Below are 72089 nucleotides of genomic sequence, written 5' to 3'. Positions count from 1 at the left end.
TTCAGTATTGCCATTGACTGTTATGACGCCGCGTGGACCGGGCATCTTGAGCTTGAGATTAGCATAGTGTGGCACTGCGTTGAATCTAGCAAACACGGTCCGAGCAGTGCGTGGTAGCTGCTGCGGAAGGGGACGATATCGAAGATTAACTCTTCGCTTTGGGAGTTGTCCGGAGAACCGAAGACCACCTCCAGCGTAATTGAGCCTGTACGGTGGGCCTCTACGCCTGGTATGAATCCTTTAAAGGTAGTCTTTGTTGGTTTGATTCGTGAGGGGTTAATGCCCATCTTCCGCACTGTGTCCTGATAAAGCAGGTTGAGGCTGCTACCACCGTCCATCAGGACACGTGTTAGGTGAAACCCGTCGATAATTGGGTTGAGGACTAGTGCGGCTGAACCGCCATGGCGGATACTAGTTGGGTGATATCGATGATCGAAGGTGATTGGGAACGACGACCACATATTGAATTTTGGGGCGACTGGCTCTATCGCGTAGACGTCCCTAAGTGCTTGCTTGCGCTCCCTTTTGGGGATGTGTGCAGCGTATATCATGTTCACCATTTTGACTTGAGGGGGAAATTTCTTTTGCCCCCAGTGTTCGGCTGCCGGGGCTCTTCGTCCTCGTTCTCACTTTGTGATCCCTTTTCTTTGTTTTCGGCATTTAACTTGCCAGCCTGTTTGAAAACCCAACAGTCTCTGTTGGTGTGATCGGCTTGTTTATTTGGGGTACCATGTATCTGGCATGGACGATCGAGTATGCAATCCAGGATGGATGGTCCCTCACAGTTACTTCTGTAGGGCTTCTTTCGCTGGCCGGACTTGGAGCCGCTGAATCCGGTGTTAACGGTGGTGTCATTAGTGTTGTCGCCATTGCTTTGGCGTTTGTGTCTGTTGCGCCGGAGCTTGCCGGAGCTGTTCTTGGCCTCGGAGGGGCCTGTCTCGCTGGCTGTGTTTTAACTACGAGCCAGCTAGCTGTCCTCACCCGCGGAAAAGCGCGTCATGAGTGCCGTAATGGCTGCCATGGACTTCAGCTTTTCTTGGCCAAGGTGGCGTGCTAGTCATTCGTCGCGGATGCTGTGTTTAAAGGCCGCTAGGGCTTCGGCATCCGGATAGTCAATGATCTAGTTCTTTTTGGTTGGGAACCTAGTCCAGAATTTTCTGGTGACTCTCTAGGTTGTTCAACTATGTGGCTTAAGTCATCAGCATCGGGTGGCCGGACATATGTACCTTGGAAGTTGTCAAGGAAGGCCTCTTCCAAGTCCTCCCAGCTGTCGATGGAATTCTCGGTCAGGCTATTTAGCCAGTGTCGAGCTGGCCCTTTGAGCTTTAGTGGGAGGTATTTTATGGCGTGGAGGTCGACTCCACGGGCCATGTGGATGTGGAGAATAAAGTCCTCAATCCATACTGCGGGATCGGTTGTTCCGTCGTATGATTGAATATTGATGGGCTTGAACCCCTCAGGGAATTCGTGATCCAGCACCTCATCTGTGAAGCAGAGAGGGTGTGCGGAGCCTCTATATCGAGCCGCGTCACGGCGCGCCTCCGATGAAGTCCGTCTGCGGTTATCGGCCCGGGTGTGACTAGGTTTGTCACGTCCGAATAGGTAGCCGTCATCCCGAGTCAGGAAGAGTCCTCGCGATCCGTAGATTGATCTGGTGTGTCCTGCTCTACTGTCCAGCTCCTGCCGAAGGTCGTATGTATGGTCCTGAGCTGTTTTGTCCCTGTTTTTGCGAGGCGGTGGGGCGGGCTGTTGTTCGGCCTGAGTTGTCATTTTATCCCGACCGCGGGGTGGTCGGTCCGCCGCACTATCCCGACCATGTGGTGGTCGGTCTGCATTGCGTGATGGATGTATGGGATCTGGTGCCTCCTCATCGAACTGAGGTAGCAGTCTGCGCTTTGCGTAACTCTTGGCTGGGCGCTCGAGGCCGTATTCCTCGGCTGCCAGGACATCAGTCCACCTGTCAATGAGCAGGTCTTGATGACCTTGGAGTTGCTGCTGCTTCTTCTTCAGGCTTCTTGAAGTGGCTATTAGCTGGCGTTTGAAGCGCTCCTGCTCGAGGGGTGCCTTGGGCACGATGAAGTCCTCATTGCCGAGGCTCTCATCATCCTCGGAGACTAGACGATAACTATCATCGTCTGGGTCATTGGGCATGGCCTGGTTATCAGGGTTATCTTGCCCGTTATCTTGTTCCTCCTGTTCGGATGCAACCTCGACAGGGTCTTCATTGTTTTTGGCGTCGCCCGTAGTACTATTTTCTCCGGTGCCAGTGTTGCCATCATTTGAGCGACGAGGCTTAGAGCGGCGTTTAGGGCGCCGGCGCTTGGACTATGTCTCAGAAGGTTTATTCGCAACTGGATCTCCTTTGTCATCGTCGCTAGTTTTTTTAGGTGTGTCGACCATATACACGTCGTACGAAGAGGTGGCCGTCCAACGTCCAGTAAACGGCGGGTCTTGGCCTTGCTCCATGTCGGCATCGTCGTCCATACCGTCGATGTCTTCGGAGCCGTAATCAAGCATGTCGGTTAAGTCGTCGACAGCGGCTATGAAGTGGGTGGCGGGTGGGAAGCGGTATTTTCCATCATCAGCCTCTGGCTCGAACCAAACATAGTTCGGCTGTGAGTCCTTCTCCAAGGACAAGTTCTTTAAAGAGTTTAGCACATCACCCAAAGGTGAGTGCTGGAAGATGTCTGTGGCGCTAAATTCGAGAATCGATAACCGATCCAGCTTGGTGTCCGCAGGCGTACCCGGTTCGGGACTTATAGCTGGAGACGAGTCCAAGGTTCCATTGACACAAATATTGCAGGGTACCGGGTCTGTGTGCGGCTCCAATGCCGCGGATTCTGTGGCCTCGGATGGCACGATCTACTCCGGTTCTAAGGCCGTTGCAGCAACAGGGACCATCTCCTGGATGTGATCCGATGACATATTTAAGTCACGTTCATCGGGGTGAGGGGGAGCGATCGCTGCAGTCTCAAATCCATCAAAGATCAAGTCTCCACGGATATCCGCGACATAGTTCAAGCATTCAAATCTGACCTGGTGGCCAGGGGCGTAGCTATCGATCTGCTCCAGATGGCCAAGCGAGTTGGCCCGAAGTACGAAGCCGCCGAACACGAAAATCTGTCCGGGAGGAAGCTTTTTCCTTGGACAGCGTCACTATAGACAATTGAAGGGGCCATTGAACCTTTTGTTGACGGCACAGTGGAACTCTCAATGAAAGCACCAATGTCGGTGTCAAAACCGGCGGATCTCGGGTAGGGGGTCCCGAACTGTGCATCTAAGGCGGATGGTAACAGGAGGCAGGGGACACGATGCTTACCCAGGTTCAGGCCCTCTTGATGGATCTCGGGTAGGGGGTCCCGAACTGTGCGTCTAGGATCGATGGTAATAGGAGACGGGGGACACGATGTTTACCCAGGTTCGGGCCCTCTCTATGGAGGTAATACCCTACGTCCTCCTTGATTGATCTTGATGAATATGGGAGTTACAAGAGTTGATCTACCGCGAGATCGTAATGGCCAAACCCTAGAAACCTAGCCTGTATGACTATGGTAATGAGTATATCATTTCCGGACTAACCCCTCCGGTTTATATAGACACCGAGGGGGGATTTAGGGTTACATAGAGTCAGTTACATAAGAAGGAATCTTCATAGTCGGTCGTCAAGCTTGCCTTCCACGCCAAGGAGAGTCCAATCCGGACACATGTACAATCTTTGGCCTTCATGTCTTCTCAGCCCATCAGTCCGGCCCATGGATAACAGGCCAGACGCCCGAGGACCCCTTAGTCCAGGACTCCCTCACTAACCCACAGGTCTTTCCCAGGATCTTACATGACTCTTCTAATTTTTTGGAGTAATTTTCAAATTCATTTCAATGTTTAACGCAAGAATGAATTGTCATCAGTCAAATGCCTTTCTCCAAGATCTTTCAAAGTCTTTTCATCATTGGTTCAACCTTTCTAATTTTCATCCTGGAGTATCTCAACAATTCATGGTGGTATTTCTCGTCGTCATTCTCCGGTTTGTGAAGACCGAAGAAGAGTTCCTCTTAAATTCTTACCCGTTCTTCCAAAGATGCGAAGTTCAAGCTTGATGCCATCCTTTCATAATTGTTTTCAATTGCGAGAATCCTTTTCACCCTTCCGGAGCAATTCATGAGTCTTTTCAGTTTGATTCTCCGAAGACCATCATTTCAGAAGATTTATGCATTCCCAGCTTTCAGCTATTATTCCCCAAATCTTACCGTGCATCATTCAAGTATTCTCTAATCAGCTCGTGATCTACTCATTCTCATGTATCTAAATTCTCTCAAGTATCTTTGTTCATTTTCCAATTCTTCTCAGTGCTTTGTGCCTTTGCTATGTTCATTTTCAATTCTACCAGTGGTTCATTGAAGACCTTCTCAAGTTTGTGCTATATCTCTCTTAATCCTTTCTACGAGAATAAGTAGTATGCCAAACCCGTTGCTTGTCATCAATTTAAATTGACGAAGGATAAGCATAATGTAATTCTTATTCTTGTTTCATCAAGTAAATTCAACTCCTTATTCCGGAGGTTCATCAAAATTCTCGGCTTCAATTGTTCATCTTTTTCCCCCGAGTTCCAAGTTTTCCGGATTATCTCGTTGCGAAGCTCCATCTAAATCATCGCAAGGCTTCACCTCGTGTTTTCAACTTCTATTTCTTTTTATCATCCTTTTATTACCGGAGTTCTCACGATGGCTCAACATGGTGGCTCATCAAGGATTTTTCTTCATTCTTCATTCGTTCTTTAAGATTTCTCTTGAAGTTATGATCCGTCAAGCTATACTCTCAACAAAACATGGTGCTCAACACATGTCTTGTTTTGAGGTATTCAAGCATTCTTCATCTTTCATTCCGAAGTGCAATTCTTTCTATCTTATCTTTTGAGGTGGTGCTATGTCATTTTGACAGTTTCCTTCATGTTTCATGTTTGACAAGTTGTCAGGAATGATGTATCTCAAATCCATCAATCTCTTCATTGGACTTATCTTGGGTTATATTTCACCTAAAGCTTTCCCTTAGGATTGTTCCTAATTATGGTGCTCATAAATGACTCAAGTTCTTCATTTATCCTCCCGGTGAAATAAGTTTTTCGTCTCCTTGTTCATATCAATCCAATCCATTGTTTCCGTTAGTGGTAGAATTTCACCTCATAATTTTGTGATGTTTTCCATAAGCCCACTACAAGCTTTTTCGTTTCATTGTTGGTTTTTTCCAACAACTCCGTTATAACCTTCTTGGAAGGGTGTTTTCCAAGTTCATTTGTGGCAGAAGTTGGCATTTTTCTACTCCATTCTTGCATTTCAATGATCTATCTTCTATTCTTTCTTCCGGAGGCATTGTGATGTTTCTCTCTTCGACCCATCATCTTGTTTTGTCAAGATCATGTTCAATTCCTTCCATTTACAGTGGGAGTGCTGACCGAATTATATCATTCTTATTCTTTCTCTATCTTGTTTTAACCGGAGTGTTGTGTCTATCATTCCTCTTTTAACCGGACTCTCATCCAAGTGCTTTCATTTTGCCAATAATATATTCTATGCCTTCCATTTCTAACCGGAGTGTTGTCATAATTGATCCTTATCATTTCTTGTACATCTCGTTTTAACCGGAGCGCTTGCATGTACTTCTTGTCCATTACAACCCTTTTCTTATGTCTTTCAACCTACAAGGTTCTGATAATGTTCCTTGTTCCTCTTTTCTAACGGATTGTTTTTCAACTTTGTTCATCTTCGTTGTTGTTCTTTCTTTCAATTTGCTCAAACCTCTCAAGGTTCGTGGTTTCACTTGTTTGTCCAAGAAGCAACTTAGTTTTACCTCTTCTCTTCCTCTTCCATTTCCCTCTGGTGCCATCCTAGATCCCGGGATGAGATCCTCTTGTAGTGGTGGAGTGTTGTAATGCCCTGACACCGTTGCGCCATGTGTCTTCCAGTTATTCGCTGTTGTTGCCTTGTCATTCGCTTGCGTGTTGCATCTTGCCATGTCATCATGTGGATTGCATCATCATGTTTTCGAAACTTGCATCCGTCCGGGTTCCCTCAGTTCCGTCCGTTGTCCGTTCTGAGCCCAGACACACTCGCACGCGCCCGCGGCATGTCCAAAATATTATTTTATAAGTGGCCAAAAAATGTTCTCGGAATGGGTTGAATGTTGCAATGCGGTGTTTTTATGTTGTTGGTAGGTCGCCTGCCAAGTTTCATCGCATTCGTAGTCCGTTTGACACCCCAACGGTTAACTATAGCAGCATTATAGTCGGTCAAAACGTCGAACGTTTTCGGTCTCCGGAAACGGTTGTCAGGCTGCCTTCTTTCCTCTCCTCTCATCCCAAGCCCCTCTACACAGTCCATCTAGCCCACCTACCTACCCCTCTCCGCTTTGGACCGTCCGATTGCGATCGAACGGCTCCGAAACGGCCCTAAACCACCCCTAGACCAAACCCTAGCCTCCCCGGCTATAAATAGAACCCCTCCTTCCAAATCTGGACATTCCTTCCCTTCCTCCTAGATATCCGCGCCCCCCCATCATCACCCTCCTCCACCTCCCACCTTCTCCTCCATTTCCGCGCCCATCCACCTAAGCGCCCCCACTTGGCGCCGCCACCATCGCACCCCGGACCAACCGGTGCGCACCACCTCACCCCACCAGGCCACCCGCAGCCACTCATGTGAGGCCACGTCGCCCTGGGCCCGGAGGGAGCCCGTGTTACGCCGCTGAAGCCCACTCCGCTCCGTCGGCGGAGTGCCGCTTGCCTTCCCGCTGCCGGCCACCAGAGGAGCCGACCACGGTCGGATCCGCCCCGACCTTCTCCCTCATCCTCGCGCGCGAGCCGCCTGCCACCCACCTCGTTGGATCTCGCATCGCCCGCCGGCGTGCGCCTCCACCGGAGTTCCGCCGAAGTCAACCTCCGCTCGCGCCGTGTCCAAACTCCGCGCCGACGTCGTCAAGCACTCCTCCGCCGGATCCAGGGCCCTACGACGCGATCCCGACCTCGCCGGCCGCGCCCGTCGCCGTTTCCCCGTGCGCCGCCCTTGCCGGAGTTCGGCCGCTGCCGCCTCACGCCGGCGTTGACCCCTGCCCTGCACGTGGCCCAGATCCACAAGAGGCCCAGCGTGCCCGGCCAGCCCCGTCGGCCTCTCTTCAACTGAGCGGGCCAGATCTTGGCCCAGGGTGAGAACCCTCACCCCAGCGCCCCTCTATTTTTTCCTCCTGTTGGGCCAGCGCTCCAGTTTCGGCCAGTATCATGTTTTTTCCCAGATCTGTGAATTTATCTTTTATTCCAGTGTTTTACAGTTTTGCAGAAAAGCCCCTCATGTTCATGCATTTAATAACTCCATAACCGTGCATCGGAATTAAACAAACTTAATATGAAAATGACTAGAATTTCATCTAGTTTCATAATCTGCCACTTTCATCCATGTTAAAAATGTTTAAAATGCTGTTTGTGTTTACTTTGCTCAAATGCCATGCTAAAATGTTTAATTTCATAACTAAATAATTGTAGCTCCGAATTTAATGAACTTTATATGTAAACGGGGTAGAAAAATGCCTAGTTTAACATGGTGGCTTTACTTTCCATGTTTAATAACTCTAAAATTGTGTATATGACAGAACAGTACCAAATCGATAATTTGCACATGGGGATTTTCCAGAATTGTTGTTTGTTGTTCTGGCCTCATTTAAACTTGTCTAGATAGGTAGTTTTCTTTTGCTTCGCCCCTTGCCATGTTTGATAAAAATTATTATTCTAGGGTACATAACTGAGAGAGAACTAAATAAGTCATGTGGTGTTTCGTCAATATGCAACTCGTTGCATATTGAGCTCCACTTAACTTGTAGTATTGTTTGTGCACTTTGCCATGCCATGCCTCTTTAAATAGGACATGCATCATACTTGGTTACGCATCATGTCATATTCATGTGATGGTTGTTTACTATGTTGCTTGCTTCTTTCCGGGCTGCTTCTCTCGTTAGCGTCGGTTTCATTCCGGATTTGTGAGGATTCGTTCGACTTCGTCCGCTTGTCTTCTTCATGGACTCGTTCTTCTTCCTTGCAGGATTTCAGGCAAGATGACCATACCCTCGAAATCACTTTTATCTTTACTTGCTAGTTGTTCGCTCTATCGCTATGTCACGCTACCTACCACTTGTTATATCATGCCTCCCATATTGCCATGTCAAGCCTCTAACCCACCTTCCTAGAAAACCGTTGTTTGGCTATGTTACCACTTTTGCTCAGCCCCTCTTATAGCTTTGCTAGTTGCAAGTGAAGCTGAAATTTGTTCCATGTTGGAAAATGGATTTGTTGGGATATCATAATATGTTTTATTTTAATTAATGCATCTATATACTTGGTAAATGGTGGAAGGCTTGTCCTTATGCCTGGTGTTTTGTTCCACTCTTGCCGCCCTAGTTTCCGTCATACCGGTGTTATGTTCCTTGATTTTGCGTTCCTTACGTGGTTGGGTGTTATGGGAACCCCTTGACAGTTCGTTTTGAATAAAACTCCTTCAGCAAGGCCCAACCTTGGTTTTACATTTGCCTAACAACCTATTACCCTTCCCTTGGGTCGGCCAACCCAAGGGTCATCTTTATTTTAACCCCCCCCCCCCCCCGGCCAGTGCTTCTGTAAGTGTTGGTCCGAACCGAGCCGCCTGCGGGGCCACCTCGGGGAAACTCGAGGTCTGGTTTTACTCGTAGCTTGTCTCATCTGGTGTTGCCCTGAGAACGAGATACGTGCGACTCCTATCGGGATTGTCGGCACATCGGGTGGCTTTGCCGGTCTTGTTTTACCATTGTCGAAATGTCTTGTAACCGGGATTCTGAGACTGATTGGATCTTCCCGGGAGAAGACCGTGAGAGCTTGTAATGGGCTAAGTTGGGACACCCTTGCAGAGTATAAACTTTTGAGAGCCGTGCCCGCGGTTATGTGGCAGACGGGAATTTGTTAATGTCCAATTGTAGAGAACTTGACACTTGACTTAATTAAAATGCATCAACCGCGTGTGTAGCCATGATGGTCTCTTTTCGGCGGAGTCCAGGAAGTGAACACGGTTCTTGTGTTATGACTATGCGTAAGTAGTTTCAGGATCACTTCTTGATCACTTCTAGCTTCATGACTGTTGTGTTGCTTCTCTTCTCGCTCTTATTTGCGTATGTTAGCTACTATATTTGCTTAGTGCTTGTTGCAGCTCCACCTCATTACCCTGTCCTACCCATAAGCTTAAATAGTCTTGATCTCGTGGGTGTGAGATTGCCGAGTCCTCGTGACTCACGGATACTTTCAAACAGTTGCAGGTGCTGATGATACCAATGCAGGTGACGCAACCGAGCTCAAGTGAGAGCTCGATGAAGATCTTGGTCGTTGTTATCTTTCGTTTCCTGTTGATTAGTATTGGAGCCCAGTTGGAACGATTGGGGATCTAGCATGTGGGGTTTTCTTCTTCTATTTTAGTTCCGTAGTCGGACCTTGTTTGTATTCTGGATGATGTATGTTTAACTTGTATTTGTGTGCAATGGCGATTGTAAGCCAACTCTTTTATCCCATTCTTATTCTGTACATGAGATTGTATGAAGATTACCTCACTTGCGACTAAACCATCATGCGGTTATGCCTCTAAGTCGTGCCTCGATACGTGGGAGATATAGCCACTCTTAGGAATTAATTATTGTAATTAATTATGTGGATAATCTCCACGTTGTATTAGAGAGTCGTTAGCAATCTAACCGACGCGTTTCTTCTCTCCCGACTCTCCAAAGCGTTGTGTCTGTTGGACATGTCTCTTCAGAAGATATATAAGTTGTGATCATCAGAGAATCAAATAGATGATTGATTCTAGCAATTGTTTCTTCACACGTTATCGACGCTTTGCTCTCCATTGAGCGAGAGAGGCCATCTCGAGAAGGCGGGTACACGTGCACAAGAATCACAGAGCGCGAGGAGAGCCTCCCGGCGGCATGGACAACAGCAGTGACGTCCTTCCTATCGGCGGCGGAGGCGGCCAACGTCAGGCGCATGCCGGCAGGAATGAAGAATGGCGCGGCCGCTCGTACCTACTGCAAGAAGTGCTCCTCCTCTGGCGCAAGGCACTGCGATGCTCCCTCGACGACAACTGTTATCAGGCTGCTCACGGACATGTGTCGGCATGCCCTCCCGCAGGGGAAGAACTCAACCGATTGAGTCGCACGCTCAAGAAAATATGGATTTGTCATACTCCAACTCTCCAAGCAGGACAACAAAAACTTGAAATTGTCCACCATCATAAATCAAGGTAAGAAACAGAAAGTGCAATGGATTGATCCTTGTTTCGTTTGTCACTTGTAGTAACCAGGAATCAGGCAATACTTGCAACCTTCCGCAAGACATCAGGAGAAAAAGACGAACATAAAACTATGCTGCGTTGGCACTCTCGATCAATGGATCAAAATCCAAACCAAGAACTATAAGCGCACATGTTTTATCCTTCAATTTGTGTTCTTACCTCATAAATGATGTCGAACGTGGATCGACGCACTCGACTCCGAACGCACCGACAGCCTGCGGTCAGTAGGAAGTGCGAATGGCAGCTCTTGTCCGAGCGCGGCTCCCCTTAGAACGATTGCGACAGCGGCGCTCCTCCCACACGTGGCCGGCTACGACGGCGCACGACACGACGGTCTGGCAGACGGGCTTGTTCCGGAGGAAGCGCGGCTTCCTACAGCACGGTCGGCGGTGGAAGCACAAGGGTGGCCGTTGTTTGGATCAGGATTGGGGGCGGTTGGTCGATGGGGACGAAAGCCGTCCCGTTGCCTCTCCCTTATCCAATCTGGGGGCGGTGCGGGCCTATGGGCCAGTCAAATAGTTGAACGGCCGAAGGCCCATCTCTATCCAGAAAAAAAAGGAGAAACAAATGCAGAAATTTGGGCTGTGCCCAATGGTTTGTGTTGTGCAGATTTGGCCAAGGGCTATTTTTTAAAGTTTCTCATTTTCTGTTTAGCTTTTAGCTATGCAATTTTTATTCATATGTGTTTTTTACAGTAATTTAATGTATATTACTGTATCACAAGCACATTGTGTATCAACATATATGTTCCGGCAATTTATAAATTGCTATATGTTGATTGGTGCACATGCATTTGTTTTGTTTTTTTACAACATAATTAAGAGTAAATTAATGGGCATAAAGTTTTCATGCAGGATATGTTGAACATATCCAAGAAAGGATTTGTTGAGATTGCCATTAATGGCATCTAATTTTTGACTTAGCCATGGATGTCAAGATTAACTTGAAGACCCAGAGTCTCGGTTCACCATAATCATATTGGTTAAGTGGGCTCCGTGCTATAGTTGATATAGCAAAATATGTTGTTTTACACTTCATCTGACACCACCTGCACCAGGTTCTCAAAATAGAGTGTGTGATGAAGGAGAATTCCCCAACACTCTGGAACTTCTTAAATGGAGTGATATGACCAACACGGGGTGGTAATTATGCATGAAGTGTATATGAAATAGACACTCGTCTGATTTCATGACTTTAAGTCAGTGGCAACATACAACTCTAATGTGCATCGAATCAACTAAGAGTTGAGATTCTGCAATTGTGTGGTTTCAGATGCCAATCTCATCGATGAAATGTGTTCTACTTTCAATCCTTTTATGAAGATTATTAACTGAATAGTTTCGTCAATGGTGAAGGAATGTGGAGACATGATGAGAAGCAGATATGAATGGAGCACAAACTGGCAAAAGTCATTTATTGGAGAGCATTGATTCTACACATGTGGTTGTTCACAATGCAAGGGAATGTGATATTTCCATGCTTTTGGTGGACTATACATGCATCAATTGGCCAAGGACAACAGGCCCATGGAAACAAGTGTGCAGCTTGCTTCACTTGACATAATAATGATGTTCCTATTGTTGAAAATTCCCAAGGCGTTTCTTAGAACGTGGGAAGCCATGCCCAGACTCAGCAAAACGAAGACCCACTACTTAGTGTCCGTGACATGCTAGTGGACTTCGCTACCAGTGATATACAATGTATGTATTTCATATGAGCTTAATCATATCTTGAAATTGGTTTCTTTCTCTATAGAAGCCTATTGGAATAATCCAATTGAGAAGAAAATGTGTTAGTAGAAACTGGGTCTACTAACATGATACTAAGGGAGTTTAAGTATTTCCAAACTCTTGAGAAGAGTAGTGAAAACATCATGACAATTGTTGGTCATGATGGGGTAATTGTTGGTTCTGGTCAAGCCCTAATTGCACTCCCTAGGGGTACTATATGAGAATCCTGGATGCATTCATGCATCAAGATTCTACTCGTACCTTGTTAAGTTATAAGGATATCTGCAATGGTTTCTATGTTGAAACTTGTATAGTGAGTGAGACTGGAAGCCTACACATGACTCAACAAAAATGATTTGAATGAAATCCTAGAGTAAAGGTCTTCTCTATATTTTGGATTAATATACTATACATACATTAAATTGGATACGCATTTGGCGTACAAGATAATTTTATAGAATCTTGATAAGTTCAAGATATGGCATGTGGTTGCCTGGGTCTCCCTGGTATTGGGATGATAAGAAAATTATTGATGGTTCTACTACACACGACCTAATGGTGTGAATTTTCCAAATTCATTGGATTATGTATGCGCGATAAGTATAGACTGGAAAATTGATCACAAGGCCATCATATCTAAAGATAAAGGATGAGCCAGTAGATTTCCTTGTACATGAGATGCATGTGATCTAATTCAACCATTATATGAAATATTGAGATATTTCATACTACTTTTGGATGCATCGGTGAGATGGTCCAATGTGCGTCTTACTTCTATAAGGAACCATGCTTTTACAAAGCTTATTGCTCAAATCATTAATTTGAGAGCAAATCATCGTGAGCACGGGATAAAATCCATCAGAATGGATAATTCTGCGAAATTTACTTTGTGAACATTTGATGATTACTGCCTAGATTGAGGCATAACTGTGGAGCATATTTGTACTTTGTGTACGTACCCAGATTGGTTTCGCGAAATCACTTATCAAGAGGATAAGTTGATAGCAAGATTATTTTGCGAAATCACTTATTAAGAGGATAAGTTGATAGCAAGATTGCTCCTACAGAATTGTAATCTCCCAGCATCTAGTTGGGGACATTGTAGTTTTACGTACTGCATATACAAATTCGATGGACTGCATATTATATGGTCTCCCCATTGCAGTTAGTACATGGAAATGAGTAAGTATTTCCCATCTGCGATAACTCGGTTAGTACATGTACTGCATCTACCAATTTCACCACCACAACGTACATATATGGGCCCTGATAGAAACTAGGGATCTATGTGAGGTATAATTCTCCGTCAATCATAAAGTACATGTAGTCCTAAGAAGGGGACTTGTTTATGGCCTGGTACTCTGATTGTATTTTGATCAGGACATTTTCCGGCATTAGGGGGGATATGGACCACATTGAATGCTAGAAAATAGATGAGATGTGAATAGACATCTAGTCCTTAGGTCCAAGTACAAATGAGTCTGAACTTGAGGTTCAGAAGATTATGAATTTGCAAAGTATCACAAATAATCTGCCAGTTGCATTTATTGAGTATAAAGGTGTCACAAAGTAAAATGTTCCCATAGTGAATGTGCCAGAGAGAGTGGATGTGACCCATAGGTCCACTCGGCCACCGAAGAGGGGGAGGAATCTGGACACAAGAGGACAAATCTTCAAGGAAGTGTCCAAGGGGAATGAGGAATCCTCAAACAGTAAATGCAAGTCAACTTGGTATTGACATTCAACCTGGGGTTGAAAGGACACCTGAAGGATGTTGGACACATCCAGGACCCAGCACACAAATATTGGCGCTGGGACATTGGAAGACATAGACTCAATTGTTGTGGCAAATCACAAAGAGTCAAAAGGTAATGATGAAATCTCCACTATGGATATGGATTCGTGAGAATCATATAATAAAGACTACATTATGTCGACATTTATTTATCCTTGTGAATTGCAAAAGACCTTGGATTGGATCTAGAAGCTAAGTCCATGCATGGCTGAGTATCTAAAACACTCTAGTTGATCCAAAGGAAGGCAGCAACTGAGGATGTGCTTGCTCTCAAGAAGAGGGGGTATTGACCTGATCAGTAATACCCACTCCTCTTAATTTGTTCCGTAGGGGAGCAAATGGGTTTTTGTTCATGTGAGGAACGAAAACAATTAGGTGGTGAGACATGAAGCAAGGCTTGTAGCACATGGGTTCAGCAGAGACCCTTCATCGTTTAAGATGAAACATGTTCTCCTGTTGTGAGTAGAATAACGTTCCGATAGTTAATATCACTGGCAGTTAATAATGAATTTGTTTATCAAACTGATGGATGTTGTGACTGCATAGTTGTATGAGTCACTTGATTCAGATATCTTTGTGATAATTCATGATGGAATGAAGATTTTGAATTTGCTCGCAACATGTATTGTGAAAGCTTTAAAGGCCATTTTATGACTTGAAGTCGGCAAGGATGTGGTATAATCGACTGAGTGAGTTCCTTCGTTATAAGGATTACTCAAACAATGATAGTTGCTCATGTATACTCATCAAGAAATACAAAGAAGGATTTGTACAATTTACGTGTATGTTGATGATCTGAATATCATTGGAACTACACAAGAAATACATGAGGTAAGCAAATCATCTTATGACGGAGTTTGAGGTGAAAGATTTGGTTGAAACCATACTATGCTTGAGTTAGGAACTCGAGTGTATTCCTTCGAGAATACTTGTTTATCCATCACAGAACTATGGTGTGTGAGATCTCTTGAGTAATAGAGATAAATACCCATTTATACCTAATAATGGTGATGAAGAGATAGTGGAACCTAGTTTCCATATCACGATGCAATTGACACACTAATGTATCTAGAGAGTTGCACCAGGCCTGGTATATTATTTGTAGTGAATTGATTGGCTAGATACAATGCATCACTAATACAAGGTATTGGGTTGGTGTGAAGTATATTTTTGCATATCTTCTGGACACCGTAGACCTTGGTTTATTCTATGAGAAAAATCAAGATCTTGCCATGGTTGGATATCATGATGTTGGGCATATATCATATCCCCATAATCCCATATCACAGACTAGTTTTGTCTTCTCGAATGGAGGTATGGCCTTCTCTTGAAAGTCGAGAAGGAAAAACTTTAGTGGCTGCATCCACTACTTATTCTGAGTGTATGAAGCAACATCTAAATCTGCTTGGCTTCATAGAAAGATGAACTTTGTTGAAAGTTCAGACGGGTTTGATTGGTAGGAATCACCCACCTTTATCTATGATGATAATATTGTTTGTATTACGCAGATGCGGACAGGTTATAAAGAGCAATATTACTCTGACAATATCTTCTTCCTCATGAGTTGAAAACAAGTGGGAAGATAAATTTTGGAAGCAAAGTCATATATGATCTTTGTGATATGTTCACAAAATCTTTACCAACTTCTTCATTCCTGAAAGATGTTAATGACGTGGTACGAGATGACTTTTGCATGGTTCAGGGGGAGTGCTCTTTTGGACGATAACCTGTTCGAGATCCTCGGATCCTTGATATTGCACTCTTTTCCTTTATGAGTTTTTCCTATATGGTTTCTCATGAAAGGTTTTTAATGAGTCAATAGTAATACAAATATCATGATATGTCATTTATTCCTTATTTTTCCATTGGGTTTTTGAAAGGAGTTTTTCATGGCATATTATGTATATCTCCTCATATTTCTCCCACAGGGTTTTTGGAGGAGCGTTTCTCAAGATGATGATTCTACATAGACAAAGTGGAGATTAGGGGGAGTGTTAGGAATTAATTATTGTAATTAATTATGTGAATAATCTCCATGTTGTACTAGAGAGTCGGTTAGCAAACTAACCGGCGCGTCTCTTCTCTCCCGACTCTCGAAAGCGTTGTGTCTGTTGGACATGTCTCTTCAGGAGATATATAAGTTGTAATCATCAGAAAATCAAATAGACGATTGATTCTAGCAATTGTTTCTTCACAGCCGCATCATGGGTGTTACAGAGTCCTTCTTCGGTAACCTGTTTTTGTTCATGTCCAACACCGTCGTCACTCTCTACTCGTCGTAACGATAGCGAAAGACCAACAAATAAATACCAAAGCAATAACAAATCCAAAGAACATCCAAAACAAATTAAGAGTGGATGGATAACAAGATATTAAAAAAGATGGAGATTCCGAATGATGTTGCATGATAGGGAGGTAAGAGATAGGATTGAACGAAGTGACGGGGTTTAGGTTGATGGTGGCTAAGGAAGGCTTGGCGGTCAGTATTAACGTTCTAATATGAACTATGATACTAACCACAAGTAGTACCCAGTACACATCACGACTAACTAAAGAGAACTACTATAAACAAACATAATGAAATCAACACACATGACATGGAGCCATCCGATGCATCTTAACTACATAAGTACAACAACTACCAGCAAACACTCTATAACAAGAGACAACCAATAGTATGGTGAAAGCTAATTAAAAAACTAGATAATAAGACACCTCTTATGCAAAGCATATGAGTATATAATCACGAAGATGTCTTATCTAATAACACAAGCATCACACATATGAGTTATCATGAGAAGATACTAAACTAGGACATGGTCTTACTACTAAAGAACAACTAATATCAATAACCACTAGCAGTTATAATATCACCGCAACACAAATCATCTAACATGAAAGGTAAACTATCCTAAGCATGATATGAACTATCTTAACAAATATAAATCACTCATAATGCTAACATGTGACAAAGTTAAACATCTATAAGCAACACAAGCACAACTGTAATAGATGGAGTGTAATAAGAGACATGAAATATCACTGGCATGACTTATGTCTAGGCTTAGGCATACCACAAATTGCGATATATTTCTTAGCATGGAGATGATCATCACATAAGCATGATGCTATGGTAATAATGCAATAGAACTCAAGAGTGTAACATAACTTAGTTTATAACAACTAACATAAGTAGCAAGCATAGCAATAGGACACAACCTAGGAGACTAGTTATGATGTGACGCCCCGAGACCATTGCGCCAAGTGTCTTCCAGTTATGCGCGTTGTTGCCATGTCATTCGCTTGCGTGTTGCATCTTGTCATGTCATCATGTGCATTGCATCATCATCATGTTTTCAAAATTTGCATCCGTCTGGATTCCACCAATTCCATTCGTTGTCCGTTATGAGCCCAACCACACTTGCACGCGCCTACGGCACATCCGAAATATTATTTTATAAGTGGCTAGAAAATGTTCTCGGAATGGGTTGAAAGTTGGCATGCGGTGTTGTTATAGTGTAGATAGGCCGCCTGCCAAGTTTCATCGCATTCGGAGTCCGTTTGAAGCCCCAACGGATAACTATAGCGGCACTGCTGCCGGTCTAACGTCGGACGTTTTCGGACTCCGAAAACTGCTGCTGGGCCCTCTCTCTCTTCTCTCCTCTCAGCCTCGCCATAGCCCACCTAGTCCATCCACCTACCCCTCTTCACGTCCGGAGCCGTCCGATGCGATCGCACGGTCCGAAAACCCCTATTTGCACAGTGCACCGACCCCTCACGTGCGCGTCCGAAACTTCCCCGGACCCGACCCTGGCAGTCGTCACCGTTGAATCCGGATTATCCCGAGACATCTACAAAACATCACCGTTTTCTTTTTTGGACTCCCTAGCTATTTTTTCACGATCGTCCGATTGCGATCGGTGGGACGAGTTAGCCCCTAACCTAAATCCAATGCTAAATAACCAGTCAAACCCTAGCCTATCCTGTCCAATCCACCAATCCCCCTCGCCGCCGCCTCTCTATCCATCGGGATCCCTCCCGATCCACCACCTCCCCTCGTTTTCAGCACGGAACCAATCCCGAGCCACCTCCGATCCAAAAATCCATCGTGCCAACAGCCTCCTCGTCCTCCAGCAGCTCCTCCTTGTGCGCCTCCTCTAGTTCCCGAGGCCGGGCCGCCCCGTGCCCGCAACCCTCGCATGAGCCGGCGAGCTCTTCAGCCTGAGCCGGCGACCAACCCGCAGGCCGCGCCCTCCGGCGACCCCGCCGTCGGCAACAACGTCCAGGGCCGGCCTTGTCCCGCTCCTCTCCTCCCATGTCTCTCTCCCGTCCCTAACACTCTCTCACGTCTCTCTCTCTCTCCCTGTACTTTCCGCAGCGAGGAACCGCCGCCGCCAAGTTCTTGCTGGGAGCGACGCCGCCCGGATCTGGCCGTCTCCGCGTCGTCCGCGCCCCTGCCTCGCCATGGACGCAGCTCCCTGCTGCCGGAGCCCCACGACCCTGCACCAAGTCCCTCGCCGTCACTCTGCTTCGTCCGGTTCGAGCAAACGTTACCGCCCCCTGCGTAGACCCGTTCCAGCGCCTGCGTCGCGCCATGGCCCTCTTCGCCTGGTTCCCCGCCACCAAGTCCAGCACAGCGCCGCCGCGAGCCGCCTCCTTCCTTGGATCCTCGCCGCCCCGTCACCCTGCTCGCCTCCTCCGCTTCGTTCGAGAAGGGAGGACGACGCACGCTCGCTGCGTTGACCGCTTCTGCTCCAGGAGCTGGGCCACCTCGCCTCGGCCCGTTGACCGCAAGTCCAGATCCCTTGGCCCAGATCCACATGCCGATGTGAGCAGCTCCTCCACGCCCTGGGCCAGATCTCCCTTTCGGCCCGTATAGGTTTTTTTAGGCTCCGCGAATTCCTATTTTTTTCCTGAGACTGCCAGTTTTGCAGAATAGCCCCTCTAGAACATGCTTTTAGTATCTCACAAACTATGCATCTTTTGTAAAAACTTCATATATGAAAAATGCTTAGATTTGTGTCTAGTTTCATAATATGCCACTCTCATCCATGTTTGAAATGCTGAAAATGAGGTTTGATTAAATATGCTCATATAGCATGCTAAAACGGTTTAATTCATAACTAAATAACCGTAACTCGGAATTTAATAAACTTTATATGTAAATGGGGTGGAAAATGCCTAGTTTATCATGGTGTACTTACTTTGCATGTTTAACAACTCTAAAATTATGTTTAGGGCAGAACAGTACCAAATCCATAAATTGCATATGGGGTTTTACCGGAATTGTTGTTCGTTGTTTCCGGCCTCATTTAAACTTGCCTAGATAGGTAGTTTTCTTTTGCTTCACCCCTTGCCATGCTAACAAACATTTAATGTTGTTGAGTACTTAAACGGGAGAGAACTAAATAATTGTTGTGGTGTTTTTCCAATATGCAACTCGTTGCATATTGAGCTCCACTTAACTTGTAGTTTTGCTTGTGCACTTTGCCATGCCATGTATCATTAAACCGGACGTGCATCATACTTGGTTGTGCATCATGCCATGATTATGTGATGGTTGTTTACCATGTTGTTTGCTTCTTTTCGTTGTTGCTTCTTCGGGTTAGTTCCGATAACGTCGCGTTTGTGAGGATCCATTCGTCTACGTCTGTTTGTCTTCTTCATGGACTCGTTCTTCTTCTTTGCGGGATCTCAGGCAAGATGACCATACCCTCGAAATCACTTCTATCTTTGCTTGCTAGTTGCTCGCTCTATTGCTATGCCGCGATACCTACCACTTGCTATATCATGCCTCCTATATTGCCATGTCGAGCCTCTAACCCACCTTTCCTAGCAAACCGTTGTTTGGCTATGTTACCGCTCTCCTCATCCCCTCTTACAGCGTTGCTAGTTGCAGGTGAAGATGGAGCTTGTTCCCTGTTAGAACATGGATATTATTGGGATATCATTACTATATCTTGTTTAGTTTAATGCATCTACATACTTGGTAAAGGGTGGAAGGCTCGGCCTTATGTCTGGTGTTTTGTTCCTTCTTGCCGCCCTAGTTTCCGTAATACCGATGTTATGTTCCTTGATTCTGCTTTCTTTACGCCGTTGGGTTATAATGGGAACCCCTTGACAGTTCGCCTTGAATAAAACTCCTCCAGCCAGACCCAACCTTGGTTTTACCATTTGCCACCTAAGCCTTTTTCCCTTGGGTTCTGCAGACTCAAGGGTCATCTTTATTTTAAACCCCCGGGCCAGTGCTCCTCTGAGTGTTGGTCCAACCTGTCAGCAACTGGTGGCCACCAGGGGCAACTCTGGGTTGGCCTACCGGAATCTTGGACAATCCGGTGTGCCTTGAGAATGAGATATGTGCAGCTCCTATCGGGATTTGTCGGCACATTCGGGCGGCTTTGCTGGTCTTGTTTTACCATTGTCGAAATGTCTTGTAACCGGGATTCCGAGTCTGATTGGGTCTTCCTGGGAGAAGGAATATCCTCCGTTGACCGTGAGAGCTTGTGATGGGCTAAGTTGGGACACCCCTGTGGGGTTTTGAACTTTTGAAAGCCGTGCCCGCGGTTATGGGAAGATGGGAATTTGTTAATATCCAGTTGTAGAAAACTTGACACTTAACTTAACTAAAATGAATCTACCGCGTGTGTAGCCGTGATGGTCTCTTTTCGGCGGAGTCCCGGAAGTGAACACGGCTTTGGTGTTATGCTTGAACATAAGTAGATTCAGGATCACTTCTTGATCACTTCTAGTTGACAACCGTGCTTTGCTTCTCTTCTCGCTCTCATTTGCGTAAGTTAGCCACCATATATGCTTAGTGCTTGCTGCAGCTCCACCTCATTACCTTACCCTACCCATAAGCTTAAATAGTCTTGATCGCGAGGGTGTGAGATTGCTGAGTCCCCGTGACTCACAGATTACTTCCAAAACCAGTTGCGGGTGCCGTTGATACCAGTGGAGATGACGCAACCGAGCTCAAGGGGAGCTCAATGAAGATCGTGTTCGTTGTGTTGTTTCATTTCCTTTCGATCAGTAGTGGAGCCCAGTTGGGGCGATCGGGGATCTAGCATTAGGGGTTGTCTTCTTTTATTTTTGGTTCCGTAGTTGGACCTTGATTGTATCTAGATGATGTAATGCTATATTTATGTATTGTGTGAAGTGGCGATTGTAACCCAACTCTTTATCCCTTTCTTATTCAGTACATGGGATGTGTAAAGATTACCCCTTTTGCGACATGCCTACTATGCGATTATGCCTCTAAGTCGTGCTTCGACACGTGGGAGATATAGCCACATCGTGGGTGTTACAAGTTGGTAATGAGAGCGTTCCCCGAGTTAGGAGCCCCCTGCTTGATCGAATCGCTGGCGTTGTTGAGTCTAGAAAAATGTTTTGAGTCTTATAGGATTATATATATCGGAGAGTAGGATTCTTTTTACTCCACAATCCCTTCGTCGCTCTGGTGAGGCCTCCTAACGTAGAGTTTTGACTCTTCTCTTCTCAAATTTCATGAAATATTTTTTTTAGGATCACGCGGGTATCTTGGAATCGTTCCGATGGTTTTGTGACGAGAACATTGTTCTTGGTGCCTCCTGACATTTAGGGGTTGTGGTAGTGTCCGGAGGAGTTGAGCTCCGAGGTGTTGTCGTCACAATTTTGTCGTTGCAGCTCTGGAATACCTGAGTTTTGCCGACATCGAAAATCTCTTTTATGCAGTTGTTGGTGAGATAACCTCGACGCCACCCAGTACTGGGGCGGGAGTTCGGGAGTATTACCATAACTTGTATAACGGATGCTTTTCGAAGGTTGAGGTAAATGATTTCAGAAGGTTTCTTGGTTATGTGTTGAAGGATGGATACAGCTGGATGTAGGATTTCTTAGTTTTGGGTAGATATTATGCTTCCCCTGTATCCCCAACACCTGATTGCATAACCAGATAGTTTCGGGAGTTTATAAGTGGGAATTCAAGTAGCTCGTAGGATATCCTTCCAACAGACACATGATACGATATGGGATCTATCATATGTTTGTTTCCGGCTTATTCTGCAAGCCAATCCTTTGTTTTGTTTTGAGTTGTGGTATTCGAATTGCTTCGAAGTCAAGTGTTGATTCCATACCTTTCCGAAGCGGTGTTCTCACACTCCTATGTGAATACCAATCCTTCATGATAATCAAGATTGTCATGTCAATCCTTTTCAACCGGCGTGTTCCTCTTCAAGTGGATCCGATCATTTCAACATCCGCAAGATCACCTCTAGGTTTTTTTTCAAATGTTGTTCATTTCATTTGTCCACAAGTTGCATTTGTTTTTCCCGCCCACCCACCCCTTTTTTCTTCAAGGAATTAGATGTATTAATCAAGTATCCATTTTATTCATGTGAAGTCTCTTCATTCTTTTCAATCAATGTTCTTACCCGGTGGTTCTCATGAAGATGCTCTACAAGTTCGTCATTCTTCGTTCTTTGTCTTCTCCAGTGGATTCAATCCAAGATTTCGGTGTTAATATTATCCCTTTTCCTCATTTCACAATGCTTTCTCACATCGGTGCACCTCTTAATCGCTCATCTCTCTCTATTCATATCCGTAGTGCTGAAGATATCTGAGGAGATTCGCGTTTCCATTGCAAATTCGTTTAAGCTATCTCGAGGTTGTTATCTCATTCAAGCCATTTAATTCAACCGGCGCAATCTATCTTTTAAATCGCTCAACGGTGTATCTTTTGAGTGGGCCCTAACCCACAGGTCTTTTCCCAGGATCTTACCAGCCTCTTCCATTTTGCCGTTTTAACTCCCAAAGTCTTTTCCAAGTTTGACGTAAGAATGAATTATCATCAGTCAAATGTCTTTCACCTGGATCTTTCAAATTCTTTCATAGTTGGCTCAACCTCTTCGCTTTTGATTCTCCCGAAGTGTCCAAATAATTCATGGTGGTGTTTCTCGTCGTCATTCTTGAATTTTGAAGACCGAAGAAGAGTTCCCCTTAAATCCTCACCCGTTATCCCAAAGATTCATGGTGCTAGCTTGCTGCCATCCTCTCATAATTGTTTTCGATTGTGAGAATTCTTTTAACCCATCCGGAGCCATTCAGGAGTCTTTTCAGTTTGATTCTCCGAAGGCCATCATTTCGGGTTTATTCATTCTCAGCTTTCAGCTCTCATTCTCGAAATCTTACCGGTGCATCGTTCAAATATCCTCTAATTATTTCATGATCTCTTCGTTCTCTTGTATCAAATTCTCTCAAGCATCTTCGTTCATTTGCTAATTCTTCCCTGTGTTTCGCTATCTTTCCTTTGATTGTTTTCAATTCTTATGGTTGTTCTTCCAAGATTCTTCTTCCTTCGTTTATCATATCAATTTATTCGTTGTTTCAATTCTACCAGTGGTTCGTTGAAGACCATCCCAAGTTTGCATTATATCTCTCATTAATCCTTTCTACGAGAATGAGTAGTATGCCAAATCCGTTGCTTGTCATCAATTTAATTGATGAAGGATAAGCATAATGTAATTCTTATTCTTGTTTCATCCAAGTGATTAATTCCTTATTCCGGATGCTCATCAAATTCACGGTTTTATTATTTCATCTTTTCTTTTCTCGGAGTTCCAAGCTCTCTCAGTTATATCGTCGCGAAGATCCATCCAATCATTACAAGGCTTCACCTTGTGTTTTCAACTTCTCTTTCCTTCCGTTTGATCCTTCTTTTGTTACCGGAGTTCTTCACGGAGGCTCTACATGGTGGTTCGTCAAGGATTCCTTTCATTCTTCAATTGTTCATCAAGAGTTCTCTCAAAGCTATGATCCACCAAGCTATACTTCAAGTATTCTTTCTTCTTTCATTCTGAAGTGCAATTCTTTCTACCTTATCTTTTGAGGTGGTGTTATGTCATTCTTGATAGTTTCTTTCGTGTATCATGATGCAACAGTTGTCAAGAATGAGGTAGTTAAACCCATCAATTTCTTCGAGCATGAGCTTTTCTCAATCCATCAATCTCTTCATTCGAGTTATCTTGGTATAAATTTCACCTAAAGCCTTCCATTGGGAATGTTGCTATTGTGGTGCTTACCAATGTTCCAAGTTATCTTTTTATCATCTTGGTGGAAGAAAATTTTCATCTCTTTGGTGCTCTCAATCAAATCAATTGTTTAAGTTAGTGGCAGAATTTCACCTCAAGTTTTGAGATGTTTTTACATAAGCCCACATCAAGTTTATTCTTTTCGTTGTTGATTCTTCCAACAACTCTATTCAATCCATCTTTGTAAGGATGCTCTGTCTAATTCAATCATGGGAGAAGTTGTCATTTTCTTCTCCGTTCATTTTCTTTCATTGATCTATATTCTATTCTTTCATCGAATGCCTTGTCACATTGCTCTCTTCGAACCATCATTTTTTCATATCATCATCATATTCTTTTCCTTTCTGGTCCTTTTAACCGGAGTGTCGTGCCCTCTTTTCAAATTCTTCCCATTCTGTCAAGTCTTGCATCTCTTCTCAACCGGAGTGCTGTCTGAAATCTTTCTTACCCATTGTGCCATTCTTTCAATAGTTCCGGAGGTAGTGTGTAGTTGATTTCATCAAGTATCCTCTCTTCTTGTCAAATTCTTGTTCGATTCCTTCCATTTACAGTCGGAGTGCTGCCCAAATTATATCATTCTTATTACTTCTCTATTTTGTTTTAACCAGAGTGTTGTCGTAATTGATCCTTATCGTACCTTTTACATTTCGTTTCAATCGGAGTGCTTGCATGTACCTCTTGTCCATTGTAACACTTTTCTTATGTCTTTCATCCTACAAGGTTCTAGTAATGTTCCTTGTTCCTCTTTTCTAATGAAGTGTTTTCAACTTTGTTAATCTTCATTGTATTCTTTCAATTGGTCCAACCTCTCAAGGTTCATGGTTTCACTCGTTTGCCAAAGAAGCAACTTTGTTTTACCTCTTCCTCTTCCGTTTTCTCTCCGGTGCCATCCTAGATGTCGGGACGAGATCCTCTCGTAGTGGTGGAGTGTTGTGACGCCCAGAGACCGTTGCGCCAGGTGTCTTCCAGTTATGTACGTTGTTGCCATGTCATTCCCTTGCGTGTTGCATCTTGTCATGTCATCATGTGCATCGCATCATCATGTTTTCAAAACTTGCATCCTTCTGGATTCCCCCAGTTCCGTACGTTGTCCGTTACGAGCCCAACCACACTTGCACGCGCCCGCGGCACGTCCGAAATATTATTTTATAAGTGCCCGGAAAATATTCTTGGAATGGGTTGAAAGTTGGCATGCGGTGTTGTTATAGTGTAGATAGGCCGCCTGCCAAGTTTCATCGCATTCAGAGTCCGTTTGACGCCCCAACGGATAACTATAGCGACACCGCTGATGGTCTAACGTCGGACATTTTCGGTCTCCGAAAACTGCTTTCGGGCCGCTCTCTCTCTTCTCTCCTCTCAGCCTCGCCACAGCCCACCTAGTCCATCCACCTACCCCTTTTCGCGTCTGGAGCCGTCCGATGCGATCACATGGTCCGAAAACCGGTCTTTGCATAGTGCACCAACCCCTCATGTACGCGTCCGAAACTTCCCCGTACCCGACCCGGGCAGTCGTCACCGTTGAATCCGGATCATCCCCAAACATCTACAAAACATCACCGTTTTCTTTTTTGGACTCCCTAGCTATTTTTTTCGCGATCGTTCGATTGCGATCGGAGGGACGAGTTAGCCCCTAACCTAAATCCAATGCTAAATAACCAGTCAAACCCTAGCCTATCCTGTCCAATCCACCAACCCCCCTCGCCACCGCCTCTCTATCCATCGGGATCCCTCCCGATCCACCACCTCCCCTCGTTTTCAGCACCGAACCAATCCCGAGCCACCTCCCGATCCAAAAATCCACCGGGCCAACAGCCTCCTCGTCCTCCAGCAGCTCCTCCCTGTGCGCCTCCTCTAGTTCCCGAGGCCGGGCCGCCCCATGCCCGCAACCCTCGCGCGAGCCAGCGAGCTCTTCTGCCTGAGCTGGCGACCAACCCGCAGGCCGCGCCCTCCGGCGACCCCGCCGTAGTCAACAACGTCCAGGGCCGGCCTCGTCCCACTCCTCTCCTCCCTGTCTCTCTCCCTTCCCTAATGCTCTCTCTCACGTCTCTCTCTCTCCCTGTACTTGCCGCAGCAAGGAACCGCCGCCACCAAGTTCTTGCTGGGAGCGATGCCGCCCGGATCTAGCCGTCTCCGCGCCGTCCGCGCCCCGCCTCCCCATGGACGCGCCTCCCTGTTGCCGGAGCCCCACGACCCTGCACCAAGTCCCTCGCCGTCGCTCTGCTTCATCCACTTCGAGCGAACGTTGCCGCCCCCTGCGTAGACCCGTTCCAGCGCCCGCGTCGCGCCATGGCCCTCTTCGCGCGGTTCCCCGCCACCAAGTCCAGCATAGTGCCACCGCGAGCCGCCTCCTTCCTTGGATCCTCGCCGCCTCGTCGCCTTGCTCGCCTCCTCTGCTTCGTTCGAGCAGGGAGGACAACGCACGCTCGCTGCGCTGACCGCTTCCGCTCCAGGAGCTGGGCGCCTCCCCTCGGCCCGTTGACCGCAAGTCTAGATCCCTTGGCCAAGATCCACATGTCGATGTGAGCAGCTCCTCCATGCCCTGGGCCAGATCTCCCTTTCGGCCCGTATAGGTTTTTTTAGGCTTTGGGAATTCCTGTTTTTTCCTGAGACTGCCAATTTTGCAGAATAGCCCCTCTAGAACATGCTTTTAGTATCTCACAAAAAATGCATCTTTTGTAAAAACTTCATATATGAAAAATGCTTAGATTTCTGTCTAGTTTCATAATATGCCACTGTCATCCATGTTTGAAATGCTTAAAATTAGGTTTGATTAAATTGGTCATATAGCATGCTAAAACAGTTTAATTCATTACTAAATAACCGTAACTCGGAATTTACTAAACTTTATATGTAAATGGGGTGGAAAAATGCCTAGTTTATCATGGTGTACTTACTTTGCATGTTTAACAACTCTAAAAATATGTTTAGGGCAGAACAGTACCAAATCCATAAATTGCATATGGGGATTTACCGGAATTGTTGTTCGTTGTTTCCGGCCTCATTTAAACTTGCCTAGATAGGTAGTTTTCTTTTGCTTCACCCGTTGCCATGTTAACAAACATTTAATGTTGTTGAGTACTTAAATGAGAGAGAACTAAATAATTGTTGTAGTGTTTCGCCAATATGCAACTCATTGCATATGGAGCTCCACTTAACTTGTAGTTTTGCTTGTGCACTTTGCCATGCCATATATCATTAAACCGAACATGCATCATACTTGGTTGTGCATCATGCCATCATTATGTGATGGTTGTTTACCATGTTGTTTGCTTCTTTTCCGTGTTGCTTCTTCGGGTTAGTTCCGATAACGTCGCGTTTTTGAGGATCCGTTCGTCTATGTCTGTTTGTCTTCTTCATGGACTCATTCTTCTTCTTTGCGGGATCTCAGGAAAGATGACCATACCCTCGAAATCACTTCTATCTTTGCTTTCTAGTTGCTCACTCTATTGCTATGCCGCGATACCTACCACTTGCTATATCATGCCTCCCATATTGCCATGTCAAGCCTCTAACCCACGTTTCCTAGCAAACCGTTGTTTGGCTATGTTACCGCTCTCCTCAGCCCCTCTTACAGCGTTGCTAGTTGCAGGTGAAGATGGAGCTTGTTCCTTGTTGGAACATGGATATTGTTGGGATATCATTATTATATCTTGTTTACTTTAATGCATCTATATACTTGGTAAAGGGTGGAAGGCTCGGCCTTATGTCTGGTGTTTTGTTCCACTCTTGTCGCCCTAGTTTCCGTAATACCGATGTTATGTTCCTTGATTTTGTGTTCCTTACGCGGTTGGGTTATAATGGAAACACCTTGACAGTTCGCCTTGAATAAAACTCCTCCAGCAAGACCCAACCTTGGTTTTACCATTTGCCACCTAAGCCTTTTTCCCTTGGGTTCTGCAGACTCAAGGGTCATCTTTATTTTAAACCCCCGGGTCAGTGCTCCTCTGAGTGTTGGTCCAACCTGTCAGCAGCCGGTGCCCACCAGGGGCAACTCTGGGTTGGCCTACCGGAATCTTGGACAATCCGGTGTGCCCTGAGAACGAGATATGTGCAGGTCCTATCGGGATTTGTCGGCACATTCGGGCGGCTTTGCTGGTCTTGTTTTACCATTGTCGAAATGTCTTGTAACCGGGATTCCGAGTCTGATCGGGTCTTCCTGGGAGAAGGAATATCCTCCGTTGACCGTGAGAGCTTGTGATGGGCTAAGTTGGGACACCCCTGTGGGGTTTTGAACTTTCGAAAGCCGTGCCGCGGTTATGGGCAGATGGGAATTTGTTAATATCCGGTTGTAGAAAACTTGACACTTAACTTAACTAAAATGAATCAACTGCGTGTGTAGCCGTGATGGTCTCTTTTCGGCGGAGTCCCGGAAGTGAACACGGCTTTGGTGTTATGCTTGAATGTAAGTAGATTCAGGATCACTTCTTGATCACTTCTAGTTGACGATCGTGCTTTGCTTCTCTTCTCGCTCTCATTTGCATAAGTTAGCCACCATATATGCTTAGTGCTTGCTGCAGCTCCACCTCAATACCTTACGCTACCCATAAGCTTAAATAGTCTTGATCGCGAGGGTGTGAGATTGTTGTGTCCCCGTGACTCACAGATTACTTCCAAAACCAGTTGCAGGTGCCGTTGATACCAGTGCAGATGACGCAACTGAGCTCAAGGGGAGCTCGATGAAGATCATGTTCGTTGTGTTGTTTCGTTTCCTTTCGATCAGTAGTGGAGCCCAGTTGGGGAGATCGGGGATCTAGCATTAGGGGTTGTCTTCTTTTATTTTTGGTTCCGTAGTAGGACCTTGATTGTATCTGGATGATGTAATGCTATATTTATGTATTGTGTGAAGTGGCGATTGTAAGCCAACTCTTTATCCCTTTCTTATTCAGTACATAGGATGTGTAAAGATTACCCCTTTTGCGACATGCCTACTATGCGGTTATGCCTCTAAGTCGTGCTTCGACACATGGGAGATATATCCGCATCGTGGGTGTTACATATGACATTTAAACATATGGATGTACCGTACTAAGAATTTTGGCGAGTAATCAACTAGATCATGGCATCAAACCAAATCAACATATATTAAACTACATGAGTTCCTATTTGGTACAACCTACAATTGCAAGGACATAACATGCGTCACACGACATGATCTTCTAACACACAAATTGGTACACACACAATGTAGTGTAGTTATACAATCACAACATAATGATGTGGTACCGATCAAGCAAGACATAATCATACACTACTAGCATGTATCTACTAACATGTATCTCTACCAAGCAGTACTAATCATATACATGATCATAAAGTAAAAACTAGCAATGATATAGCACATGCATGAGGACTGTTCAATAAACCATGCAACCTATTTTAAGAAATTGCTATCATGGCATGGCAATAAACTAAGGTAAACGAATACACAAGATAATAGTTCTTTGCCATAAGAATAAATCCCATGTAACAACACAAGTCTACCCATGTCACAAAGCAACCAACCATGTAAACTTGGATAACTACATCGACGAAACAAGATGAACAACTAAGCAATAATACTCCATGCAACGAACTACACTATACTCATTTCTAAACAACAAGGCATCATACAAGACATCTAGCATAAAGAAAACTATGCAAAACACATACAATAGATGCCTAAATTAAGATTTGCTCTATAAACAATACTAAAATAGCATAGGCTCTATTCTAAAATATAACATGACATGTTCATTTGTCAACTAGTAGAAGGAAACTATACATCTCATCTAATTTAGATAAACAAGCACCTACAATGTGGTATGAATACTACAATAGTACACACATGCAACAAGGATGAAAATAATTCTAGAGACCAAACCTATGATATCCGCATGTTTAAAATAATTAAACAAAACATATGTAATATTCATTCACTCATACAAACTCTATATCAAATATACCGAATACCAAACATGCCAACAAATTCAGCAAGATCATTACATAAGCACAAAATAAGACTCGTAGTAACACAAAATATCGAGCCAAAACAAGAGGTACCACTTTTTTAATAAGAGTAAAACAAATCTAGTGAATCATATGTAACTCCCACGATTATGAAATAATTAGGAGCGACTCCTAAGCATATCACCAACATATGAAAATTAACACCTCAACACAAAGTCCACTACACATAAAAATCCATAGACCTCGGCGAAACGACTATATAAAAAATCTATTCAAAATCATGATCGACCAAACTAGCAATCTAGCACCACCATAGTATTCCTATGGACATAAGAAATATTTGACAGGTTGAACACAAGATCATCCGATGGAGAAAATAGAGAGTCAAGCCGATGCCTTTGTATGTCGTTCGTTTCACGCACATAGCGGTGTCAACGTGACCAAGTACAAAACTAAGGCGAACCATGATGTCAAATAGATGATGGTGGTTTCAAGGAACAAGTCTACCAAAGGATATGGAAAAGGGCTCACCGAGTGCGAAGGAACGATGTGATGAACTCGAACCAATGAAGTTGAAGGAAACACAAAAATTGTCCGTGCGTGGTCGACTCCCACGTGGAAGAAGAAGTTGGTGTGGTCCTGGACGCGAGATGAAGAAGATGACATGGTCGCTTCACGAGCACACCCTTGGAGCACGGTATAGACAAGGCCGAGAGGCGACGGTGTGGCTGCTCCTGCGTGTGCGCGTCCGACGACATAGATAGATGAAAACATGATGTCTAGGAGATAGTATGTATGACATTAAGGAGGTGTGAGGAATTGAACAGTGGCTCACCGGGTTTGACGGAAAGGTCGACGAACTTGATGAACAGTGTACGCGGACATGCAGAATTCTTCGTGTTTGGTTGACAGACCGCGTTCTTTCTTCTCTGAATGGAGCTACGACATGGAGGAGAATCTTCTGGCGCAAGGGTTCGTACGGAGATGATCCAAGTCACCGGGATCGAGCAACTTCGTCCATGAAACACCTTCTGTTCGCGGAGAGTTCTTGGGTGTATTAGGATGGGAGAGAGCAAAGAAACAAGGGGATATGAGAGAGGAGATCAGGACGCACATCTAGGTAATCACGGATTTGGAAACGGTGAAGATTTGAAGGAATTAGAGGAGGGGCAGTTTCTCTCATGTAAGTTTCCTCTCCTCTATAAGTTGTGCGCCTGTATGTGTGCGTAGGTGAAGGAAAGGAAGGAGATAGACTGGGGCTACGAGGCCTTGTACAATGAGAGAGGCTTAGAGAGGTGCTTAGAAAAATAAATCGAATTTTTCTAAAGCACCGATGCCTATTTCTATAGAAGAGACGCTTAGTTAAGTGTCTACCCTGTACAAATAAGCACCGGTACTTAAACAAAGCTTGGTTTATTTCTCTAAGCACATTTTCTAAACACCTCCGCAACTCCAGAGGGAATTAAAGGAGGAGGGTGCAGCCGTTTCTTATGTGTCATGTAGGTGGCTCTTGAGGTTTCCTCTTCCTGTACGTGTATGTGTGAGCGTACACAAGGAGGGGAAGGGTTCGCTTGGTTGGGAGAGTTGGCCTAGACCTATGGGAGAGGAAGTGGAGCATGAAAAAAAAAAGTGAGAGGGAGAAGTTGGGCTACGGTCCAAGAGGGATGGAGAAAGGAAAAATAAAAGATATGGGCTGGGTTCATTCGGGTGAGAGGAATAAGCAACACAGAGAAAATAGAGAAGGTAGATTGGGCATTGGATATTGCCCAGAGTTTGGGAAAAGAAATTAAATATATTTCCTTTCTTAGGGAAATCTTGAAAATGAATAGAAGCTAACAAATTCAAAAGAAGTTCCAAAATACATATGCACATAATTTAGTATGCTCAAGGGAGGAACTAAAAGAGAAGAACAAAACTTAAATTTAAATTTAAGTTCACATTAGATCAAATTAAATCCGCCAAATTATAAAAGTCCAATTTAAGCTTTGTTACCAAATAAAACAAACGAAATTTTCTTGCCCTGAGTTTGGAATAAAAAAATCTTAAACATTCCGAGAATCGGGATGTTACAGTGGTAAACTACTCACACATCATCGGAAGGGCAGGAAGGTTAGTGTAGAGGCCCTCTGTGATCGAATCCCCCTCCGGCGGAGTGCCGAAAAAGGCCCCAAGATGGGATCTCACGAGAGCAGAAGCTTGTGGCGGCGGAAAAGTATTTTTTGTGTGCCCTCTGACGTAAGGGGAATATTTGGGTATTTATAGAGCTGGAATTAGGGTTAGAAGGTCTGCAAGGGGCCCACAAGCTTAGGGGGCGTGCCACCCCTGGGGTGCGCCCCTAGGGCTTGTGGCCTCCTCGTGGGTCTTCTGGCCTCCTCCTGAAGCTTCCTAGGTGTCTTGTTTTCCAAGAAAAATCGTCAAAAAATTTCGTTCCATTTAGACTTTGTTTGGTATTGATTTTCTGCAAAAGACAAAAACAAGGAAAAACAACAACTGACACTGGGCACTAGGTTAATAGGTTAGCCCCCAAAAATGATATAGAATAGAATAGTAATGCATATAAAACATCCAAAATAGATAATACAATAGCATAGAACAATAAAAAATTATAGATACGTTGGAGACGTATCACGGGACTGCGTTGAGGCGAGCGAATCTTCAGTTCTTTTGTGATAACATGATTATTCCAAGAAGACAAGCAAAATAAAATATTTTTTTGTTTTTCGATTTTTATAACAAGACTAATAAAAGTAGTGCAAGTAAATGATAATGTAAACGAAGGTACTTGTCGGTTTTGATGATGTCTCCTCTGCCAGAGCGTCAAAAATTCTTTCTCCTACTTGTGAGCTGCGTTGGTATTTTTCCTGAAGAGGAAGGGTTAAGCAGTATAGTAGCTGATAAGTATTTCCCTCAGTGAGAATCTAGATTGTCAAACTAATAGGAGAATCAGGCAAAGCCTAGTGAACAGTACTTTCACACACAAGAGCAAATAATTGCATCCAACGTGGGTAAGAGGGTTGCAATCCCCTTGAACTCCTTGCTTGCAAGGATCAAATCTGGTAGTGGTAGATATATAAATTGCAGAACAAAATAAAAGATAATAAATTGCAGCAAGGGATTTTTGGTTTTTGTAATATGATAAAAGTAGACCCGGGGCCATAATTTTCACAACAGGCTTCTCTCTCGAATAAATAGCATATGATGGGTGGAAAAACCACTGTTGGGCAATTGATAGAAAAGCACATAGTTAAGATGTTATTCATGGCGATGATCATGTATATAGGCATTACGTCTGTGACAAGTAGACCGAAACACTTCTGCATCTACTACTATTACTCCACCAATCGACTGCTATCCAGCATGCATCTATGATATTAAGTTCATGACATACAGAGTAACGCTTTAAGCAAGATGACATAATGTAGATAGAACAAACTCAAGCAATATGAATAAACCCAATCATTTTACCCTTAATGGCAAGAATACAAATATGTGCCTTGCCACCGCTTCTATCATAAGGTGAGGACACCGCAAGATTGAACCCATTAGAAAGCACATCTCCCACTGAAGATAAATCAATCTAGTTGGCCAAACCAAACAGATAGACCGGAGAGAAATACAAAGCTATAACGATCATGCATCATAAAGTTCAGTAAAGACTTAATTACTTTCAATGAATAATCTGATGATGAACCCAAAATTCATCGAATCCCAACAAACACATCGAAAAATAAGATTACATCGGATACGACTCCATGGAGATCACGAAGAACTTTGTATTGAAGATCAGAGAGAAAGAAGAAGCCATCTAGATACTAGCTATGGACCTATAGGTCTATGGTAAACTACTCACACATGATTAGAGGTGCAACAAGGATGTCATAGAATCTCTCCGTGATCGATTCCCCCTCCGACAGAGTACCAGAAAAGGCCTCCAGATGGGATCACGGAAGAACAGAAGCTTGCGGCGGCGGAAAAAGTGTTTCAAGCAGCTCTCTGTTAGTTAGGGAATATTTGGGAATTTATGGTGTTGGAATTAGGTCAATCAGAGTTGCGTAGGACCCGTGAGCTTAGGGGGCGCACCCTGGGTCGCGCCTGGTAAGATTGTCGCTCTCTCGTAGATCTTCTAGCCTCCTCCCGAGCGTTTTAATGTACCTTCTGGTCCAAAAATATCACTGTAAAATTTCATCGTGTTTGGACTTTGTTTGGTACCGTTTTCCTGAAAATCCCAAAACAAGCAAAGAAAACAACAATTGTTACTGGGCAGTGAGTTAATAGGTTAGTTCCCGAAAATGATATAAATTATCTAAGGTAATACAATAGCATCAAACAATCAAAAATTATAGATATGTTGGAGACGTATCAAGGCTTGCAGCGGCAACGTGAAAGTTCCAGGTTTCTTTCAGGAGGTTTCCCAATTTATAAGAATTTTTGGCATTGGTTTCACGTCAGGGGGGTCCCGTGGGACCCACCAGCTCATATGGCGTGCCCTAGGGGGAGTGTCGGGTGAGCTCGTGTCTCCCCTGGACTTCGTCTAGTACTCCTCCAATGCTTCATGGGCCTGTTCTTGTCCGTAAAAAATCATAGTAAATTTTCATGGCATTTGGACTTCGTTTGGTATGGGTTTTCTGTGAAACAAAAAATTGCCAAAAACATGAACTGGCACTGGGCACTAGGTTAATAGGTTAGTCCGCAAAATCATACAGAGTGCACCAAAAAACCATATAAAATTGTTGTAAATATGGCATGAAATTATTCATAAATTATAGATACATTGAAGATGTATCAACATCCCCAAGGTTAATTCCTGCTCGTCCTCGAGTAGGTAAATGATAAAAGAAATAATTAATGAATTGTGAATGCTAGCATAGTGCATAGTTTGATGAATGATAATTTTAATCACTTTTCCTAGCATCATAAACAACAACTTTTTCTCAAAAAACTCATCATGATAAAGTAGGAATCAGTTCATATGTTATGGTTCAAATAATGCATTCTCTTAAAACTTAACGACCTATGTTCTTAGTCACCAAACAATTACAATTCATATAGGTCTAAGTAAGAGCTCCACATACTCAATTATAATATAGTATTCTATGATTGCTAGTACTCAAATCATATTTGTAGAAAAGACAGTATCAGTCTGACATAGAGGAAGATAGGGGCTTAATGTTTCGCCTCCCAACTTACTTGTCATAGAGATAATTCTCAACAATAATAATCCATGATCAAATATATTTGGTTGGATATATTTTTCTAGATATTTCCCCACCACATGATGCTTGCCAAATAGAGAATAACTGAGGTTGGAATAAGAAGTTGACTCAACAAAAATAAAATAGATAGAAAAGTAAAAGATAAGCCCTTTGTAGATGGAAGCAGGGATTTGCAGCGGTGCCAGAGCTCATTGCAAAAAGCAGAGATGAATGTATTTTTAGTGGTGTTCTTTCGTGTGAATGTCACGACAAAGGATTTCAATATCTTTCACATTGAACACACTATTGGCGGTTCCCATGCAAAAAGGAAAAGATTTACTCCCCCACAACCTTACAATCACAAGTCATGGCTAGCCGAATCTACGGGTTCCCTCGAAAAAATCAACTTTCCGAGGAGATATTGTTTTATTATATGTTTTCATTGTTTTCGTTTAACGGGACTGGGCATCCTAAATACTAGCCTCTCTCGTGCAAGACAAGTGAATAAACTCTCCCGTGAGAATAACCCACTTAACATGGAAAATATTGACCGCCCCATCGCTCTGTCAGCGGTATGGGCACAAAAAATAGATGTTTATTAGAATGATTTAGAGATGGCACATGCATGCATATTTAGTTGGAACGGCAAGGTAATACCGCATATAGGTAGATATGGTGGACATTCATGGAAGAAACTTGGCTCAACGATTGTGGATGCACAAGCAGTATTCCTGCTTAGTAAAGAAATTTTGGCAAGCAAAGATTATAAACAAGCACCACATGTTGGAGGATCCATAACAATACAACTATGGGTATTCACAAGCATAAAATATGTCCATGATAATATATTTGTATGTGAAAGTTCTCCTCCTATGCTAATCTTTCATGAATTGCTTGTATGATTGTGATTTTCAAACTTCAATAGATTTTACATTCCAAACCCAGCGATATGTAAAATTGAGTTGGGAGTGAGGTGGTGGAGTTCTAGCCCATAGAATTCAAGTAAACCTCGGAGGGAGGGGTGAATCGGGAATCCCAGGCCACGGAGAAGGAAGGGAACGAACCATACACGTTCCCCCTCACGTGGGGATGGATGGATTTTGGCATGCGCTTGCTCGTTCATTGATGTCACTCCAGTGTGAGTGGAGGCGAGATCCGAGTCTCGCAAATAGCTCTGGGTGGCCATGCGCTCTAGTTGGAGACATGGGACAAAGTAGCTCCCCCGGTCACCCTTGATGGGACCATGAGGTCGCCTTGAGGAACTCGCATTGCCCGCCATTGTTGAAACTCACGGGGTTGGACCGAGGAGAGGAGGAGAAGCACGCGGGGATTGTCGAGGGTAGGGTCGAGATGTGTTCTATTGTAACTCTGGACTATGTGGTTATAAATAAAGGAAAAAACAGGCTGACGCTTCGACGTCTCACCATAAAGCGACTCAGTTTCCCAAAATACACGGGGATCGTGGTCAGGGATTTTACACCACGTGTAGTGGGGCTGAGCCTCAAGCAAAACCGTCTATAGGACTGAAGACATCAAAGCCAAGCTGAAAAGGTACTATGAAGGAACTTGCCTGTCGAGCCAAGACTCCGGAACCGAAGTTCGTGAATATGGTGCTGGGTGTCGAAGACCAGTTCATGGGCTACTGACAGTGTCCCATACTAGGGGGTACTAACCCAGTCGGCTCGTAGTCCTCGGATGTGACGATGGGCCCTCATTCTCTTCAAGGTGGACTCCAGAGGCTGCATGCCAGATCAGGGCCGCGCCTGCTGAAGACTTGACGTACACTCCAAGAGTTCTCCTACCACCTTCATATCCGCCCTGGATCCTGACTATGTAACCCTAGCTCCCCCGCCTGGCGTGTACATAAGCCGGAGGGTTTAGCCCGTAGAGGGGATCCAATCACAATTACATTCACCTAGCCCTAGGGTTAGAACACCGAAGGAAATATGCCCTAGAGGCAATAATAAAGTTTTTATTTATATTTCCTTATATCATGATAAATGTTTATTATTCATGCTAGAATTGTATTAACCGGAAACTTGATACATGTGTGGATACATATAGACAAAACACTGTGTCCCGAGTAAGCCTCTACTAGACTAGCTCGTTGATCAAAGATGGTTAAGTTTCCTAACCATAGACATGTGTTGTCATTTTATGAACGGGATCACATCATTAGGAGAATGATGTGATGGATAAGACCCATCCGTTAGCTTAGCATAATGATCGTTCAGTTTTATTGCTATTGTTTTCTTCATGTCAAATACATATTCCTTCGACTATGAGATTATGCAACTCCCGGATACTGGAGGAATGCCTTGTGTGCTATCAAACGTCACAACGTAACTGGGTGATTATAAATATGCTCTACAGGTATTTCCGAAGGTGTTTGTTGGGTTGGCATAGATCGAGAGTAGGATTTGTCACTCCGAGTATCGGAGAGGTATCTCTGGGCCATCTTGGTAATACACATCATAAGCTTGCAAGAAAACGACTAAGGAGTTAGTCACGACGTGATGTATTATAGAACATGTAAAGAGACTTGCCAGTAACAAGATTGAACTAGGTATGAAGATAACAACTATCGAATCTTGGGTAAGTAACATACCGATGGACAAAGGGAATTATGTATGTTGTCATAATGGTTCGACCGATAAAGATCTTCGTAGAATATGTAGGAGCCAATATGAGCATCTAGGTTCCGCTATTGGTTATTGACCAGAGAGGTGTCTCGGTCATGTCTACATAGTTCTCGAACCCGTAGGGTCCGCAATCTTAACGTTCCTTGACGATATAGTATTATATGAGTTATGTGATTTGGTGACCGAATGTTGTTCAGTGTCCCGGATGAGACCACATACCTGTCAACGAGTCTCGAATGATCAAGAGGTAAATATTAATATATAGGACGATGGTATTCGGACACCAGAAGTGTTCCGGAGTGTACCGGGTACTTATCGGGTCATCGGGAAGGAGTTTCAGGCACCCCCGACAAAGATATGGGCCTTATAGGCCAAGTGAGGGAACACACCAGCCCTGGTGCACCCCTACAGATGCCAACCCTATGAGGAGGAGAAGGAAAGAGGGGAGGGCAAGGAAAGGGTGGATTAGGATTCCTACTTACTTCCCTCTCCCCCCCTCTTTCCTTCCCCCCTCGGTTATATATGGCAGGGGGCGCGCGCAGCTTGGGAGGGACTCCAAGTAGGATTCCTCCTATTTGGGGCGCCCCCTTGGCTGCCTCTCCTCCCCTCCAACATATATATATATATATATATATATATGGGGGGGGGCACCGCTAGAACACACACCAACAATTGTTAGCCGTGTGCGGCGCCCCCCTCCACAGTTTACGCCTCCGGTCATATCTTCGTAGTGCTTAGGCAAAGCCCTGCGCGGATCACTTCACCATCATTGTCACCACGCTGTCGTGCTGACAGAACTCTTCTACTTCCTCGACATTTGCTGGATCAAGAGTTCGAGGGACGTCATCGAGCTGAACGTGTGCAGAACTCGGAGGTGTCGTACGTTCGGTACTTGATCGGTCGAAACGAGAAGAAGTTCGACTACATCAACTTCGTTGTCAAATGCTTCCGCTTTCGGTCTACGAGGGTACATGGACACACTCTCCCCATCTCGTTGTTATGTGATAACCCACAAGTGTAGGGGATCGCAACAATTTTTGAGGGTAGAGTATTCAACCCAAATTTATTGATCCGACACAAGGGGAGCCAAAGAATATTCTCAATTATTAGCAGTTGAGTTGTCAATTTAACCACACCTGAAAGACTTAATATCTGCAGAAAAGTATTTAGTAGCAAAGTACTACGGAAGTAACGGTAACTGTGGCAAAAGTAACAGTAGTAGTTTTTGTAGCAATCGTAACAGTGGCAACGGAAAAAGTAACTAAGCAAAGATCAATATGAGAAAATCTCGTAGGCAATGGATCAATGATGGATAATTATGTCGGATGCAATTCCTCATGCAACTGTTATAACATAGGGTGACAAAAAACTAGCTCCAGTTCATCAATGTAATGTAGGCATGTATTTCGAATATAGTCATACGTGCTTGTTGAAAAGAACTTGCATGACATCTGTTGTCCTACCCTCCCGTGGCAGCAGGGTCCTATTGGAAACTAAGGGATATTAACCCGTACCGCACCAAAGCATTAACACTTAGTGAATACATGAACTCCTCAAACTACAGTCATCACCGGGAGTGGTCCCGATTATTGTCACTCCGGGGTTACCGGATCATAACACATAGTAGGTGACTATTGACTTGCAATTTAGGATCAAGAACTCACATATATTCATGAAAACATAATAGATTCAGATCTAAAATCATGGCACTCGGGCCATAGTGACAAGCATTAAGCATAGCAAAGTCATAGCAACATCAATCTTAGAACATAATGGATACTAGGGATCAAACCCTAACAAAACTAACTCGATTACATGGGAAATCTCATCCAACCCATCATCGTCCAGCAAGCCTATGACGGGATTACTCACGCACGGCGGAGAGCATCATGAAATTGGTGATAGAGGAAGGTTGATGATGACGATGGCGACGGATTCCCCTCTCCGGAGCCCCGAATGGACTCCAGATCAACCCTAACAATCCTTTTTTCCTGATTTTTCTCTCCCCGAAAGTGAATGTATAGAGTTGGGGTTGAGGTCAGTGGAGTCTTAGGGGGCCCACGAGGCAGGGGGCGCGTCCCGGGAGGGGCGCCCTGCACCCTCGTGGATAGGGTGTGGGGCCCCTGATGCTGATTCTTTCGCTAGTATTTTTTTATTAATTCCAAAACGCGTCTCCATGGATTTTTAGGTCATTCCGAGAACTTTTATTTCTGCACAAAAATAACACCATGGCAATTCTACTGAAAACAGCATCAGTCTGGGTTAGTTCCATTCAAATCATGCAAGTTCGAGTCCAAAACAAGGGCAAAAGTTTTTGGAAAAGTAGATACGTTGGAGACATATCACTATGCATATACTAGATAGATCTTGCATGAGTGTAGGATTTTTTTTAAATTGCATGCTATGTTTCCCAACTTTGGCATCCGAGCCAGGTCTATGCATAGATGATATGCATGAACAGAACACAGAGAGTTGTGGACAGTGATCGTCATACTGCTTACCACCAACGTCTTATTTTGATTCAGCGGTATTGTTGGATGAAGCGGCCCGGACCAACCTTACATGACAACGTTCATGAGACCGGTTCCACGGACAGACATGCAACTAGTTTTGCATAAAGGTGGCTGGCGGGTGTCTGTTTCTCCAACTTTAGTTGAATCTAATTTGAATGCGGCTGGTCCTTGTTGAAGGTTAAAACAACAAATTTGATAAATCATCGTTGTGGTTTTGATGCGTAGGTAAGAACGGTTCTTGCTAGAAGCCCGTAACAGCCACGCAAAACTTGCAACAACAAAGTAGAGGACGTCTAACTTGTTTTTGCAGGGCATGTTGTGATGTGGTATGGTCAAGACATGATGTGATAAACTTTATTGTATGAGATGATCATGTTTTGTAAGATATCTAACAACCGGCAGGTGCCTTATGGTTGTCTCTTTGTTGTATGAAATGCAAACGCCATGTAATTGCTTTACTTTATCACTATGCGTTGGCAATAGTTGTAGAAGCAATAGTTGGCGAGACAACCACGACGCTACGATGGAGATCAAGGTGTCGAGCCGGTGACGATGTAGATCATGACGATGCTTTGGAGATATAGATGAAAAGCACAAGATGATGATGGCCATATCATGTCACATATTTTGATTGCATGTGTTTTTTATCTTTTATGCATCTTATTTTTCTTAGTACGGCAGTAGCATTATAAGATGATCCCTTAAATAAAATTTCAAGGTATAAGTGTTCTCCCTGAGTATGAACCGTTGCGATAGTTCGTCATGCTGAGACACCACGTGATGATCGGGTGTGACAGGCTCTATGGTCGCATACAACGGGTGCAAGACAGTTTCCCACATGCGGGATACTCGGGTTAAACTTGATGATCCTAGCATGTACACACATGGCCTGGGAACACTGGATACCGAAAGGTCGAATGTGAATCATATAGTAGATAAGATCAACATAAAGATGTTCACCAGTGAAGACTACTCCATCTCACGTAATGATCGGACATGGTTTAGTTGATTTGCATCACATAATCATTTATATGACTCGAGGGATTTCTATCTAAGTGGGAGTTCTTATGTAATTTGATTAACCGAACTTAATTTATCATGAACTTAGTCCTGATAGTATTTGCATATCTATGTTGTAGATCAATAGCTCGCGTTGTAGCTCCCCTATGTTTTTGATATATTCCAAGAGAAAACTAAGTTGAAAGATGATAGTAGCAATGATGCGGATGTTGGGGAACGCAGTAATTTCAAAAATTTCCTATGCAAACGCAAGATCATGGTGATGCATAGCAATGAGAGGGGAGAGTGTTGTCTACGTACCCACGCAGACCGACTGCGGAAGCGTTGACGCAACGTAGAGGAAGTAGTCGTACGTCTTCCCGATCCGACCGATCCAAGCACCGTTACTCCGGCACCTCCGAGTTCTTAGCACACGTACAGCTCGATGACGATCCCCAGGCTCCGATCCAGCAAAGCGTCGGGGAGGAATTTCGTCAGCACGACGGCGTGGTGACGATCTTGATGTTCTACCGTCGCAGGGCTTCGCCTAAGCACCGCTACAATATGATCGAGGTGGAATATGGTGGCAAGGGGCACCGCACATGGCTAAGGAACGATCTCAAGGATCAACTTGTGTGTCTAGAGGTGCCCCCTACCTCCGTATATAAAGGAGCCAAGGGGGAGGGGGCCGCCGGCCAGGAGGAGGGCGCAGGAGGAGTCCTACTCCTACCGGGAGTAGGACTCCCCCCCAATCCTAGTTGGACTAGGATTCCCCGAGGGGGAAAGAGAGAGAGGGGGGCCGGCCACCTTTCCTAGTCCTAATAGGACTAGGGGAGGGGGGAGGCATGCGGCCACCTTGGGCTGCCCCTTTCTCCTTTCCACTAAAGCCCATTAAGGCCCATATGGCTTCCCGGGGGGTTCCGGTAACCTCCCGGTACTCCGGTAAAATCCCGATTTCACCCGGAACACTTCCGATGTCCAAATATAGGCTTCCAATATATCAATCTTTATGTCTCGACCATTTCGAGACTCCTCGTCATGTCCGTGATCACATCCGGGACTCCGAACTAACTTCGGTACATCAAAATGCATAAACTCATAATAACTGTCATCGTAACGTTAAGCGTGCGGACCCTACGGTTCGAGAACAATGCAGACATGACTGAGACACATCTCCGCTCAATAACCAATAGCGGGACCTAGATGCCCATATTGGCTCCTACATATTCTACGAAGATCTTTATCGGTCAGACCGCATAACAACATACGTTGTTCCCTTTGTCATCGGTATGTTACTTTCCCGAGATTCGATCGTCGGTATCCAATACCTAGTTCAATCTCGTTACCGGCAAGTCTCTTTACTCGTTTGTAATACATCATCTCACAACTAACATAGTTGTAATGCTTGCAAGGCTTATGTGATGTGCATTACCGAGAGGGCCCAAAGATAACTCTCCGACAATCAGAGTGACAAATCCTAATCTTGAAATACGCCAACCCAACATGTACCTTTGGAGACACCTGTAATGCTCCTTTATAATCACCCAGTTACGTTGTGACGTTTGGTAGCACCCAAAGTATTCCTCCGGCAAACGGGAGTTGCATAATCTCATAGTCATAGGAACATGTATAAGCCATGAAGAAAGCAATAGCAACATACTAAACGATCGGGTGCTAAGCTAATGGAATGGGTCATGTCAATTAGATCATTCAACTAATGATGTGACCTCGTTAATCAAATGACAACACTTTGTTCATGGTTAGGAAACATAACCATCTTTGATTAACGAGCTAGTCAAGTAGAGGCATACTAGTGACACTATGTTTGTCTATGTATTCACACATGTATTATGTTTCCGGTTAATACAATTCTAGCATGAATAATAAACATTTATCATGATATAAGGAAATAAATAATAACTTTATTATTGCCTCTAGGGCATATTTCCTTCAGCGGACTGGGTCCGTGATCTGAGGATTATCCTTGTTGTTGCTTGGAAGAATTATGTCCTTGATGCACCGCTAGGTGACAGACCTATTGCAAGAGTAGATGCAGATGTTATGAACGTTTGACAAGCTCGGTATGATGAATACTTGATAGTTTAGTGCACCATGCTTTACAGCTTAGAACCGGGACTTCAAAAACGTTTTGAACGCCACGGAGCATATGAGATGTTCCGAGATCTGAAATCGGTATTTCAAACTCATGCCTGTATCAAGAGGTATGAGACCTCTAACAATTATTTTGCCTACAAGATGGAGGAGAGTGGCTCAGCCAGTGAGCATGTACTCAGAATGTTTGAGTAGTAGAATCGCTTGAATCAAGTGGGAGTTAATCTTCCAGATAAGATCTTGGAACATCACCAAGCTACTAGAACTTCATGATGAACTATAATATGAAAGGGATGACGAAAACGATTCCCGGCCTCTTCGCGATGCTGAAATCGGCGAAGGTAGATATCAAGAAAAAGCATCAAGTGTTGACGGTTGACAAGACCACTAGTTTCAAGAAGAAAGGGCAAAGGAAAAGAACGGGAACTTCAAGAAGAATGACAAGCAAGTTTCCACTACTGTGAAGAAGCCCAAAGCTAGACCTAAGCCTAAAACAGAGTGTTTCTACTGCAAAGGGAACGGTCACTGGAAGCGGAACTACCCCAAATAGTTGGCGGATAAGAAGGATGTCAAAGGGAACAAAGGTATATTTGATATACATGTTATTGATGTGTACTTTACTAATCTTCATAGTAACCTCGGGGTATTAAATATCGGTTCAGTTGCTAAGATTAGTAACTCAAAACAGGAGTTGCAAAATGAAAAAAGACTAGTTAAGGATGAGGTAACGATGTGTGTTGGAAGTGATTCCAAGGTTGATAAGATCACCATCGCACCCTCCCTCTACCTTCGGGATTAGTATAGGACTTAAATAAATGTTATTTGGTGTTTGTGTTGAGCATGAATATGATTGGATCATGTTTATAGCGATACGGTTATTCATTTAAGTCAGAGAATAATTGCTGTTCTATTTACATGAATAAAACCTTCTATGGTCATACACCCAATATAAATGGTTTATTGAATCTCGATCGTAGTGATACACATATTCATAATATTGATGCCAAAAGATGCAAAGTTGATAATGATATTGCAACATATTTGTGGCACTGCCATTTAGGTCATATTAGTGTAAAGCACTTGGAGAAACTCCATGCAGATGGGTTTTTGGAATCACTTGATTATGAATCATTTGATACTTGCGAACCATGCCTCATGGGCAAGATGACTAAACCTCCGTTCTCCAGAACAATATGGCAAGCCAATTACTTATTGAAAAAAATACATATCGGTGTGTGTGGTCCAATGAGTGTTGAGGCACGCGGCGGGTATCGTTATTTTCTGACCTTCATAGATGATTTGAGCAGATATGGGTATATTTTCTTAATGAAACTCAAGTCTGAAACATTTGAAAACTTCAAAGAATTTAAGAGTGAAGTGGAGAATCATCGTAACAAGAAAATAAAGTTTCTATGATCTGATCGCGGAGGCGAATATTTGAGTTAAGAGTTTGGCCTTCATTTAAGACAATGTGGAATAGTTTCACAACTCACGCCACCTGGAACACCACAGCGTAATGGTTTGTCTGAATGTCGTAACCATACGATATTAGATATGGCGTGATCTATGATGTCTCTTACCGATTTACCACTATTGTTTTGGGGTTATGCATTAGAGATAGCTGCATTCACGTTAAATAGGGCACTGTCTAAACCCGTTGAGACGACACAACATGAACTATGGTTTGGCAAGAAACCTAAGCTGTCGTTTCTTAAAGTTTGGGGTTGCGAAAATTATGTCTAAAGGCTTCAACCTGATAAGCTCAAACCCAAATTGGAGAAGTGCATCTTCATAGAATACCCTAATGAAACAATTGGGTACACCTTCTACCACAAATCCGAAGGCAAAATCTTTTTTTCCAAGAATGGAACCTTTCTAGAGATGGAGTTTCTCTCGAAAGAAGTGAGTGGGAGGAAAGTAGAACTTGATGAGGTAATTGCACTTTCTCTTGAACTAGAAAGTAGCACATCAGTGAAATCCGTTCTCGTGATGCCTATACCAACTAGAGAGGAAGCTAATGATAATGATCATGCAACTTTGGATCAAGTTTCTACTGGACCTCGTAGGTTAAACAGAGCACGTTCCGCACCAGAGTGGTACGATAATCCTGTTATGGAAGTCATGTTAGTAGACCATGATGAACCTACGAACTATGAAGAAGCTATGATGAGCCCAGATTCCGACAGATGGCTTGACGCCATGAAATCTAAGATAGGATCCATGTATGAGAAAAACGTATGGGTTTGGTGGACTTGCCCAATGATCGGCAAGCCATTGAGAATAAATGGATCTTCAAGAGGAAGACGAACACTGATGGTAGTGTTACTATCTACAAAGCTTGACTTGTCGTGAAAAGTTTTCGACAAGTTCAAGGTGTTGACTAGGATGAGTTTTTCTCACTCATAGCGATGCTTAAGTCTGTCTGAATCACGTTAGCAATTGCCGCATTTTATGAGATCTGACGAATGGATGTGAAGACTGCATTCCTTAATCGATTTCTTAAAGAAGAGTTGTATATGATGCAACCAAAAGGTTTTGTCGATCCTAAAGGTGCTAACAAAGTGTGCAAACTCCAGCGATCCATCTATGGACTGGAGCAAGCATCTCGGAGTTGGAATATATGGTTTGATAAGGTGATCAAAGCATATGGTTTTATCCAGAATTGTGGTGACGCCTGTATTTACAAGAAAGTGAGTGGGAGCTCTGTAGCATTTCTGATATTATATGTGGATGGCATATTGTTGGTTGAAAATGATGTAGAATTTCTGAATAACATAAAAGGATATTTGAATAAGATTTTTTCAATGAAAGACCTCAGTGAAGCTGCTTACATATTGGGCATCAAGATCTATAGAGATAGATGAAGACGCTTGATAAGACTTTCAATGAATACATACCTTAGCAAGATTTTGAAAGAGTTCAAGATGGATCAGTCAAAGAAGGAGTTCTTGCATGTATTGTAAGGTTGAAGTTGAGTAAAGACTCAAAACCAAACCACGGCAGAAGATAAAGAGAGAATGAAAGTCATTCCCTATGCCTCAGCCATAGGTTCTATAATGTATGTCATGTAGTGTACCAAACATGTTATGTACCTTGCCATGAGTTTAGCAAAGGGATACAATAGTAATCCAGGACTAGATCACTGGACAGCGGCCAAAATTATCCTTAGTTACCTTAAAGAGGACTAAGGAAATGTTTCTCGGTTATGGAGGTGATAAAGAATTCGTCATAAAGAGTTATGTCGATACAAGCTTTGATACTAATCTAGATGACTCTAAGTCCTGGATACATATTGAACGTGGGAGCAATTAGCTAGAGTAACTCCATGCAGAGCATTGTAGATATAGAAGTTTGCAAAATACATACAGATCTGAATGGGGCAGACCCGTTGACTAAACTTCTCTCATAAGCAAAACATGATCGCACCTTAGTACTCTTTGGGTGTTAATCACATAGCTATGTGAACTAGATGTGGCACCCCGGTTCAGAGCAACCGATTTACCTTGCATTGCCAGCCCAGAGATCATGTCTTCTGGTAACACACAACATCTTGGTACAGAAAACAACCGCTTTATTGATGCTAGCGGAACATAGTTCATATTACAGCAAGTTGGGAGGCCAAGCGACACACACGGTGCAGCTGAACAATATGTACATTATTTAATGAACACCAAGGGGCCTCGATCACGACAACTACTCGGCAGCGGAACGACGACGTAGCGGAACTCCATAGCACAGGGACACCGATGTGGACACGATCTAGACTCAGACAGCACTCCGTTCCAACGAGACTTTCCTGAAATCTGGCATGACATGCCAGGTCAGTACATTGAACGTACTTGCAAGCTCACAACAAGCATAACCATAATGACAAACAATATCATGATATTAAGCAGGTTATCATCAATGTAAGAACATACTAGTGATGCAGTGAATAAAATCTCGTGCCTCAAGTCCCTCGGACTTGCTTACCATACGGGTTACCTCGTAACCAAGCAGTGATGTTTCTCGGATCACAAACGAACCAACATCTTGGTATTTAAACGGGTTACCTCGTAACCACACGGTGATCTTTCTTGGATCACAAACTGACCAACAACTTGGTCTCCATAATCAGAATGGTTTCCCAACCATCCTCTTCCCAATAGTGCAATGTTATTAGCTTTAGTGTGCAACATCATTTAAATGTTGACCCATGGTGTGACCTACTTCGAGTGTGTCCGTAACTGAGGACTCGGCTATCGATAGATTAAATACACTCTGCAGAGGTAGCGCACTGTACCCACACGACGGAATCCATGACCTCGTACTCCCATTCTGGTGGACCAACGACATTCCGATGGAACCCTGCCATTGCCATGACACTCCCCCAGCCACTCCGACTAACAACCCACTGGGCTAAGTCATGGGTGGCCCCGTCTCTACCAAAGACACCAACGGCCACCGTCGTGGTAAAAACATAAACAGTCCCAAACGAGGACAAGGTACCATCACAACAACGGGCACACAAGGTTATGTCTGCTTACCGGGCCAGGGTAACGCACGCCCATAACCTTCCCTCGTTGGAGACACCGACCAGAGGCATGACAACAGACTGAATAAAGGTCTTCCCAGAAAGGCAAATGTAGTTGCACTGGGGAAAAACTCGATTCAGTGGCACCATGACCTGATCAGCGATATGTTTAAGTGGAGTTATTATCAGGTTCAACTTAAAGTAAAAATGACCGGTGTCATGATATGCCATGAAAATGCAATCATATCACATGCATCACTTATCATTGAAAAATAATGGATCAACTATATCAACCACTAACCATACCTATCAGAAATTCATCACACTTTTCTGGTTATGTTTATTCAGCAAAGTTAACCATGACAATAACTTAGTATAATTCTTGTCTCACTCAAGAAAATATTAACCCCAACTAATTCTTTTTCATAAACAAATTATTTCTTCATAATCAAATATTACTTCTAGTGACTTAAACTAACTTAGTTAGCTTTAACCTTCTGTAAACAAAACATATCAACATAAACAAGCATTCAATAGAATAAATATATATTTATTTTAGTGGTTTAAATGCATGAACTAATTCATTCATTCAAGGTGAAAAATCACAAATATTGCAATGGCTCCATGAAAATGTTGTTGTGGCTTGCCTTTGTGCAGATGAGGTTCACACTCCTCCCGGTGATCCTCAAGACAAGCTTCACCTTCTGAAAACAATTGAAAACATAAAAAGAAAACATCAAGAAACACTATGAAATTCACCAGAAAATCTAGACAGCAGGGAAAAATCTCATTTTTGGTTAGCTGATAGATATTTTCATAAAGAACCCAATGCAAAAAGAATCAATTCATTTGGACTTAGGATTAAAAAGTTGTGGCTTTTTGAAGCTCTCTGTTTAAATTTGAATTTGATTTAAATAAAAATAGATCTGGGGGGTGACGTCGAAGACGTAAACCCGTGGGGCGCCACCACTCGTATAGCTTCGGATGCGGCCAGAGTGGCTGACAGTGGGCACCGCTGGTCAGGTGAGTGGGAGGGGAGAATGAAACAGAGCACGGCGAGGCTCCGCCGGAGCACACGCCGGCGAGGAGGGCATCTTGACTAGAGCTAGAGTGATAGATCGAGAGAGGAGACCGTGGCGCACCTGCCCGTACCCATAGATTAGCTAGGGGTGGTCGGACAGCGTTGGAACAAGCCTCTCCAGCGGCGGTACAGAGCAGAGGTCGCTGGAGTTGGAGATGACGGGGACCAGAGGCTGCACCAGTGACTCCAACCGGCTCGGACGGCACCACTGAAGCATAGCGGAGGCTCTAGAAGAGTAGCTTGAGCTCGGGAGGGACTGGAACGGTGGGGGCGAACCAAGGGGATCACCGGCGAGCTTGAGCTCGGGGATGGTGGCTCGAGGCCTGCCCGTCCAGGCTATGTCTTCCTACAGTCTTGTGGAGTGTGTGAGGTGGGTTTGTGATGGTCGAGAGGGCTGGGGAGGGCTGGATTTATAGGCGAGCGAGGTGAGGGGTTCGGGCTCCGCCATAGGTCACCTAGACATGGCACCTGGCGACGAACGGCGTCAGTGAGCGAGGGGGATGGTGACGCAGCTCACGCGGGCAATGTGAGTGGGCAGCGACGAGCATAGGATCAAGGGGGTGGCGACGAACACAGTGCGCGGTGCACTGTTCTGTTGGCCGGACCGCGCCCGTGCTCACTGCGGCGAGCTCTAGCATCGGCGAGCGCCGGGAGGTAGTTAAGGGAGTAAAGACGGTGATGGTGGCGAGGTGCGGCAGGCGGGGAAGCGGGCACGCGACGCACGGAGCGCTCGGCGGCACTCAGAGCGCGTCGGCTAGCATGCTAGCACCGTGCACACGCATGGTCACCACGTGCACTTTGGCATAGAGCCACGGCTGGCCCCAATTTCATGTCTGGCGTGTAGTCCTTACTGGTTAGGGTTGTGCCAATGCTTTGAGTCAAGCTCAGGTGCTATAGGTTGGAGTGTTACTTCTTGCTAAGTTTCTGGATAGTAACTTTGAGAGTTAACTGTGGTCAAACCATTAGGAGTTGAGAGCTGAACTTTGGAGGCTAGTAATCATCTAGGAAGGTAGTGATGCACAAGAAAATTCAGTAGCATTGGAGCAAGTAAAATGGTAGTTGTTGTAGAAACCACCATTTCTGGTCAGAACAGGAAATATTTTCTATAGCTAAAATATTCCAAAAAGTGATGCAATATTTTTGCTCAGAAAGGTGCCCTAGGGTTCAAAGAATATTTGGGAATTTTCTCAGATTTTTGTGGGCAAGGAAAATAGGGGTTGCTTTGGAACAAAGTGGCTGGTTAGGGTTTTGGAGAAGAAAATGAATATTTTTCATTTAAGAAAATATTCATAATATTGTTCTGAGGCTAAACAGAGAAGAAATGATGGCTAGGGTGAGGGATGAGTCACTTGGGTGAAAATCAAGGTGATGCCCAAGTGTTAAGTCCAACTGAAATGATCCAAAACTCCAAATTCAAAATCAAAACCAAATTAAATCAGAAAAAGAAGTGAGGGAACAAACTAGGGTGTCACAAACCTCCCCCACTTAGGATGAATCTCATCCTCGAGATTCGGTTTCTCGGGAAAACAATTATGGATAGTTTGCCTTTAGAAATTCTTCTCGTTCCCAAGTTGCTTCTGCCTCTATGTGATGCTCCCACTGAACCTTGTAAAATTTTCTTGTTTTACTACGAGCGACCCTTTCCATCTCATCTAAAATTCTGAACGGTCTCTCTTCATACGTTAAATCCTTAGCCAACTCTATTTATGTCATAGCATGATTTTTCTCGGGCGGCGATATACATCTCTCAACTGTGAGACATGGAACGCATTATGCACTTCTGACAATTCTGGGGGCAGTTCCAACTGATATGCAACAGTACCCACTCTGGACATAACTGGGAACGGACCAATAAATATGGGTGCCAATTTTCCATGAGTCTAAAACCTCTTGACTCCTTTCATAGGAGTGACTCGGAGGTATAAATGTTCTCCGGGTTCAAAACTGATATGTCGGTGCTTTGCGTCATAGTAACTCTTCTGTCGGTATTTGGCTAATTGCAATCGGCCTCGGATTTCCTTGACTTGCTTTTCGGCTTCCATCATGAGATCTGTTCCAAAAATGCGTCCATCTCCAGTTTGAGATCAATTCAATGGAGTGCGGCACTAACGACCATACAGAGCCTCATAAGGTGACATCTCTAAACTGTCCTGGAAACTGTTGTTGTAGGAGGACTCGACATACGGCAGATAGTCTTCCCATTTAGGCCTTTGGGCCAAGGCACCTGCTCGAAGCATATCTCGGAGTATTTGGTTTACCCGCTCAGTCTGTCCATCGGTCTAAGGATGATAAGCGGTACTATATTTTAGCGATGTCCCCAAAGCTTGATGGAGACGTGACTAGAAAGCGGAGGTAAATAGTGACCCCCGGTCGGAAGTGATTGTTCAAGGTCCTCCATGCAGACTGACTGTTCTGGACACATACAATTGTGCGAGCTGATTGCCTCGATATGTGGCTTTGATGGGAATAAAATGAGCTATCTTAGTTAAGGTGTTCACTATGACCCATACTGCATCATTGCCTCGCTGAGTCTTTGGTAGCCCTGTGATAAAATCCATGCAGACATCATCCCACTTCCATTGCAGAACGGGCAACGGTTGGAGGAGTCCGGCTGGTTTCTAGTATTCCGCCTTCACTTTGTTGAATATGTCGCAACAGGCCACAGAATAGGCGATATCCTTCTTCATCCCATCCCACCAAAAGATATGTCAAGGGTCTTCGTACATTTTAGTGCCTCCGGGGTGAATAGAGTACGAAGATTTGTGTGCTTCTGACATTGTCCTCTTCCTGAAGTCGGCTTGATTTGGTACACAAATCCTTCCGTGGAACTTTAGTGTACCTTGCTGATCCTTAGAAAAATATGGGGTCTGTCCTGCTAACATACGCCTGGCATGTTTTTCTAGCACTGGGTCATTTGGCTGGGCCTTGCGGATCTCATCCTCGAGGGTAGGAGTAATTTCCATAATATTAGCAAGACCCGCATCAACTATGACCAGGTGGAGCTGGGTAATCTCTTCCTGAAGTTCGGGAGGCAAGGATTCCATCCTAGCATTCAGACTGACAGGCTTTCGGCTGAGTGCATCGGCAACCACATTGGCCTTACCCGAGTGATAATTAATTCCAAAATCATAATCCTTGACTAACTCAAGCCATCTTCATTGGCGGAGGTTTAAATCTGGCTGAGTAAAGGTGTACTTGAGGCTTTTGTGGTCAGTAAATATTTGACACCTCTTTCCAATGAGATAGTGCCCCCAGATTTTTAGAGCATGAACCACCGTGGCTAATTCCAGATCATGACTAGGATAGTTCCCTTCGTGGGGGCGTAGCTGTCGAGATGCAAATGCTACCATCTTGCCTTTTGCATAAGTACGCATCCGAGACCTTGTCTGGAAGCATCAAAGTACACATCAAAGCTGCGGTAGATGTCTGGAAGAGTCAACACAGGTGCTGTTGTCAGTCTGGTTTTTAGCTTATTGAAACTTTTCTCACAATCCTCAGTCCATTCAAATTCTTATCTTTCTTGAGAAGCTCTGTCATTGGCTTGGCAATCTTAGAGAAACCTTCAATGAAACGATGGTAGTATCCGGCTAATCCAAGGGAAGTATGGATTTTGGATACTTTCGTGGGTGCCAGCAAATCGAGCACGTCCTTCACCTTGCTTAGATCCATGGCTATACCTTCTGCTGACAGTATATATCCAAGAAATCCAACTTGCTTGAGCCAAACCTCGCATTTACTGAATTTGGCGTATAGCTGATGGTCACGGAGTCTTTGTAAGACAACTCTGAGGTGTCCCTTGTGCTCTTCTTCATTTTTTGAGTATATGAGGATATCATCGATGAAAACCACCACAAATTTATCCAGGAAGTCCATGAATACTTTATTCATCATATGCATGAAGAAAGCAGGGGCATTGGTGAGGCCGAAGGACATAACGGTGTATTCGTAAAGACAGTACCGGGTAGTGAACGCGGTCTTTGGAATATCTTCCTTTCTAATCTTGAGTTGGTGGTACCCTATCCTTAAATCAATTTTGGAGAATACCTTTGCGCCACTGAGTTGATCAAATAAGTCATCAATCCTGGGCAGCGGATATTTGTTTTTGATGTGACATCATTCAGCTATCGGTAATCCACACACATCCGGAGACTGCCATCCTTCTTATCCACGAATATTGCGGGTGATTCCCATGGTGAAGAGTTGGGTCGGATATAACCTTTTTGGAGCATCTCATCAAGTTGTTTCTTTAACTCCACTAATTCTGACAAAGGCATCCGATAATATTTCTTGTGTATCGGTGCAGTTCCGGGCACAAGATCTATTGCAAACTCAAGCTCTCGGTCTGGCGGCATGCCTGGCAGTTCTTCTGGGAATACATCGGGAAACACACTGACCATAGGAATTAATTCCAATTCACTAGCCATAGTGGTGAAGACCATTTCTTTCTTGGGTATGCTTCTGCGGGCATAGAATTTTGTAGTCTGCCCTTCTTGACTTGTCAAGGTGACTTCTCGGGTCACGCAGTTAATGCATAGTTGGAATTGGGATAACCAATTCATTCCCAAGATAATGTCCAATTTGGCAGATTCAATGACTATCAAGGAAGCTGGAAATCGGACTCCGTTGATATTAATTTCCAAATTACGACAGACCAGATTGCTTCTGAGCAGAGATCTCAGGGATTGTACCAGCATATTCTTTCTCAAAATCGAACAAGAAAATTTGTTTTGGGCAGCAAAACTTCGCGAAATAAAAGAGTGGGAAGCCCCTGAGTCAAATAAAATTATGGCAGGTATGCTATTAACAGAAAACATACCAATGATGACTTAGGGGTTCTATTGGGCTTCGTCTGCGGACTGAATGGAGCATTAGTCTTGCCGTTCTTGGGACACTGCCTGGCATAATGTCTGTTTTGCCCACAACTAAAACAAGAATTGTTGCACTGGCACTCTTCTCGCACCGGGTTGGTCACCACATTCTTGACTTGTGTAGTAGTTCTGTTAACATTCTGCTGCCAATTGGGCTTGTACTCTAATTGAGTAGGCTGCCAAGTACGAGCCTTGTGCACTGGCTGAAAACCTTTCCTAGGCTCGAACTTGCACTTGTGATCGTTAGTGGAAGGTTTGTTGTCTTGTATGAACTTGTGCTCCCTTTCAGCAATGAGGGCCTTGTTTACCAGAGTTTGGAAATCTGGAAAATCAAACATACTGAGTGTGCACCGGAGATGCTGGTTTAATCCTCCAAGAAACCGGTCAATCTTTCTTTCTTTTGTGGCCACATCATAGAGGGAGTAACGGGCCAAATGATTGAACTTATGCAAATATTCACTCAGAGACTGCCTTCCTTGGATGAGTGCGAGGAATTCACGTTGCTTGACTTTCATAATACCAGCAGCAATATGGTATTTACGAAAGTGTTCTTTGATTTGCCCAAGTGATTTCCTCATCAGCAGGCCACATGGCTTTCGCATTTTCCCACCATATAGCGGCAGCTCCTTTGATATAATGTGTTGCAAACAGAACCTTGTCATCCTCTTTGGTACAGGCAATCTCAAGCTATTTCTCAATAGTTCATAACCAATTGTCTGCATCCAAGGGATCAATAACCTGACTGAAACTGGGAGGCTTGGTTCGCTGAAAATCTGACAGTTTGGAGTGATGACCATTCTGATCTCCATTCTGCCCAACCATAGCTTGCACACTTCTTAATATTTCAAGCAGATCATTATTCCTTCTTTCCTCATACATGCGTAAAATATGCTCGGTGGAGGGTGGATTTGGTGGTGGAGGCGGTGGTGGAACGTACGGCTCGGGAGAGTGCCCTGCCTATCGCGGGGAACGACGAACAGGGACATCCTCACAAGCGGCACTACCGCCGCCTCCCCGCGTCATCCTATTATTTGTTTTTTTCAAGAAAATGCAACCGAGATGAGCAACATCCAAGAATAGTGGGGAAAAGCCAGCGACAAAACCCGAAAGAAAACGGAATATCGAAGAAAACACGGTGAATAAGAAGGGTTCCAACATAATTATACATAGACTCATACATGAAAGATAAATGACATGATAAGTTCGACTACTCTCATACATAGAACGGAACATCATGACTCGTACGACTACATCCGTACATCAACATGACAACTGCAGATACTTGGTCGCTCTAATGCTCTGCTAGTGCTGCGGGGTCCTCCCCTGAAGCGGACTTGGATCCTGAACTGACGATGTTCACCGACACCTCTGGGTTAAAGGTAACACGACGATGCTGCCTCGAGGACTCTCCCTCAGGAGAAGGTGCAGGCTGAGGCTGGAGCATCGATGCTACGGGGGTAGCGAGAAGGGAAACCCACTCGGCAGGAGCAATGAGAGGAGTCAGGGTCGAGGTGCCCGAGTTACTCGGAGGAGTAACCGGTGAAATAGGCGAGCTAGAACCGGGTGGAATACAAGGGGTAAATCCTGTAGACGATGGAGTAGAGACTGCTCTAGTGGCGGCTAAAGTAGTGCGAGCATGAGTTAGCTCTCGAGCCAGTTCATGAATAAGAAGGTAGCTAGCAGTGATGTAGCGAGAAAGGTGGCTGGCAGTACTATCAGACTCCGGATCAATGACAGGAAAACGGACACGACCATTGTCATGCAAGGAGGGATAGAAGTGGAAACCAGGGTGGTTCTACATCCGGACCTCGTTGTAGCGCAACTTGACGAGGACCTCAAATGCGGCAAACTAGACAGCATGAGAAGCGGTAGTAGTGAAACCTTTCCGGGAGGTACGAATGTAAGTGCTGGAAGATGAACTGGTATGCCGAGTAACCACTGTGTGATACTCATACACTGAGTCGCTAGAGCTCCCGGTACACATGATCGGCTGGATCGTCACCGAGAGGGTACAACTGATGCCACACGTTACAAAGGAGATGCGGCGACGTGTACGGCATCAGCTGCAACTGGCACAGATACGGCACCGGAGCCATCTACATTCACAACCATTAGTAGGTTAGAATAACAATAAAACGAGTGTATGCAAGGCAACAATCAACTACAAACACTATCGGCACTCAACTTTTAGTCTAACTAGCGTCCATTTAACACGTCGGTAGTCTAGCGTGTCCTACAGTCAGCGCGGCTCTGATACGTCTCCAACGTATCTATAATTTTTGATTGTTCCATGCTATTATATTATCCATCTAGGATGTTTTATATGCATTTATATGCTATTTTATATGATTTTTGGGACTAACCTATTAACCTAGAGCTCAGTGCCAGTTTCTGTTTTTTCCTTGTTTTTGAGTATCGCAGAAAAGGAAAACCAAACGGAGTCCAATTGACGTGCCAATTTTTGATGGTTTATTATGGACCAAAAGAAGCGTCCGGAGTAAAATAGTTGGGCCAGAAGAGTCCCGGGCCATCCACAAGGGTGGGGGCGCACCCTAGCACCCTGGGTGTGGGCCCCTATCTCGTGGGCGACTCAGAGACCCCCCTGACGTGAGACCTATGCCAAAAATTCCTATAAATACATAAACCACCGAAAAATAACCTAGATCGGGAGTTCCGCCGCCGCAAGCCTCCATAGTCACCGAAATCCAATCTAGACCCGTTCCGGCACCCTGCCGGAGGGGGGAATCCCTCTCCGGAGGCCATCTTTATCATCTCGGCGCTCTCCACGACAAGGGGGGAGTAGTTCACCCTCGGGGCTGAGGGTATGTACCAGTAGCTATGTGTTTGATCTCTCTCTCGTGTTCTTGATTCGACACGATCTTGATGTATCACGAGCTTTGCTATTATAGTTGGATCTTATGATGTTTCTCCCCCTCTACTCTCTTGTGATGGATTGAGTTTTCCCTTTGAAGTTATCTTATCGGATTGAGTCTTTAAGGATTTGAGAACACTTGATGTATGTCTTGCATGTGCTTATCTGTGGTGACAATGGGATATCACGTGATCCACTTGATGTATGTTTTGGTGATCAACTTGCGAGTTCCGTGGCCTCATGAACTTATGCATAGGGGTTGGCACACGTTTTCGTCTTGACTCTCCAGTAGAAACACTGGGGCACACTTTGACGTTCTTTGTGTTGGTTGAATAGATGAATCTCAGATTGTGTGATGCATATCGTATAATCATACCCATGGATACTTGAGGTGACATTGGCGTATCTAGGTGACAGTAAGGTTTTGGTTGATTTGTGTCTTAAGGTGTTATTCTAGTACGAACTCTAGGATAGATTGAACGGAAAGAATAGCTTCGTGTTATTTTACTACAGACTCTTGAATAGATCGATCAGAAAGGATAACTTTGAGGAGGTTTTGTACCCTACAATAATCTATTCGTTTGTTCTCCGCTATTCGTGACTTTGGAGTGACTCTTTGTTGCATGTTGAGGGATTGTTATATGATACAATTATGTTATTATTGTTGAGAGAACTTGCACTAGTGAAAGTATGAACCCTAGGCCTTGTTTCAACGCATTGCAATGCCGTTTTCGCTCACTTTTATCATTAGTTACCTTGCTGTTTTTATATTTTCAGATTATAAAAACCTATGTCAACCATCCATATTGCACTTGTATCACCATCTCTTCGCCGAACTAGTGCACCTATATAATTTACCATTGTACTGGGTGTGTTGGGGACACAAGAGACTCTTTGTTATTTGATTGCAGGTGGTTTGAGAGAGACCATCTTCATCCTATGCCTCCCACGGATTGATAAACCTTAGGTCATCCACTTGAGGGAAAATTGCTACTATCCTACAAACCTCTGCACTTGGAGGCCCAACAACGTCTACAAGAAGAAGGTTGTGTAGTAGACATCAAGCTCTTTTCTGGCGCCGTTGCCGGGGAGGTTAGCACTTGAAGGTATATCTTTAGATCTTGCAATCGAATCTTTTTGTTTCTTGTTTTATCACTAGTTTAGTCTATAAAAGAAAACTACAAAAAATGGAATTAAGGGTACCTCATATGCTTCATCTTTTTAATATCTTTTATGAAAATAAGGATTTCGATAATTGTGCCAAAATGCTAGAAGAAGAATGCATTAAAATGTTTGGCACTAAATCTTTGAATGATGACCATGATTCTAATGTTGTTAGTATGAATTCTTTGAATATCCATAGTACTAATGATGATTGCACTAGTCATGATGAAAATGTCTCTTATAAGCATGTCAATTTTTCCGGAGTGCATAGAGTTTGCAAGTACACACCAAATAGGGAAGATAGATTTTGCAAGAGGCATAAGTATTTAGAAACTAAATGGTTGCAAGAAAGGCGAGATGCTTGTGCTGAAAATTTAAAATTTCTTTGCCATCCTTGTGAACTTTTCAATGCACATGATCATCTAAATCTCCGATGCAAATTGTTTCATGATCGAATCGTGTCCAAAAATTGTGATGACTTGATTTCCCTTGCACATCATAATGAACTTAGTTTGCTTGTGGACTCACAGCCGAACTATGTCCGGTTCGAGCTAGAGACGGATGATGAGGAATTTCGATTCCCACCCGCCACCCTCTTCATAGCCACCGTCGATGACTTAACCGACGTGCTCGACTATGGCTCCGAAGACATCGACGGTATGGACGACGATGACGACAAGGAGCAAGGCTAAGACCCGCCATTTACTGGACGTTGGACGGCCACCTCTTCATACGACGTGTACATGGTTGATACACCTAAAGGATCTGGCGATGACAAAGAAGAGTCGGATGCGAACAAAACCTCCGAGACACAGTCCAAGCGCCGGCGGCTCAAACGCCGCCCAAGCCCCGCCGCTCAAAGGACGGCAACACTGGCACCAGAGAAAATAGTACTCCGGGCAACGCTACATCCGAACAGGAACACGACAGCAGGCAAGACAACCCTGACGAACAGGCCATAGAAGATGACCCGGAGGATGATAGTTACCGTCCGCCCTCTGAGGAGGGGACAAGCCTTCGCAACGAAGACTTCATCCTGCCTGAGGGTCCTCTCGAGAAGGAGCGCTTCAAGCTTCAGCTCATAGCCACTGCAAGGAGCCTGAAAAAGTAACAACAACAGCTTCAAGCTGAAAAACACCTGCTCATCGATAGATGGACTGATGTCCTGACAGCCAAGGAATACGTCCTTAACCGCCCAGCCAAGAGCTACCCGAAACACAGTCTGCTACCTCAATTCGATGAGGAGGCGCCAAAGCATATATCTCCCTCGCGTAAAGCGGATCGACCACCACTTGGTCGGGACAAGGCGGCGGAACGGCCACCCCGCGGTCGAGATAAAGCGGCAACTCAGGCCGAACAGCAGACCGCCCCAACACCCCATCAAAATAGGGACGGAAGAGTCTGGAGTCAAACGTACGACCTCTGACAGACCCTGGATAGTAGAGCAGGACACACAAGATCGATCTACGGATCATGAGGACGTGCCTCGAGGCGTGACGACGGCTACTTATTCGGCCGTGACAAACCTAATCACGCTCGAGCCGAATGCCACAGACGGACTCCTTCAGAGCTCCACCACGATGCGGCCCGATATAGAGGCGCCGCACACCCGCTCTGCTTCACAGATAAAGTACTGGATCGTGAATTCCCCGAGGGGTTCAAGCCCGTCAATATCGAATCATATGACGGCAAAACCAATCCTACAGTATGGATCGAGGATTTCATTCTCCACATCCCACATGGCCCGAGGAGACGACCTCCACGCCATCAAATACCTCCCATTAAAACTCAAAGGACCAGCTCGGCACTGGTTAAATAGCCTGCCTGAGAACTCAATCGGCAGCTGGGAGGACTTGGAAGAGGCTTTCCTCGACAACTTCCAAGGAAATTATGTCCGGCCACCAAATGCCGATGACCTAAGCCACATAGTTCAACAACCCGGAGAATCGGCCAGAAAATTCTGGACTAGGTTCCTAACCATAAAGAACCAGATTGTCGACTGTCCGGACGCCGAGGCCCTAGCAGCCTTCAAACACAACATCTACGATGAATGGCTAGCACGCTATCTCGGACAAGAAAAGCCGAAGTCAATGGCAGCCCTTACGGCACATGTCGGTGTCAAAACCGGCGGATCTCGGGTAGGGGGTCCCGAACTGTGCGTCTAGGCGGATGGTAACAGGAGACGGGGGACATGATGTTTTTACCCAGGTTCGGGCCCTCTTAATGGAGGTAAAACCCTACTCCTTCTTGATTGATCTTGATGATATGAGTATTACAAGAGTTGATCTACCACGAGATCGAAGAGGCTAAACCCTAGAAGCTAGCGTATGGTATGATTGTGTGTTTTTGGTCCTACGGACTAAACCCTCCGGTTTATATAGACACCGGAGGGGGCTAGGGTTACACAAAGTCGGTTACAAGGAAGTAGATCTACATATCCATACTGCCAAGCTTGCCTTCCACGCCAAGGAGAGTCCCATCCGGACACGGGACGAAGTCTTCAATCTTGTGTCTTCATAGTCCAACAGTCCGACCAAAGGATATAGTCCGGCTGTCCGGATATCCCCTAATCCAGGACTCCCTCAGTAGCCCCCGAACCAGGCTTCAATGACCATGAGTCCGGCACGCAGATTGTCTTCGGTATTGCAAGGAGGCTTCTTCTTCAAAATCTGAGCACCTGTTAAATAGTGTCCGGCTTCTCGTAAATGTTGCGCTTCTTGGCTTCTGCGTCCAATAATGGCTATCTTCCACGTGTCAAGCGAATGTGAGGAGCCAGGGTGTTTTTACATTTACCACCCCATCTATGTGAATGAATGATGTCTACTACACAACCTTCTTCTTGTAGACGTTGTTGGGCCTCCAAGTGTAGAGGTTTGTAGGACAGTAGCAAATTTCCCTCAAGTGGATGACCTAATGTTTATCAATCCGCAGTAGGCGTCGGATGAAGATGGTCTCTCTCAAGCAACCGTGCAACCAAATAACAAAGAGTCTCTTGTGTCCCCAACACACCCAATACAATGGTAAATTGTATAGGTGCACTAGTTCGGCGAAGAGATGGTGATACAAGTGCAATATGGATGGTAGATAAAGGTATTTGAAATCTGAAATAATAAAACAGCAAGGTAACGAATGATATAAGTGAGCATAAACAGTATTGCAATGATAGAAAACAAGGCCTAGGGTTCATACTTTCGCTAGCGCAAGTTCCCTCAACAATACTAGCATAATTGGATCACATAACCATCCCTCAACATGCAACAAAGAGTCACTCCAAAGTCACTAATAGCGGAGAACGAACGAAGAGATTATGGTAGGGTGCGAAACAACCTCAAAGTTATTCTTTCCAATCAATCCATTGGGTTATTCCTATAAGTGTCACAAACAGCCCTAGAATTCGTACTAGAATAACACCTTAAGACACAAATCAACCAAAACCCTAATGTCACCTAGATACTCCAATGTCACCTCAAGTATCCGTGGGCATGATTATACGATATGCATCACACAATCTCAGATTCATCTATTCAACCAATACATAGAACCTCAAAGAGTGCCCCAAACTTTCTACCGGAGAATCACGACGAAAACGTGTGCCAACCCCTATGCATAGGTTCCCAATGTCACGAAACCCGTAAGTTGATCACCAAAAACATACATCAAGTGGCACGAGATATCCCATTGTCACCACAGATACGCACGGCAAGACATACATCAAGTGTTCTCAAGTCTTTAAAGACTCAATCCGATAAGATAACCTCAAAGGGAAAACTCAATTCATTACAAGAGAGAAGAGGGGGGAAGAAACATCATAGGATCCAAATATAATAGCAAAGCTCGCGATACATCAAGATCGTATCATCTCAAGAACACGATAGAGAGAGATAAAACACATAGCTACTGGTACATACCCTCAGCCCCGAGGGAGAACTACTCCCTCCTCGTCATGGAGAGCGCCGGGATGATGAAGATGGCCACTGGTGAGGGATCCCCCCTCCGGCAGGGTGCCGGAGCAGGGTCCCGATTGACTTTTGGTGGCTACGGAGGCTTCTGGTGGCGGAACTCTCGATCTAATCTTTGTTCTGGAATTTTTAGGGTACGTGGAGTTATATAGGCGGAAGAAGCACATCAGGGGAGCCACGAGGGCCCCACGAGGCAGGGGGCGCACCCCAGGGGGTGGGCACACCCCCTACCCTCGTGAGCTCCTCCTTCCTTCCTTGACGTGGGGTCCAAGTCCATCGGGTGTTTTTCGTTCCAAAAATAACTTCTCTAGTTGATTTCGTTCCGTTTTGACTCCGTCTGATATTTCTTTTCTTCAAAACACTGAAATAGGCATAAAATAGCAAATCTGGGTTGGGCCTCCGGTTAATAGGTTAGTCCCGAAAGTAATATAAAAGTGGATAAAAAAGCCCAATATTGCTAAAAACAGTAGATAATATAGCATGGAGCAATCAAAAATTATAGATACGTTGGAGACGTATCAAGCATCCCCAAGCTCAATTCCTGCTCGTCCTCGAGTAGGTAAATGATAAAAAGATAATTTTTGATGTGGAATGCTAGTTGGCATAATTTCGATGTAATTCTTCTTAATTGTGGCATGAATATTCAGATCCATAAGATTCAAGACAAAAGTTCATATTGATATAAAAATAATAATACTTCAAGCATACTAACAAAGCAATCATGTCTTCTCAAAATAACATGGCCAAAGAGAGCTATCCCTACAAAATCATATAGTATGGCTATGCTCCATCTTCACCACACAAAATATTTAAATCATGCACAACCCCGATGACAAGCCAAGCAATTGTTTCATACTTTTGATTTTCTCAAACTTTTTCAATCTTCACGCATTATATGAGCATGAGCCACGGATATAGCACTATAGGTGGAATAGAATGGTGGTTGTGGAGAAGACAAAAAGGGAGAAGATAGTCTCACATCAACTAGGCGTATCAACGGGCTATGGAGATGCCCATCAATAGATATCAATGTGAGTGAGTAGGGATTGCCATGCAACGGATGCACTAGAGCTATAAATATATGAAAGCTCAACAAAAGAAACTAGTGGGTGTGCATCTAACTTGCTTGCTCACGAATACCTAGGGCATTTTGAGGAAGCCCATCATTGGAATATACAAGCCAAGTTCTATAATACAAGATTCCCACTAGTATATGAAAGTGACAACATGAGAGACTCTCTACTATGAAGATCATGGTGCTACCTTGAAGCACAATTGTGGAAAAAGGATAGTAGCATTGCCCCTTTTATTTATTTTTTATTTTTTATTTTTTATTTGGCCTTTCTTTTTTTATTTGGCCTTTCTCTTTTTTTTGAGACAATGCTCTATTAAATGATGATCATCACACTTTTATTTACTTACAACTCAAGAATTACAACTTGATACTTAGAACAAGATATGACTCTATATGAATGCCTTCGGCGGTGTACCGGGATATGCAATGACTCATGAGTGACATGTATGAAAGAATTATGAACGGTGGCTTTGCCACAAATACTATGTCAACTACATGTATGAAAGAATTATGAATTGTGGCTTTGCCACAAATACGATGTCAACTACATGATCATGCTAGCAATATGACAATGATGGGTGTGTCATGATAAACTGGATGGTGGAAAGTTGCATGGCAATATATTTCGGAATGGCTATGGAAATGCCATAATAGGTAGGTATGGTGGCTGTTTTGAGGAAGGTATATGGTGCGTTTATGGTAACGGAGAAACTTGCGCGGTACTAGGGAGGCTAGCAAAGGTGGAAGGGTGAGAGTGCGTATAATCCATGGACTCAACATTAGTCATAAAGAACTCACATAGTTATTGCAAAAATCTATTAGTTATCGAAACAAAGTACTACGCACATGCTCCTAGGGGGATAGATTGGTAGGAAAAGACCATCGCTCCTCCCCGACCGCCACTCATAAGGAGGACAATCAATAAATAAATCATGCTCCGACTTCATCACATAACGGTTCACCATACGTGCATGCTACGGGAATCACAAACTTCAACACAAGTATTTCTAAAATTCACAATTACTCAACTAGCATGACTCTAATATCACCATCTCCATATCTCAAAACAATCATCAAGCATCAAACTTCTCTTAGTATTCAACACACTCATAAGAGAATTTTATTATTCTTGAATACCTAGCATATTAGGATTTTAAGAAAATTACCATGCTATTTAAGACTCTCAAAATAATCTAAGTGAAGCATGAGAGTTCATATATTTCTTCAAAATAAAACTACCACCATGCTCTAAAAGATATAAGTGAAGCACTAGAGCAAATGACAAACTACTCCGAAAGATATAAGTGAAGATCAATGAGTAGTCGAATAATTATGCAACCATGTGAAGACTCTCTAACATTTATTAATTTCAGATCTTGGTATTCTATTTAAGCAGCAAGCAAAGCAAAATAAAATGACATCTAAGAATAGCAAACATCATGTGAAGAAGCAAAAACTTAGGATCAACCGATACTAACCGATAGTTGTTGAAGAAGAAGGTGGGATGCCAACCGGGGCATCCCCAAGCTTAGATGCTTGAGGCTTATTGAAATTTTATATTGGGGTGCCTTGGGCATCCCCAATCTTGAGCTTTTGTGTCTCCTTAATTCCTCTCATATCATGGTCTCCCTAAATCTCAAAAGCTTCATCCACACATAACTCAACAAGGACTCGTGAGATAAGTTAGTACAAACCATTGCAAAAACCTTATCATAATCTACTGTAGCAAATCACTAAAATTATTATTCAAAATTGCATACTAAATTCCTCTGCATATTTAATAGTCCTATCCTCAAATAGAATCATTAAAGAGCAAACATATGCAAACGATGCAAACATAACAGCAATCTGCCTAAACAGGATAGTCTGTAAAGAATGCGGCAACATCCATACTTCCCTAGCTCCAAAAATTATGAAAGAAAATTCCCAGTGTAGTAAATTTATCAGATCTTAATATGCAAAAGGTTTCAACATTTTATCACATTCTTACTTTTCTAGGGAATTATTGCAACAGTGGTAAACTTTCTGTTTTCAAACAGCAACATGTATACTTGTAACATAGGCATAGTAAAGGCTACCAATGCCACATTTATTGAAATAAAAGATGCAAAACATTGTTCTAAATAGCAGCATGCAAATCCTAACAAAATAAATTGACGCTCCAAGCAAAACACATATCATGTGGTGAATAAAAATATAGCTCCAAGTAAAGTTACCGATGAACGAAGACGAAAGAGGGGATGCCTTCCGGGGCATCCCCAAGCTTAGGCTCTTGGCTATCCTTGAATATTACCTCGGGGTGCCTTGGGAATCCCCAACCTTAGGCTCTTACCACTCCTTATTCCATAGTCCATCGAATCTTTACCCAAAACTTGAAAACTTCACAACACAAAACTTAATAGAAAACTCGTAAGCTCCGTTAGTATAAGAAAGTAAATCACCACTTAAAGGTACTTTAATGAACTCATTATTTATTTATATTGGTTTTAAACCTAGTGTATTCCAACTTATCTATGGTTTATAAACTATTTTACTAGCCATAGATTCATCAAAATAAGTAAACAACACATGAAAAACAGAATCTGTCAGAAACAGAACAGTCTGTAGTAATCTGAATCAAACGTATACTTATGGAGAACAAAAAATTCTCAAATAAATTTCTGGACCTGAGGAATTTATCTATTAATCATCTGCAAAAATAATTAACTAAATATCACTCTCCAAATAAAAATGGCAGCAATTCTCGTGAGCGCTAAAGTTTCTATTTTTTTACAGCATGATCAACAAGACTTTCCCCAAGTCTTCCCAAAGGTTCTACTTGGCACAAACACTAATTAAAAGCATAAAACCACATCTAAACAGAGGCTAGATGGATTATTTATTACTAAACAGGATCAAAAAGTAAGGAACAAAAATAAAATTGGGTTGCCTCCCAACAAGCACTATCGTTTAACGCCCCTAGCTAGGCATGATGATTTCAAAGATGCTCACATAAAGGATAAGAACTAAAACATAAAGAGAGCATCATGAAGAATATTACGAGCACATTTAAGCCTAACCCACTTCCTATGCATAGGGATTTTGTGAGCAAACAACTCATGGGAACAATAATCAACTAGCATAGGAGGGCAAAACAAGCATAACTTCAAAACTTTAAGCACATAGAGAGGAAACTTGATATTATTGCAATTCCTACAAGCATATATTCCTCCCTCATAATAATTTTTCAGTAGCATCATGAATGAATTCAACAATATAACCAGCACCTATGGCATTCTTTTTATGATCTACAAGCATAGAAATTTTATTACTCTCCACATAAGCAAAATTCTTCTCATTCGGAATAGTGGGAGTATCATAAGAGACTTGAATACAATAAGTTGTTTCCACATTAAAGGAGTAATGTTCAGAGAAGGGGTAATCGTAATTATGAACAGTTTTATAAAATAAACACTATTTTTATAGCATATGTATTATTACAATAATTATCATAAGTAGGAGGCATGCTATCATCATTATAAATTTGCATATCAAAACTTGGGAGACTAAAAATATCATCTTCATTAAGCATAGCATCCCCAAGCTTGGGCACACATTAATTGCAGCTAATATATTCTAAAAAAAATCATCTTTATCAAACATGGCATCCCCAAGCTTGGGCCTTTTCTTATCATAAGCATAATCACTCTCATCTTTAATAGTATAGATAGCACCAATAGTATAGCAATTATCATATTCTTCCAAGCAAGTGCCAAAAAGATTTTCAATATCATAAGAAGTGTCATTATCTTCCACAATTATATTTTCATAAGGCACAATAGTAATAGGAGCAACACTATTTGGGAGAGATATCTTTTTACCTCTCTTCCTTTTTCTTTTCCTTTTCTTCACCACATCATGTGTGGATTCAATCCTCTTTTTGGAGGTCCTTATTAATGAGATTGGTTGAATAGGAGGCTCCTCCTCGTTACCTGATTCATCATAAGAAATAATAGGAGGATATGGGGAAGACTCTTCCCTTTCATTAGTATTCTCTTCATCTTCTATTTGTATTCTTTTCTTTATGTAATTGGCAATATAAGGATTTTCAATGCAATTCATCGCACAATACATATAAATCTCTTCGAGATCAATATCGAGGAATTTCTTGAGGTTATATTCTGGAATATGCTTAGTTTGACGCTTCAATTCTTCATAACCCAAAAGCAAACTTAGTTCATTATAATGCGCAAGGGAAATCAAGTCATCACAATTTTTGGACACGATTCGATCATGAAACAATTTGCATTTGATATTTAAATGACCATGTTCATTGCAAAGTTCACAAGTACGGTAAAGATATTTTAAAATTTTAGCACTCACATCAAGACTTTCTTGTAACAGTTTAGTTTCTAAATACTTATGCCTCTCGCAATATCTATCTTCCCTATTTGGTGCGTACTTGCAAACCCAATGCACTCCACAAAAATTGACATGTTTATAGGAGGCATTTGCATCATAACTAGTGCAATCATCATTAGTATCATGGATATTCAAAGAATTTGTACTAACAACATTGCAATCATGCTCATCATTCACGTATTTTATGCCAAGCATTCTATGTAATTCTTCTTCTAGCATTTGAGCACAATTTTCCTTTCCATCATACTTACGAAAGATATTAAAAAGGTGAAGCGTATGAGACAAACTCAATTCCAAATTTTTGTAGTTTTCTTTTATAAACTAAACTAGTGATAAAACAAGAAACTAAAAGACTCGATTGCAAGATCTAAAGATATACCTTCAAGCGCTAACCTCCCCTGCAACGGCGCCAGAAAAGAGCTTAGTTGACGGGGTGTGTTATTTCCTCGCCTCCCCGGCAACGGCGCCAGAAAAGAGCTTGATGTCTACTACACAACCTTCTTCTTGTAGACGTTGTTGGGCCTCCAAGTGCAGAGGTTTGTAGGACAGTAGCAAATTTCCCTCAAGTGGATGACCTAAGGTTTATCAATCCGTAGGAGGCGTTGGATGAAGATGGTCTCTCTCAAGCAACCGTGCAACCAAATAACAAAGAGTCTCTTGTGTCCCCAACACACCCAATACAATGGTAATTGTATAGGTGCACTAGTTCGGCGAAGATATGGTGATGCAAGTGCAATATGGATGGTAGATAAAGGTATTTGAAATCTGAAATAATAAAAACAGCAAGGTAACGAATGATAAAAGTGAGCGTAAACGATATTGCAATGATAGAAAACAAGGCCTAGGGTTCATACTTTCGCTAGCACAAGTTCCCTCAACAATACTAACATAATTGGATCACATACCTATCCCTCAACATGCAACAAAGAGTCAGTCCAAAGTCACTAATAGCGGAGAACGAACGAAGAGATTATGGTAGGGTAGGAAACCACCTCAAAGTTATTCTTTCCAATCAATTCGTTGGGCTATTCCTATAAGTGTCACAAACAGCCCTAGAGTTCGTACTAGAATAACACCTTAAGACACAAATCAACCAAAACCCTAATGTCACCTAGATACTCCAATGTCACCTCAAGTATCCGTGGGCATGATTATACGATATGCATCACACAATCTCAGATTCATCTATTCAACCAATACATAGAACCTCAAAGAGTGCCCCAAAGTTTCTACCAGAGAATCACGACGAAAATGTGTGCCAACCCCTATGCATAGGTTCCCAATGTCACGAAACCCACAAGTTGATCACCAAAACATACATCAAGTGGCACGTGATATCCCATTGTCACCACACATATGCACGGCAAGACATACATCAAGTGTTCTCAAGTCTTTAAAGACTCAATCCGATAAGATAACCTCAAAGGGGAAACTCAATTCATTACAAGAGAGAAGAGGGGGGAAGAAACATCATAGGATCCAAATATAATAGCAAAGCTCGTGATACATCAAGATCGTATCATCTCAAGAACACGAGAGAGAGAGATATCAAACACATAGCTACTGGTACATACCCTCAGCCCCGAGGGAGAACTACTCCCTCCTCGTCATGGAGAGCGCCGGGATGATGAAGATGGCAACAGTGAGGGATCCCCCCTCCGGCAGGGTGTCAGAACAGGGTTCCGATTGACTTTTGGTGGCTACGGAGGCTTCTAGCGGCGGAACTCTTGATCTAATATCTGTTATAGATACGTTGGATACGTATCAATGAATTGTCTATTAAAGAGACGAGGATCCTCAGATCCAAACCACACCATCCTCCCTCAGCGAGCATTCATCGGAGCGCGCCCGAAAAAATCCATCCCAACATGGCCGGCCAGCGCAGCTCCTCCTCTCACTCCCGCAGCCCCAAGCCCGGAGATTGGGAGAAGTGTTCCGTCCGGCACAGCTAATTAGTGAAGCTACAGACCCAGGGATTCCTCCCCCCAGCGTATACGGTCCCGGTTCGAGCCGGGCTCGCCACCTATAATGGCGGGGAGCAAGCGGAGAGCTTTCCCAACCCCTCTAAGGGAGAGCGGGTATGCCTTGTCCCTTATTTGTTAAGGGGACTCAGATTTCCAATCCATCCATTTCTCCGAGGGCTCCTGGAGTTCTACGGCCTCCAGTTGCACAACCTCACCCCTGCCTCCATACTGCACATCGCTGGTTACGTAGCCCTTTGCGAGCTGTTTCTGGGTTGCGAAGCTCATTTCACGCTGTGGAAGAAGTTGTTCTGCCTTGTGCCCCGTACACAGAGGGGATCAATATATGAAGTAGGCGGAGCCGAAGTATGGTGCATCGCCGGGACCGGATACCTATCCGGTACCCCGAAAAGACGTCCGAGGACTGGCCTTCAGAGTTGTTTTATATGGAGGATGTTCCTCTCCCGGATCCTATCCAAATCGGTCTTCCTGAGTTCGACAACGCCCCTTTGAAGAAACACCTAAGCTGACGCCCATGGAGCCCACAGGACGAAGATGATAGAGACGTATTTTATCTGATGGGCCGAATAAAGTTGCTGGCCAAATCAGGACTGACCATAACCGAGGTTATGGCAATATGCATTATGCGGGGGGTGCAGCGACTTCAATATCGAGGCCACCCCATGTGGCACTTCAATGGGGAAGATGATGCCACTCGCTGCGGGCGCAAGGGACCGGACTCAGTTGCTGCTCTAGCAAAAATTCTATCCGATCTGTATAAGGGGGAAGAAGAGGAGTTCCTCCGCATCAAGCCACGGGATGGATTCTCCATGAACAACCCTCGAAGCTGGGTGAGCTTCCGCTCTTTTTACTTCCATCCTACCCTTGTTTTTGTGATAAATATTTACCTTGCCGTTTCATCGCAGGAACTGCGTAAGGCGGTAGGGGAGATCAATAGCCCACCTCCACAACCGAAGGATCCTGAATGGGTCCTCCACCCCGGCCTCAAAGAGGATCCGGACATATTCGTGGAGCTGATTGATAGGATTTTCTATCAGCTAAGCTGTGATGACGCCATGGTGGCCATTATAGCCGACTACCCTGGGCTACTCCCAGCCTTGCAGGTAAATGAGACCGGAGTCCCAACCTTTGAAAAGGATTTCCTTTTATGCACTTCACCTACCATATACAAACGGTGTTTTATAGGGAAGGCCCTCGGGACGCCATGTCGAGCCCGCGACAACTCGCCAACAAGGGGTTTCAAAGCCGGACAGGCTAAAAAGGAAGGCGGTCCGGACGGAGACGCCGGCGCAGAGGTATGATGCAACACCTCACTCTGTGGTTGTCGTCTTTAAAAACATAATAACACCCGTGTTTCCTAGAAGGAAGAACGCTTGTCGGACAATATCCGGAGAGGTCGCCGATCACGCCTCTACCAGTCGGGCTCCAGGGTCGGACACAGAGGCGGAAGCTAACACGAGGCACACGCTGGATACTCCTTCTACAAAGGATGCGGATAAGATATCCGCTACGAATTCCGAAGTGGAGAGCGCCATGAGTCACAGGCGTCGCCGAGCCGTACTCCGTGACGCTTGTTTCTCCCGAGAGGCATTTGATGCATTCAACTCAGGAGATGCGTACATCTGTGCTTCTCAAAATGGTCTAGCCAGAGCCACGAACCAGCATGTAAAGGATGTACGGGTAAGAAAATTTGATGAGTATATATATCAGTAGCCCCTGAGACTTGAAACAGTTGGCACACCTGATTTAAGGATAATTTATTGTGTAGGTTCTTACAGAGAAGAATACTCGACTGTCACAGGAGCTGGAGGAATGCAAGACCCAACTTCGGGCCGCCTTCGCCGCATTGAAGGAACCTGAAAAGTCCCCAGCTGGTAATATTTGTTTCAAAGAATGATAGGTAACATATAGTGTGCGGCATGGCTGCAGATCTAACAATAGATATTGCAGATGACTCCGGAGAGAATCTGGAGGACCAGCCTGTCGTACGACAGCTAAAGGTTGGCGAACGCATGCTGACTAAGGTCATGCGTGAGAAAAACAATCTCCAAGACGCCAATACCAAGCTGAGCGTGGAATTGAAAGATGTTCGAGCCCAGCTTGCGGACTCCGTGAAGGAGAATAAGCGGCTTCGACGCGGCATTTTCAGTAAGTGCTTGAACGAACCCTTAAAAGAGTGCGGCAAAGAAGCCGACTAACTCTAACAGAGTTATGTTTGCAGGTATGCTGACGGGTCATCCCACGGAGGAGATGCCCGGGTCTGCGGGTGATCTTCTACCCGAGCTCTCACAACTGCACGAACAAGTTCGGCAGGTGATGCAAAGTATTGCCCAGGCCTTGTGGCCATCCGTCTCCCTGCCAGTAGGCATTGGAGAGCTTGCAGAGAAGCTAAAGGGAGCACGGCGGCGCTTCTGATTATGGAAGATATCGGCCTGCCGTCAAGGTGCCAGGGAAGCCTGGGCCATGGTGAAGACGCGGTATACCAAGGCTGACCCAAACCACATGGCCGAGGTCGGACCTGTGGGGCCTGATGGGAAAGAGATCCCCATTAGCTTAGTGTATGGGCAAGTAGAATTAGCCGCAAAGTATTCCCAATAGGATTGTAGGCTAGACAGCCTGTTGGATGGTATAGAAGAGGAATTTAGTCAGTCTACATGACTATGTAATTAAAGTGACATGTATAATGCCTTCTAGCCGGATTGTAAATCATTTGTCATGGCAGACCTTTTCGCTTCAACCTCAGGACCCGATAGTCTGGAGTGTATCCGAATACCCACTCAGTTATATAAGAACCGGGGTATGCGTGGAAACCAAGCGTAGGGGTCATTAGTGCTTGAA

The sequence above is a fragment of the Triticum urartu genome, chromosome 5A, assembly GCF_056163025.1.
Source record: "Triticum urartu cultivar PI428250 chromosome 5A, HENAU_Tu73, whole genome shotgun sequence".
NCBI classification, from domain to species: Eukaryota; Viridiplantae; Streptophyta; class Magnoliopsida; order Poales; family Poaceae; genus Triticum; species Triticum urartu.
Note: the sequence above shows the minus strand (reverse complement) of the source record.